Genomic DNA, 69,024 nt, shown 5'->3' with positions numbered 1-69,024 from the left:
GAGGAAGAGTGTGTCAGCAGGAGCAGGGAAGTGATTATTGGTCTGGAGTGAGCGCTGGTGAGGCCACCCCTGGAGTGCTGTGTCCAGGTCTGGGCCCTGAGTTGAGGAAGGCCCTGGAGGGGCTGGAGCAGGTGCAGAGAAGAGCAGCGAGGCTGGGGAAGGGAGTGGAGCACAAGTGGTGTGAGGAGAGGCTGAGGGAGCTGGGGGTGTTGAGGCTGGAGAAGAGGAGGCTCAGGGGAGACCTCCTGACTCTCTGCAAGTCCCTGCCAGGAGGTTGTAGCCAGGTGGGGGTGGGGCTGTTCTGCCAGGAAGCAGCAGTGGGACAAGAGGGCTGGGTCTTGAGCTGTGCCAGGGGAGGTTTAGGTTGGATATTGGGAAGCAATTTTTTGCTGAGAGAGTAATGAGGCCTTGGAATGGGCTGGGCAGGGAGGGGGTGGAGTCAGCGTCCCTGGAGGTGTTGAAGGTGAGAGTGGATGTGGCCTCAGTGCCATGGTCTGGGAAGCACGGCGGGGTTGGATCAAGGGTTGGACTTGATGATTTGGGAGGTCTTTTCCAACGTGGCTGATTCTGTGATTCTGTGATTGCCATTCCTATGGCAGCACATGCTTGAGGCTCTATCCCCAGGGTGATAGAGATGTCTGTCCATATCTATCTCCAAGGTTAGTCTGTAAATGTGTGGTGTTAGAAAAGCAGGCTGAGTTCTGGGATGGTTGTGGAAGGAGAAAGAAGCCCCCAGGCCAGTGGAAGCAGGCAGCCCTGGGCTTGCACCTGATGTCCCCTCCCTGCAGGTTCCTGTCCTTGAGCCCAGGCCCTGAGGTGAGGCTGAGAAGTGGCGCGGAGGTGAGCCCAGAGCTGTCCCTGAGGTGAGGCTGAGAATAAGTGCAAGGCAGAGGTGCTGCTGAGGAAGGAGAGCCCCGTGGTGGGGAGGAGGCAAAGCTGTGAGTGCCCAGCCCTTCGAAGGTGCTGTGTCCATCCCCTGTGTGCCAGGTGAGCTGGGGCTTTGCTGCAGAGCTGCGGGCGCTGATTTGAGCGTCTCCAAGTGCTGAGATGGTGGGCACCCAGGAACACAAACTGTGCCTGGCCACGGAGCCTGCAAGGAGGAGCAGAGACAGTGGTGGCAGTGTGGGGGTCCAGGTTGTCCCTGTGCCTTTCCCTGCAGGCCCTACCTGTTCCTGCTGGGCCCCTGTCCATCCCCATCAGGTCCCTGCCCGTCCCCCCCGGGCTGAGCTCCCCCCAGGAAGTGCCGTGGAGCTGAAGCTGCTGCCATCCCCCCCCTGCAGCCGCTGCCCCAGCCAAGGGAGCAGCAAAGGCAGGGCCAGGAGCAGAGGCAGCAGCAGGGGAGCCCTGGGGGGGCCGGGAAGCTCTTGTGTGGGTCAGGAAAGAGGCGCTGGGCATGAGGCCAGGGCTGTGCTGAGCAGGCCCAGCCCTCACATCCCCCCAGCCAACGCCGGCTGCCCGGGGGGCATGGGAGGGACCCCCAGCCCGTGTGCCCCACACTGAGCTGGCAGAGAGAGAGCCAAGGGACAGGGCCATGGGCAGGGCCAGGGGTGAGGGACAGGCAGGGCCATTGCAGGGCCACGGTGAGGGCACAGCCTGTGTCAGCAGAGCTGCCCAGGGCCGGGGGCAGCCGGGGGTGTTGGTACCAGGCAGTGGTGGGGCCGAGAAGAGCACGAGGCCTCTTGCAGAGCCCTGGAGCAACCTTCCACTTGCCAGCCCTGCCCTGGTGGGGTGACACTGTCCCTTCCCTACAGGACACTCCCCCAGATATCTTCAGGGGGGCCTTTTGTGTCTATTCCTGGTTGCTGATTGATGCTGGGGACCTGAGGGAGCCTCTGCAATCCCATGTGTGGGGCACAATCTCCTCTGCAGAGCTTGACTCACTGCAGACGTTGCAGGGAAATCTGTGCTGGCATCCCGAGTATGTCCCGACCCCCCCGTGCTCCTCCCAGGATATTTGGGACGAGTTCCCCCTTCCCGGGCACCTGTGGGATGGGGGGGCCATTGTTCTCCTGCTGTTGCTGTTGCTGCTCCGCCCCTGTCCCTGCCCTTCCTGCCGCTGTCGGGTGAGTGGAGCGACCACGATGGGAAAGGGGCGAGAGAAGCAAAAAGAGTGGGTGGGAACCCCAAAGGGAGCATGAGGGGCGGTGGGTCACCCCTAAAGGGAGCTGGGGGGAGCCGGGGTTTGGGGGCCAATGGGAAAGAGGTGGGAGAGGGGGGTAAAGGGAGGGGGGAGAGCGGGAGTGGGGTTGCTGTGGCAGTCCCTCTGTGTCCCCATGCCTTGATCCCTGGAGTGTGGGGCAGGCTGGAGAGAGGGGGGAGCTGCGAGAGCCCCAAGAACCTGGAGAGGGGAACACTGAGAAGGGGAAGCCTGGACAGTGGGGACCTCTGGGGTCCCCAGGACAACAAAGTGGAGAACCTGGAGAGGGGGAATGTCTGGGAACCCAGCACCCCGAAGGCCTAAGGCAGAGGAGGAGGTACCCTTGGCACCCCCAACACTCCCAGCATCCCTAAGTGGGACCCCCAGTGTTGCAGAGAGGGGAGACCCTCTGAAACCCAGAGGGGGAGAGAGAGGGGGAACTTCTAGAAGAGTTTTGCGGGCTAATCTTCATATTTTGGAGTATATTTTAACTGAATCTTAACTTTTTGCAGTTTGTGGGGGAGGACTTCATCTCATTATTTCTGAGGGTTTTTTTGCCTGATTCTCGATGGTTTGGGTTTTTCTGGACTGAATCTTGGTGTTTTGGAACTTTTTGTGGACATGGGATGCTCAGTGAGCTCTAGAAATGGACTTGGGCAGGAGGAACCCCCAAGCCAACGTACTCAGCCCTTGTTTTCCCTCCCATCAGGATTTGTCCTTCCCAAGGCTTGGGCAGATGGAGGAGGAGGCTGCGAGGAAGAGGAAGATGCCTTGGGCCCCTCAGGCAGGTGAGGAGGAAGTCAGTGGCCCTTTGGGCGGGTGTTGTGCTGGCTCTGTCAGCCGAGCATGGCCCCGACTGCAGGACAACCCCGCTGCCGCCGCCGTCCTGCCGGGGCCAGAGTTGGGGGGATGTCCTTGGCCTTCCCTGTGGGCCGGAGGCAAATCCCCTCCCTGTCCTTCTTGCTTCCTGCCCCAGGCCCCGAGCTGAGGAGGGAGAGCCCGGAGGACAAATCCCCCCGTGAGACCCTGGTGGGAGAGGCCGTTTTGAAGGGCTCCCCGGCGCAGGAAGGCAGCGGGGAGGAAAAGGGCCGGAGATCCCCCCACAGGAGGGGCTCCAAAGCCATCCCAGGGTGCTCTGAGGAGGAAAGAGCCAGCCTGTGCTGGGAAGGCGGCCGGAGCTTGAGGGGGAGCTCTGAGCTGGTGGTCCCTGAGCAGCGTCCAAGCAGGGAGAAGCCCTTCAGATGCTTGGAATGTGGGAAGAACTTCAGCAGGAGCACCACCCTCCTCACTCACCAGCACATCCACACTGGGGAACGTCCCTACCCGTGTGGGGAATGTGGGAAGAGCTTCAGGCAAAGCTCGAACCTTATCCAACACCAGCGCATCCACCACACTGGGGAATGGCCCTACACATGTAGGGAATGTGGGAAGGGCTTCAGTGACAGGTCCGCTCAACGCACCCACCAGCGAATTCACACTGGGGAACGTCCCTACAAGTGTGGGGAATGTGGGAAGAGCTTCAACCAAAGCTCCAACTTCCTCAGCCACCAGCGCATCCACACAGGAGAACGTCCCTACATGTGTGGGGAATGTGGGAAGAGTTTCAGGCACAGCTCCACCCTCCACTTCCACCAGCACATCCACACTGGGGAACAGCCCTACACATGTGGGGAATGTGGGAAGAGCTTCAGGCACAGCTCACACCTTCTCAGCCACCAGCGCATCCACACTGGGGAGCGACCCTACACGTGTGGGGAATGTGGGAAGAGCTTCAAGGACAGCTCCAATCTTCACACCCACCAACGCTTTCACACTGGGGAACAGCCCTACACGTGTGGGAAATGTGGGAAGAGGTTTCAGACCAGCTCAGATCTCCTCAGGCATGAGCGGACGCACACGGATGAGAGACCCTTCCGCTGCACCGACTGCGGGAAAGGTTTCAACCAGAACTCCATCCTCATCAGGCATCGGCGCATCCACACTGGGGAGAGGCCCTACAAGTGTGGGGAGTGTGGGAAGAGCTTCCCCCACAGCTCTACCTTGACCAAACACCAACGGACCCACCGGTAAGGGAAGCCCTGTGAGTGCCCCGACTGCGGGAAGAGCTTCGGCCGTAGGACTGACGCGCAAAAAAGGTTTCAAAAGGTCTTCACGATTTTGAGTATCTGCACTCCAACATCAGTTTATTCTTTTGAATATGTGTAAGTTTAACCTCATTTTAGTCTGAAAGCCAAAATCACCACTACCCCGTTCCCTGATAACCGTGGGCTGGTTCTGACAAGTGAGGCAGAAATTACCCCTTGCCCAGCAAAAACCAGTGGGGCCAGCCAGTGGTCCCTGCCCTGGCAGCCCAGTTTCCCCAGTCTCATCTCAAAATGACCAGTTACACTGAAGCAAAGAGCACTGGAACCAGTGCAACAAACCCCAGTCTTACGTTCACGCCTGCCCACGTGTCCTGTTTTCTGCTGCTCTACAGATTTCCTTCTTTAAAATACAATGGAAAAATGAACAGTTTTTGGGGTTGTTTTGGTTTTGGGCTCGAGTTTTTTTTTCCCCCCTACTGTTCTCATTAACCTCATTTCAAATCTATTTTGTTGTTTGAAGATGAATTAAAATTTTGAATGATTTTTAATGTTAATGCCTTGACCAAAGTATCAAAACATGAAAAATAAAAAGAAAAAACCACCAGAAAGCTGTCCATTATTATCACAATCAAACACTCAGAAGTACTAACATAAGCACAGTGAAAAACCCATAAAGAAGACCATTAAAATAATTTTAATATTTGCATATTAATATATTTTTAATAAACTTAACCTAAGGAAATTTAATTACTGACATCAGCTTTCCCCACCTCTCAAAAAGGTAATTTAGTTACATCTTAGTCACCCTTGAAAGGCTCTTTCCAGTTGGGTTGGCCTCTGCCTTAGACACTCATGAGATCTGCCAAAACCAACTTAAGGGCAAATTTCCCCCCCAGGTTCAACTGCATTGGTTGTACCAAAAGCTTTGCAAGTAACCCCACAACTTTCATCTTAAACTCTTCTCTCAACCTTGTAAAATAATTAGCAGTAAACAGACCTGATAATGTGTTATAATTAAGAACACGTTCTTGTTCTCAAAGTCATTCATGCATCAAAAAGATGCCACAGGAATAGTCAAACTATTAATAGCAACTTCTGCACTTTGGAAATCTACATTTGGTTTAAAAGATTTCACAGTGGTTGTTTCCTTAGGAATTAAGGCACATTTTGCTAACAAGTTTCAATAAAGTTACAAACACATCTTTCTCCACTAAGACACATGCAGTCATCCTAACCTGAGGTAGACACTGAAAAGCCCAATTTTTTTTCTTAGCTGTCACGAGTCTTTCATTCCTTCTGCCACATCAATTAGGCATCAGCCCATTTTTCAAGCTGCTGTCATCTACCAGCTCCTGGTTTGGTTTCCAAGCCCAGTATTTTGTCCATGATAAAATCAGGGACCTGGGCAGTCATGTCAGAATGACAGAGAGTACTGACACTCCCTGCCAAGGGAGACAAACCATTCCCAACCTCGACCAAAGGTTCAAGGCAACAATTTTGAACCAAAGTTTAAAAAGTTTTTCTCTTCAGTTTTTTGCTGCAATTCTCTGTTGCTCTATTAAAAGACCACAGCAGTGAAAGACAAGGCCTGATGGCCAAACCCAGGGCTTCAGCCACTTGAGGTCTATTGAAACCTTCTGTTCCTCAAGTGGGAGACTGAAATCCAACACAGCTTTCCTTCTGCGCATCTGAGGAGGTACCAAGGGAAGAGGAGAATTTAAAGGATTAATTTTTATGTATTTGAGGCCGTGTTTTAATATAAGTAGATTGTGAGAGATCACAAGGGAAGCAGTTTGCTCATACATAACTTTTATGGCCGATTTCACAGTCCAAATTCACAGCAAAAAGGAAGTTCCTGAGTTGTTTCAGGGTTTTCGGTGTTTATACATTTATTTATTTATTTTTTATATTTAAGGCGTAGGAATTCAAATTTCTATTTGGGTACCATTTTATTTAAACATTTTTTATATTTTTTTTTTTTAATATATTTGAGGTGTAGGAATTTGAATTTTTATTTGGATACCATTTTATTTAAACATTTATTTTATTTAAACATTTATTTTATTTAAACATTTTTTACGTATTCATATTTTTTTATATATATATAAGGCATAGGAATTCAAATTTATATTTGGATACCATTTTATTTAAACATTTATTTTATTTAAACATTTATTTTATTTAAACATTTTTTACATGTTTATATTTTACCCCCATCAGATGTTCTGTAAGCACAGCAGTCAAAGCACAACTCATGTAGGTTTGGGTATTTTTAGCTATGGCCATTTGCCAGGTTTCTCACATTTAGAGAGGAATTCCCAGTAAGATGTGACTTTATTCACAGATGCACTCTTTTTTGGGTGTTATTTTGAAATCATAAACTGTATTGCATTAAGCAAAGTATGTCAACTTCAATAAAGCTCCTGGTGTTTTCAAGTATTTTCCCTCTTCTCTGAAAAAAATGGAAAATAAAAATCGGTGCTTCAACTAAACATTATCTACCCTAACCAGAGAGGGCAATACTAGATCTTTCAAGATCCACGCATTTGGATGCTTTTGCAATTGGTGTTTGAAGCAACTTCTTTTGTAGACAAACTGTGACATTAAGTAAATTAAGGCTTTCACATTCAGCCCCTTCCTTTAGGTAAGGATTATAAACCAGAAAAGGAGGGAAGAATTACTCGGTGTGTAACTGAAAGGCCAAAGTCATACTCAAGAAAACAAATGTCACAACAGCTCATTTACAACCCAGTGAGAAAACAAACAAAAATGCACACAGAAAGATTTAGGAGTCACGTGAAGATGAATATAAAATGGAACATGAGTCACATGTTTTAGAGATTCGAGCAGATGATTGGGGGCTAGAAAGGCGTCAGTGGATGGCACAGGAAGAGTTTTGAGGAAGAGCTGGAAGGAGAAACATGGCAAGAAATCTGCTGTTCTGCACAGACCTGCAGTGGGAAAAACAGTTTAAAACTTCTGAAGGAACAAAGTAATAAAACTCACAGAGCCCAGGAGCAGAAGAGATTCAGTACTTGCCAAAAAGCATCAAAACTAAGCTCATGGACACGCATTAAAAACTGAATTCCTCCAATTCATGAATTCCACTCTTTTGCTTCAGGACTGAACTCAGTGATAAAACTGGTCAGACTGAAAGAACTGGCTCTAAGAAACTGCTCCTTTTAAAGAAATTCATATGTTCCAAAGCACAGTGGTACAGGAATACAGCTTCCCACAAAAAAGTTAATCCATGTACACAAAATGCAATGGATGCCCTAATTAAAAAGGCAGAATCCAGGTGGTTTTGAATTTTAAACAGCCAGAAAGACAAAAGGACCTGTGTCTTTCCACAGGCAACTCCCAAGAAAGTCACAAAACATGCCAGGGTCAAGACCAAATTCCTTTTAGTTAAAGGAAACTGGAAAAGATTCTGTTCCCGTATTCATCCAGTACAGATGAATAATTTTTTAATTATTAATTTTAATTTTTCTACTCGAGCCTACCAATGTTGTGTTTTTTTGACTATATGAGGAATGATCTGAAGTCTATCAACTCGCAGTTTAATTTAAAAAAAAACAAAACCAACCAAACAGAAAACTGTCCTGGCATTACAGATCATTTTGTGCAAAGCCAGACCTTTGCGAACGAAAAACAGCAGCAGAACAACTGTAGAACAGGAGACAGTTACTGACTGTATTCAACCAAAAGCTGCAGCCAGTTCAACGTTAGAGCCTTGTCTGCTTCATTGGGTGTTTTTAAAAAGCTAAAAAGAAAATGTTATTAAGGAAGAACAACTTACCAAGCCCTTCAACCAAGAGCAGCTATTTTACTTACAGTGAGCAAATCAATTGCTCCACACATCTGCAGGGAAAATGGGATATTAAAACACTTGAATTAAAATTAAAAATAATAAAGAAATCCTAAGGACCAAGCATTAGACTGTGAGTATTACACAAGTCCCATCCCTGAAAAAAAAAAAAAAGCTTTACAGATGACAGCATATGCTACAAAAGACATTTTATAAAAAACTTCCAAGTATCACCAGGGAATGAGTTATCAAAGAACCTGTGCAAACCAGCCAAGAAATTCAGGCCCCGTCCTGTACACAAATCCCTTGAGAAATTACCACCAGACAAACATAGATAACCATATATTGCTCTTACAACAAAAGACAGCTCCAAAGAGCTCAGAAAAGTAAACAAGGGACAGGTAAAACTGCCTTTATTGTAATACCTGTTCAACACAAACAGCATCAGGGCAATCCAGGAAAGGTGCAGACTATTATGACTGAAGTGCTCAATTTTGTGTTTAGCATGGAACATGCAGGTCAGCCAAGCTCTACTCCTGACACTGTGGGGTTTAATTTTAATCTTTAATTTTGCTGTTTTTTGAAGAGCAGGTCAGCAGCTCCCCTGCGACTTCACAGTCTACTCTGTTACATCACAACCTCCTCTGTGACATCACAGTTCTCCTGTGACATCACATCCTCCTCTATGACATCACATCCTCGTCTGTGACATCACATCCTCCTCAATCACATCGCATGTCTCCTCTGACATAACATCCTCCTCTGTGACATCACAGCTCCCTGTGAAAACACATCCTCCTCTGTGACATCACAACTCCCTGTGACGTCATATCCTCCTCTGTGACATCACATCCTCCTCTCTGACGTCACATCCTCCTCTCTGACGTCACATCCTCCTCTGTGACATCATATCGCTCTCTGTGACATCGCATGTCTCCTATTACATCACATCCTCCTCTGTGACACCACATCCTCCTCTGTGACATCGCATGTCTTTTATGACATCACATCTGTCCTGTGAAATCACATCCGCCCCTGTGACCTCACATCCTCCTCTGTGACACGACAGCTCTCCTATGACATCACATCCTCCTCTGTGACATCACATCCTCCTCTCTGACATCACAGGTCCCTTGTGACATCACATCCTGATGTGACATCACACCCTCCTCTGTGACATCCCATGTCTCCTATGACATCACATCCTCCTCTGTGACATCACAACTCCCTGTGTCATCACACCCTCCTAGGTGGCATCACATCCTCGTCTGTGACATAATGTGTCTCCTATGACATCACATCCTCCTCTATGACATCACATCCTCCTCTGTGATATCACATCCTCCCCTGTGACATCGCATGTCTCCTATGACATCACATCCTCCTCTGTGACATCACATTCTTCTCTGTGACATCACAGTTCCCTATGACATCACATCCTCCTCTGTGGTATCGCATGTCTCCTATGACATAAGATCCTCGTCTGTGATACTGCATGTCTCCTATGACATCACAGCTCTCTAGTGACATTACATCGTCCTCTGTGACATCACAACTCCCTGTGAAAACACATCCTCCTCTATGACATCACAACTCCCTGTGACATCACATCCTCCTCTGTGACACAACAGCTGTCCTATGACATCACATCCTCCTCTGTGACATCACATCCTCGTCTCTGACATCACAGGTCCCTTGTGACATCACATCCTGATGTGACATCATATCCTCCTCTGTGACATCCCATGTCTCCTATAACATTACATCCTCCTCTGTGGCATCACAACTCCCTGTGTCATCACACCCTCCTAAGTGACATCACATCCTCGTCTGTGACATAACATGTCTCCTATGACATCACATCCTCCTCTATGACATCACATCCTCCTCTGTGATATCACATTCTCCCCTGTGACATCGCATGTCTCCTATGACATCACATCCTCTTCTGTGACATCACATCCTCCTCTGTGGTATCGCATGTCTCCTATGACATAACATCCTCGTCTGTGATATTGCGTGTCTCCTATGACATCACATCTCTCCAGTGACATTACATCGTCCTCTGTGACATCACAACTCCCTGTGAAACCACATCCTCCCCTGTGACATCACATCCTCCCCTGTGACATCACATCCTCCTCTGTGACATCACATCCTCCTCTGTGAAGCCTCATCCTCCTCTGTGACATCACATCTTCCTCTGTGACATCACATCCTCCACTCTGACATCACAGCTACCCTGTGACATCGCATGTGTCCTATGACATCACATCCTCCTCTGTGACATCACATCCTCCTCTGTAAAATCACATCCTCCTCTGTGACATTGCATGTCTCCTATGACATCACTTCCTCTCTGTGACATCACATCCTCCTTTGTGACATCACATGTCACCTGTGATGTCACATCCTCCCCTGTGACATCACAGTATCCTGTGACATCACATCCTCCTCTGTGAGACCAAATCCTCCTCTGTGACATCACATCCTCCTCTGTGACATCACAGCTACGTTTGACATCACATCCTCCTCTGTGACATCGCATCCTCCTCTGTGACATCGCATGTCTCCTTTGACATCACATCCTCCTTGGTGACATCACATCCTCCTCTGAGACTTCGCAACTCCCTGTGACGTCACATCCTCCTCTGTGACATCACATACTGCTCTGTGACATCGCATGTCTCCTATGACATCACAGCTCCCTGTGAAGTCATAGCTCTCCTGTGACATCACATTCTCTTCTGTGACATCACATCCTTCCTGTAACATCACATCCTCCTCTTTGACATCACAGCTCCCTGTGACATCACATCCTCCTCTGTGACATCACTGTTCCCCTGTGAAATCACATCCTCTTCTGTGACATCACAGCTCCCCTGTGACATCTCACCCTCCTCTTTGACATCACAGCTACCCTCTGACATTGCATATGTCCTATGACATCACATCCTCATCTGTGACATCACGTCCTCCTATATGAAATCACATCCTCCTCTGTGACATCGCATGTCTCCTATGACATCACTTCCTCTCTGTGACATCACATCTTCCTCTTAGACATCACAGCTCCTTGTGACATCACATCCTCCTCTGTGACATCAGAACTCCCCTGTGACATCACATCCTCCTCCGTGACATCACATCCACCTCTGTGACATCGCATGTCTCATATAACATCACAGCTCCCTGTGAAATCATAGCTCCCCTGTGACATCACATTCTCTTCTGTGACATCAGATCCTCCTCTGAGACATCAGAGCACGTCTCTGACATCACATCCTCCTCTGTGACATCACATCCTCCTCTGTGACATCGGATCCTCCTCTGTGACATCAGAGCACCTCTGTTATATCACATCCTCCTCTGTGACATTACATCCTCCTCTGTGACAACGCATGTCTTCTATGACATCACATCCTCCTCTGTGACATCACAGCTCCCTGTGAAATCACATCCACCTGTTTGACATCACAGCTCCTCTGTGACATCACAGCACGTCTTTGACATCACCTCCTCCTCTGTGACATCGCATGTCTCCTATGACATCACATCCTCCTCTGTGACATCACAACTGCCTGTGACATCACATTCTCCTCTGTGACATCGCATGTCTCCTATGACATCACAGCTTCCTGTGACATCACATACTTCCAACACTCCTTTATTTTTTTGGAACAGTGTTTCTACTAATAAAGATGTGTGGTCTTTGGGGTTTTGGGGCCAATGTAGCCTTCTTTTTCCTATTCATATGGTTTCCACTACCTGGTTAGCTTGTCATCCCCCCCAGCTTTACACCCCAAATAACATGTTTTTCCTCTCCCCCTGTGAGCGATCACTACGTTTCTCTCAACCCTCTTCCATCCAAGCCAGCAGCTCTTTTCCCTGCCAGTGCTGCTGCTTGGAGAACCAGAAATCCTGGACTGTCCTTTGCATGTTGACAAACAAAGCAGTGGCTTCTTCCCCTGGGGACTGAAAGTGTCACCTCCCCCAGACTGGGGCCTGGAATTCCAACCACATTCCTGACCTTGGGTTTCACAGTTACCCATCAGTTTGGGGGAGGGGAAAAGAAAAAAAGGTGAAGAGATTACAGCAGCAAGTAAACTGGGGTTAAGTGTACCTTCATTTTCTCAAGCTGTTCTGGAGAAATAAATAAAAATAGTATTATGGGGGGAAAAAAAAGGTGAAGCCAGGTATCAGTTTACTGAATGTTATCAGGGAATACAGAAGAAGAACATGCCTGCAAACACACATCTGCACTAACTTATCAAACTGTACAGTGCAAAATCTGTCCACAAGGAGTCTGTACAAAACAGTGGGAATGGAATCAGAGAGGGGAAGGAAAAAATCCTCAGCAGGGCCTGTCCCAGTCCAGGGGCATTACTGAGCACCACCTACATTTCCATGGCTCTCTGGGCTGGGAATTTTTCCTGTGTGCCAAACAGCACATCTTGAAGCTTCTTCCCATTGAAATACTAGAGACATTTCAGGGCTTCTGAACAGCCAGATTCTTAAAGCACAACTACCTCAAGGCAAGGGAAGAAGTGAGATTCAGTGGTACTTGGCAGAAGCTGCCCAGTGCATTGTGTCAAATGGGTATTTACCCAAAGGAGCAACAAGCTCAAGGCATCAGGGAAAGAGCCAGATGATGAAAGGGTGTTAGCTGCTGAGAATTTCTTTGGGAAGAAGTAGACTGTTCACTTGAGATAGAAATTTGCAATATACCATGGAACCTTATTCCAAGTCCAGCTGGAAAATACCTTCTTGTTAAGAGTGTGAAATAAATCCTAAAGTGTCATCAACTATGTGTTTTCCTCTTTATTCCCAATCACTAATTAAAGAAACATAACTCAGGTGTGATCTCACTCTGTGCTCCATTGAGATTAACATTAGAACAATATTGTCACTGTCTATTTGTCTCTTGTGCTTCTCACTGGAAGGCACTTGGTGCACCCCTGGATATCCTGCTAATGAGGTAAAAAACCAACCCTTCTAAAGTTCCAGATTTTCCTCACCTGTTTGGACACAGTTGGACAAACTGGACCAAGTTCTTACTTGAAAGCCATCTGCTGTATTTAGCATTAATTACTCCTTGTTTTGGTCTTGGGGAAAAAAGCTGACACAACACAATCTCTGTGGACCCAACAGAGAAAACATCCCCAGGGTCTTGTTAGAGCACAAACCTGCAAACAGGGATGACAGGTGAGAGAATCACAGAATCATCAATGTTGGAAGAGACCTTCCAGATCTTCTAGTCCAACTGTCAACCCAGCACCACCAGAAGCACCCCTAAAGCCCATCCCAAAGTGCCACATCCAGATGCCACCTGAATGCTTCCAGAGACTCCACCACCTCCCTGGGCTACTTGTTCCAATGCCTGAGCACTCTCTCAGGGGAAAAAGGGTTTTGGAATATCTAATATGAACCTTGCCTGATGCAATTTAAGGGCTTTTCCTCTCTTCCTGTCACTAAAGGCTTTAAAGAAGAGACCAACCCCCACCCCACTAAAACCTCCTTTCAGGTCATTGTAGAGAGCAATGAGGTCCCCCCTGAGCCTCCCCTTCTCCACACTCAACCAGCCCAGTTCCCTCAGCCGTCCCTCAGCAGACATGTTTTCCAGAGCCTTCCCCAGCTCCCTTCCCTTCTCTGGACACGCTCCAGCCCCTCAAGGGCCTTTTGGCACTGAGGGGCCAGAACTGGACACAGCACTGCAGGTGGGGCCTCCCCAGTGCCCAGCACAGAGGGGCAATCAGTTCTCTGCTCCTGCTGGCCACACTCTTCTCCACAAAGGCCACGATGCCCTTGGCCTTCTTGCCCCCCTGGGCACACTCTGCCTCATATCCAGCTGCTGTCAAGCAGCACCCCCAAGTCCCTTCCTGATGAGCAGCTCTCCAGCCCCTCTGCCCCCAGCCTGGAGCATTCCAGGGGGTTGTTGGGACCCAAGAGCAGGCCCTGACACTTGGCCTTCTTGATCCAGCCTGTCCTGATCCCTCTGCAGAGCCTTCCTGCCCTCCAGCACATCCACACTCACACCCAGATCAGTCAGTCTCCCAAACAGGACAAAATCTGACCACCAGCAGTCCAGGGTGTCAGTTCTGCTGCCCCCTCCTTCCTCCACCCTGAATGGAAAACTCCATCATTTTGGGGTCTCTGTGCCCGTTGGCTCCGACCACCACATCCCCCACCAGTCACAGAATCATGGAATGGTTTGGGTGGGAAGGGACCTTAAAGAGCATCTCAGTCCAACCCCCTGCCATGGGCAGGGACACCTTCCACTAGACTCAGAGCTCAGAGCCCCATCCAACCTGGCCGTGAACACTTCCAGGGATGGGGCAACCAGAACTTCTCTGAGCAACCTGTGCCAGGATCTCACTACCCTCACAGTCAAGAATTTCTTCCTAATATCCCATCTAATCCTTCCCTTTCTCAGTGTGAAGCCATTCCCCTTGTCCTGTCACTCCAGGCCCTTGTCCAAAATCTCTCTCCATCTTTCTTGTTGGCTCCCTTCAGGCACTGCAAGGCCACAATTAGGTCACCCCAAAGCCTTCTTTTCTCCAGCCTCAACAATCCCAATTCTTTCAGTCTTCCTCACAGCAGAGCTGCTCCATCCCTCTGATCTCTTTGATGGTCTCCTCTGGACTCGCTCCAACAGCTCCATGTCCTTCCTGTGCTGGAGCCCAGAGCTGGAGGCAGCTCTGCAGGGGTGACAACATTACAGCCCTGTGTGTTCCAGCAAGGACATTGTGGAACCTCCTGGAGTAAAGGGGCCATTGTGATACTGTAGGGCCTTCTGGAGCCAAAGGAACCCTGGGACACTGTGGAATCTCATGGAACCAAGGGAGCATTGTTCTATGAAGGGCCTCATGGAACCAAGGTAGCCTTGAGACATTTCAGGACCTCATAGAATCAAGGGGCCATTGTGACACTGAGGAACCACAGGGGACTTAGAAGCCACTGTGACACTGCAGGGCCTCATGGAACCAAAGGAACCCTGAGACTTTTCAGAACCTCATGGAATCAAGGGGCCACTGTGACACTGCAGAGTATGAGGGAGACAAAGGGACCCCGGGACACTGTGGACCTCAAGAAATCAAGGGCCCATATTGGCACTGTGGAACCTCATGGAATAAAGGGGTCATTGTCACACTGCAGGGTCCCATGGAAGCAAAGGAATCCCTGTGACATTGTGGAACCTCATGGAATCAAGGGACCATTGTGACACTGTGGAACCTCATGGAACCAAGGGGCCATTGTGACACTGCAGGGCTCATGGAACCAAAGGATTCCTGGGACACTGTGGAATCTCATGGAACCAAGGGGCCACTGTGATATGTGGGGCCTCCTAGAACCAAAGGAGTCCTGAGACATTTTGCAAACCCATGGAATCAAGGGTCCATTATCACACCACAGAGCCTTACGAAGCCAAATGGACCCTGTGACTCTGTGGAACCTCATGGAACCGCATGGAAGTAGTGGCCATTCCCACACTGTAAAACCTCATGGATACTGTAAGGTTCCCATTATTAAAAGACACCTCTGCCCAAATTCAGCTGCAAAGGAGACCATGTGCCAAAGTCAGCAGTCCAGTTTTGATTTAACAGTAAATAGGAGGGAGAGAAAGAAATAGAAAGAGAGAGAAGAAGGAGGTGGTGGGAAGCCAGTGAGAGAGAGACAGAGATGAAGTAAATGTATCACCCCATGGAGATCCCTGAGGCTCCCACCGGTCCTTCTTCACCCTGCTCTGCTCGGTGGAGGGTCCCCAAGTTGTGCTTCTGGGCCCTGGGTATTCAGGGGGGTAGATGCTGTTCCCACAGCTTGGGCTGGCACGTCTACAAGGACTTGCTTCCTTTCCCACAGCTTGCCATGGTGGGAGTTTTGCCTGCTGTGCTTCCAGTCTGCAGGTGGGAATCTTTGTCCAGATGGGTTCCCCAGACCTGCCTTACCAGCCCTGCCTTCCTCTTGGGGCTGTCTGCTCTTTCCCACACTCTGCACAGTGCAATTCTGTCCTGGGGGCTACTTCCAAAGCTTCACCTCCCTTTAGGCCTTGGAATTAAAGGCCTTCCTGTTTGCCACCAGTGCTTATGTGTTGTGGTTCCTTATGGGATTTTCCTGCTTTGACAGTGTTTTGAGACAGTTCATTGTGCCCTTCAAGTCCTTCCATGTGCACACACCCCCCACTCTCACCATTATCTGGCCCTCCAAAGAATACAAGCCCTGATGATTTGTAGCTCCCACTCCAGTGGTTGGCACTTGGAGCTCCCTCTGTACCCAGAGTTCAGAGTTCCCTTGTGCCACAAAGTTTAAAGAGATTGTGCCTCATTCTGCCAAGACAACCCTTGGAAAAAGTGTCCCTCTGTGTTTCCTGGGATAAGAGCACTCTATTGTCATCTTCCAAAACCTTGGAGAGGTCCCAGAGATCCCTCAGGAAGGAATCTGGGGCCTCAAGCCCATGACCCGTATATAGAGGCTGAGGACTCAGGGGTCAGGGGTGTGAAGATTGAGGACAGTAGAGGAGCAGCCTGAGAGGTCTGGAAGGGGGGTGTGAGAGCTGGTGGAGCTTTTCTTCCTGTCAGAAAACAGCCTAAGAAAGAACTAGTGCCACCAAGGGCAGCTGGGGTGGCCTAGACTGGTGACAAGAAGTCAGAACTTTCCCTCTGAGGTCAGTGTTGTGGTGCAATATGTCACAAAGAAGGAGTCTGGATGAGCCCAAGGCTTTGTGTGTGCAGGAAGAGCCAGGGAGGACGCAGAGATGTCAGTGCAGGAAGGTGCCAGCCAGGTGGGGCAGCCGGGGGATGACGACAGCCTGCAGGGAAAGGGGCAGGGCATGGACACCGTAGGACAGCCTGGGCTGGAGAGGAGACAGGGATGGGGAGAAGCTGAAAGGCCCTGACACAGCCACCTTCTGCAGGCCTTTGGCCATGGCTGCTGTCTGTGCCCCTGAGGCCAGGAGGAGGGGAGTGGCCCTTGCAGCCCTGGGGCCTCGTGGCCTCCTTGTCCCTGCTCAGCAGCCTGGCAGGTGCCACCCCATGGTCCTGCCCTTGGCATTGCACATCCCACATCCCAGTGCCCCAGGAAGAGCCCTGAGGAATGAGGCAGGGACAGGATCTGCCTTCCCAGGGGCTGGGGGTCAGGGCTTGGCCATTCAGATTAAGAAAACAAGTCAAGGTTTATTCAGCTTCAGAGCCACCTTTCCCTTGCTTGTCCATCCTTGGCATCACTGTCTGCAGTTTTCTGCTCTAACTGGAACGTGGGGACATGTTCTCAGTTGTGTCCCTCAATGAGACTCATTAACACTACGAGAAACTTTAGTGTTTGAATCACACTTTCACTTCTTGAAAAGTTGTTTGACCTTACTCTCAGGGACTGAGTCTCCTATAAACAACCTCAATGTCCCCCGAGGGTCACTAAATGCCTGGGGCTGTTGCTGTGCTGCTGAGCTGGGCCAGGCTCCTGGCACACAGGGAGCTCCTGGCAAGCAAGAAGAGCTTCAAAGAGACAGCTCTGCTGGTGAGCAGCTCCTCTGCACAGCCCAGCAGGGCTGAGGGCACTGCCTGCAGCACCCAGGGCACAGGAGAGAAGGCAGAGAGATGAGAGGCAGCCTGGGCTGGCAGGTGACTGAGCTCTCACTACAGGAGAAACCTTCCCAGGATTTGAAGGAAGAATTCTCTGGCTGTAGGAAAGTTCAACTTGCCTTCCTGGAGGCATCTCCTAAAGCTGCCACATCCCACAGCTTCCAGGATCTTTCAGCAGGACTCTCCCAGTTGCTGCAGTGCAGGGGAAGTGGCCACATGGCAGAGCAGGGCAGGAGCTGCAGGCAGCAAGGGCAGAGAGGAGAAGGGAGCAGGAGGTTGAAGGGATCCTGGGGTGGGAGGACAGGGCAGAGCTGCTCAGGGCAGGAACCTTGCCAGCCCTTTGCCAGGATCAGGCTGTGGCTGCAGAGCAGTGCAGGGGAGTTGCTGCAAGTGCCTCTGCCAGCTGCCAAATGGCAGCAGTGGCAGGAGCTGTCAGGATGGCTCTGCTGGATTTGCTGGGGTGCAGCAGGAGAAGCTGCTGCAGAGCAGGACTTGCTGCTGCCCCCTCAGAGGCCCAGGGCCAGAAGGTTCCCTGTGGCAGGGCTGGCTGTGGGGTGGGAAGGTGGGGGTGCAGCCAGGGGTGCCCAGGGCTGTGGGGCAGAGCAGGGTCCTGCCCCCAGGGCTCTGTGTGCTGGGGCAGGGACTCTGCTGCCTGCCAGGCTCAGCTCTCAGCCCGACCAAGGAGCTGCCACGGGGCTGAGGGAGAAGGGCTGTGGGGAAGGAACAACTCCTGGAGGGCAGAGCAGGGCAGAGTCCTTCTGATCTCCACAGTGGGCTGCAGGGATGAGGGCTGGTCACAGCTCCAGATCAAAGCAGGAAATTTCCCAGAAGGTATTTGCAAGAGGCACAGACAGACAGGGGATACCTTAAAGAGAATGAACCAATTCTTTCAGTGTTATACTCTGGGTTGTCTGGGTGCTGAACGTGACAGAGAATTTAATCTCTGAGCACAGGAAGAGACACTGAAACTGGAACTCTGTTAGATTAGAGGAGATTGAACCTGAAAGTGTCAGACATCAAAACTGTCTTATAGACGCATCAGTGTCACTTTTCCAGCCTCCTCAGGGTTGCTCTGACATTGCCATCAGAGCCTTCCCAGCCAGAGATGCCCCTGGGCAGTGCCCTGTGCTGCTGGGAGGGCTCTTCTGGGCACAGCTGAGCCCCCAGGGCTGGGATGGGCTCTGGCAGCACTGCCAGGGCCCAACCCTGTGCCCAGGGAAGCAGCTGCTGGCAGGGACAGCTCCAGGTAGCAGAGCCCTGGGCAGGGAGTGGGAGACAAGTGCCCTCAAGGCCTGGGGGAGGCAGCTCTGGGGGCCCTTCCCTGCAACTCTGCTGGGAACTGTGTGCTGGGTAAATAGTTGCCTCTACCTGGAGAACATCTCCCCTGTGGGACCCTGCCCTCTCTGCTGGACCTGTGCTGCTGGGTTTGGTGCTGCCCGCAGCAAGGCCCAGCTCTACCTGGGCAGGATCCTGGGCAGTGCTGAGCCTTCCCTTGGGGGTAGGCACTCTCCTATCCCAGCCCTTGGCTTCTCTGCAGGAGGGCTCCTGTCCTGTTCTGTCCAGCACAACTACAGTGCTGGCCTGGAAGGACAAGTTGAACTCTTTGGCAGCACATGGCAAGAGCTCCTGCCACACACAACATTCTGCCAGCACATATTAGAGAGAAAAAACTGATTTAATTCTTAAATGAATTGTATTGAAATCTGGAGTGATATTGTCAGAGGTCTCTGTCTAAACTTTACCCTGTGGCTTCCTTTTCTGAGCAGACCCCGTGCTAAAAAGCAGCAGATGTCCAACAGCAGCTCCATGCCCCAGTTCCTCCTCCTGGCGTTGGCAGACAGGCGGGAGCTGCAGCTCCTGCACTTCTGGCTCTTCCTGGCCATCTCCCTGGCTGCCCTCCTGGCCAACGGCCTCATCCTCAGCGCCGTAGCCTGCGACCACCACCTGCACACCCCCATGGGCTTCTTCCTGCTCAACCTCTCCCTCACAGACCTGGGCTGCATCTGCACCACTGTCCCCAAAGCCATGCACAATTCCCTCCAGAACACCACAACCGTCTCTTACATGGGATGTGCTGCACAGGTCTTTCTGCTTGTCTTCTTTCTTGGAGCAGAGTTTTCCCTCCTCACCATCATGTGCTACGACCGCTACGTTGCCATCTGCAAACCCCTGCACTACAGGACCCTCCTGGGCAGCAGAGCTTGTGCCCACATGGCAGCAGCTGCCTGGGCCACTGGGTTTCTCATTGCTCTGCTGCACACAGCCAGTACATTTTCCCTGCCCCTGTGCCAGGGTAATGCCCTGGGCCAGTTCTTCTGTGAAATCCCACACATCCTCAAGCTCTCCTGCTCACACTCAGGCTACCTCAGAGAACTTGGGCTTATTGTGGTTACTGCCTGTTTAATATTTGGTTGTTTCATTTTCATTGTTTTCTCCTATGTGCAGATCTTCAGGGCTGTGCTGAGGATCCCCTCTCAGCAGGGACGGCACAAAGCCTTTTCCACCTGCCTCCCTCACCTGGCCGTGGTCTCTCTGTTTAGCAGCACCTTATTCTTTGCCTACCTGAAGCCCCCCTCCATCTCCTTCCCATTCCAGGATCTTATTGTGTCAGTTCTGTACTCAGTGGTGTCTCCAACACTGAACCCCTTCATCTACAGCCTCAGGAACCAGGAGCTCAAGGATGCCCTGAGGAAACTCATAACTGGGTGTTTTTCAGAAGCAAGAAACTCTCCTTCTTCTGCATGTTATGTACCTTATTAAAGGCCAATCCTGTTATAGATTTCGTTAAAGGCCCACCATATCTTCTTTATTTTTTACTCCTAGTAGGGGTGTTTTTTTGTGACAATTTGTTCACACCAAAAAATCTTTATACATATATAAAGATAGATATATATATATATATTAAAAAAATGTAAATATATTTATATATATATAAAGACCATTTCTAATTCAATGTTTGCCTTTCTAGCCTGGCCCAGTGGCTGTACAAATTGGCAATTGCACTCGCTGTGTGCTTAAACCAAATAAAGAACTCTGCATTGACTTGTTTGCCTCACATCTTTCCTCTCTGACTTCTCTGCAGCTGCAGGGTCGGAGCCTCTGTGCAGAGCTGGGCCAGAAAAGAGTCCCAGCAGAGCAGCAGTGCCAGGGAGCAGCAGCCCTTCTCCTGCGTGGCCTCCTCTCCCTTCCCTTCCACACTGTCCTGCAGAGCCCTGTGTTGTTGGAGGCCTCAGTGCTCTGGCAGTCGGTGCCAGTCCTGCTGCAGGACTGTCCAGGGACTGCAGGTAGGGACAGCCACGGGCACTGCTGGCCCAGAGCTGACCTCTGCAGCAGCACTACCATCCTGCAGGGGCATCTCCTCAGGCCAGGGCCTCAAAGCTTCCATCTGCTTTCCACTTGGCTCTCCAGGATGTGCCCAACTGTAGTGGTTTGGACTTCGTTTTCCCCCAGAGGATAAGAAAAGTGGTAGACCCCAAGGGGTGGAAACCCCTGGAAGTTTTGAATTTCTGTCCAATGAGCGCTCCTGCAAAAAATGTAAACATATCACAACCAGACCGGAAGAGAAGAGTTGTAGTTTGAGGTTAGAAGAAGGTGGCCATGTTATGAGCCACGAGGAAGGGGCTCTGAGCCCCACAGGGGGGCTTCGGCCCCCAGCCCCAGCTGGGGCCTGTGGGGACCTGGAACAGCATAATGCTGGGCTAGGTGCCTATAGTTATACTGGGAGATGTTTTCTCCATCGTGGGCAGTGGCTGTGGCAGTGGCCGGAGAAAGCAGCAGCCAGAACTGAACCGAAGAAGCAACAAAGACATGCAGCACCAGAGAAGGGACTCCTGGAAGGAGACCTGAGGGAAGGAGACTCAGCAGCTGAGTTCTACAGAGTTCTTGGGGGTAAGAACTGATACCAGACCCCCCAAAACTCCTTTGAGACCTCCTGGAAGGAGGAAGTTGATAGACTCTTACTTGAAAGAGCCTTGAAGTGCAACATGCACTGCAGAGAGGAGCTGAGAAGCTCGGACGTCCTGAGAGCTCAGCCAGGTCGGTGTGGGAGGTTGGCCTTGAGGCCCTCCCTTGCTGCAAGCTACAAAGAAGCTCGCAGCCTGAGACAGGGCACAGAGGCCCTGCAAGGAGCTTGAATCTCCTGAAGATACCAGACCGTCACGAAGACCCCCTGTGCTTCGTGATATGACGTGGTGATACGACCTTTGTCTGGGGTGACGAAGCCCACGGAAGACCACTCGTTTGGAGAGACGAGTGGCCGAGGGGGATACCCCCTCGTGTGTGCTGGCAGAGATCCAGCTATCAGCTGCTGCAAGAAACAGAAGAGACAGAGAGAGCCTGCTGCCTTAGAAGATGCTGCTGCTTAGTGACTGCTACTCTGAAGAAGCTGCTGCCCTAAGAGACTGGAAGGGATCTGTCCTTCTTTCCCTCCTGGACTTTTATTTGGAGGGGAGAAGAGATCTGATCCATTGTAAATACTTATGTCATGGTAGAGATAGTTGTAGTCGTGTGTATAATGTATTGTAGTATTTATTTGTACAGTCATTGTAATATATTCCCTTTCCCCATTCTGAGTCTGGTTGTGTTTTGTCTGGAAAAACCCATCTCACATTGGGTTGAGATGTGGGAGGGGGATGGAGCTAGGGAATTGGAATTTGGGCTATCTCAAACCATGACAGTTTATCAGATTGTTACTTAAAGATGTTCTAATACAGTACTGTGCATTAGTACCTCTCATTTTAAAATGTGTTAAAAACAGATTTTTTTTCCTTGATGTTTCTACAGAGTACTTATATTTTACTCTGCATTTCAGAGCTCTTTAATCCAGTGCTCACAAGCCAATCTACATCTTGATGACAGAGTTCCCATTTAACAACATAGACAGCATAATGCTACTGGTAATTAAGCTTTTATTACCTGCTTTTATACAGTGGTCTGAGCTGTAGTTTTGCTGTGGTGGTTCCAATTCCTAAATTAAAAGTATTTATACCATGTTTGTAGGAAGCAGGCCCAGTCTTCACATAAGGTTAAAGACATAACACTGGAATCTCTCTGCTGTGAACAGACACAAACATGTCTATTGAACCTGTACATTTTGGAATTTGGTTCTGTTGCTGTATTTACTTGGTAAAATGCTGTGGAACAGATTTGGAGAGGGCATTTGTGTTTCCATTTGTGAATGGTATTACTGCATTTTGAGGGTGTGCACTGATTTGTTTTGATCTAAGAGACTGCCACGCCTCGGTCCGCAGGGATAGGGGAAATTGGGACCGAGCACTGCAGTTAGGGTTCGGACACAGTTGAGGTCTCGTGATGCAATGCCAGTTTATTCAAGGGAAACAAGGGTTTAAAAAACCGCGGTTTGAGGGGTGGACGCTAAGCAAGAGATTGACAGCTTAGGGAAAGATGTGGTAGGGGGACAGGGGAGAGATGGGTGGAACTCTCGAATATCAGAGAGGGTTGACTAATTGTAGCTCTCTCTGCACTGTGATAGCTACAGCTTATCAGTAACAGAGGCATGGGAAGACAGGGGAGAAGAAGAGATAAACAGCTTTCAAAGGGGAAGCCTGAGGGAGAAATAGGGACAATATGGGAGTACAGCAGGATCTATAAATTTTTACAATAAACTGGGGTGTACAAGGGTTCATAAGCACACAACAGCAAACTGGGGAAAAACTGCCAGTCTGCTGGGTGGATTATTCAGTGAGTAAAAAGTCCATTCAGACTCCATTAATGCTTTTCCAGGCCACATATCTCTCCCATTCTGTCTTTTCATCCATCGCATCTCCCCCTTCTCTGTTTTCAGTCGTGGTGACATTCACGGAGACACTGCGGATGACCATCTGGCGAACACAAATGACAAAGCACGGCAAACAGGCACACAAGAACACAAGGGCAAATAGGGAAATCACTAGCATGATTATGATTTTGCGAGACCAATTGGGTAAAGAGGGGAGTTTTATCCAATCGAAAAGTCCATCTAATCCTTCATCACGGGACTGGTGGATATCTTTTACAAGATTCTTTAGTTGATGTATGCTTTCATAAATTGATTGTGAGTGATCTGAAAAATTCATACAGCACATTCCTTCAAAATCCTGGCACCCATGACCGTGTGCCAGGAGTAAGAAGTCAATGGCTGCACGATTTTGGAGACTAATTTCTTTCAGCTTTTGAGTGTCTGCTAGCAGACCCTCAATTGCTTTCGTGGTTGCATTCGCTTCTTTAGTTAACCAGCAACCAAGGTGGGAAAGTAAGGAAAGGGCATGGGCAGTTCCTATCCCGGGGATAGGGAAGGAAGCCCAAAAGTTTTTCATGCGGGACCAAATGTGAATGCTGGAATCACAGTCTGCTGGGAAGGGTAGGGGTGGTGGTGGAGTAATGATTGTACCTACCACACGTGGTGCTGCATTAAGGGGAGGAATGACTGGGTTCTTTGGGGCTACATTTTTTTTAGGGTTGGGAGACTTTCCTCTTTTTATACGGAGGGACCTTTTGACTTTATTTTTGGGAACAATCGATTGATCTGCTAATTGAAACTTCGCCGGGTTATACAGAGCCAGCTTCCCTACTGTACAGGGACCCCCTTCCGGGTAGGCAGGAATACCCTGCCACGCCCGATCCCCGCACAGGAGGAAAAACCCTTCGGGGAGCTTCATGTTCCTAGGAACGTGCTCTGTTGGTACTGTGGTGGCAATTGAATTGTTGCACCACGGCGAAGTGGCCCCTTTGTAAATTAATTTATTGGCGGTGACATTGTGGGGGGTAAATAGGTGGGGTTCTGTGTGCCGATGGAATATAACACAATTGCCAGTGGGTAGCGAACCGAGCAAATCTATTTCTTGTGGAGGGATGGTGGTAAACGCCTGCCTGGACACCATCTGTGCTAGGGTGACTGAATTTAGCTGTAAGAATCCTAGACTCCGGGTTTTTTCCACGAATGTGTCCCAGTCTTTGCCTGGAGTCACGGGAATCCCTATAAGGCAGGTTTTGAATGGATTACTAGCACTGGACAAGGTCAGGCACAAGGTGTCAGTGCCTGTGGCCTTGGCCAGGGTTACCCAGAGGTTCTCGGAGGGCTGGTTCATCCAATCCCTCAGAGGGGATGCAGTGACGTTGGTGACAAATCTGAGAAGACAGATCAGGATAGCGTAGGCCTGGAGAGTGTGCATCCTTCGTCTCAGTCCTGGTGTATCTTCACTCTTCTTGCGGGGACCCACTTTGGTCCGTTGTTGCCTGAAATACATGCGTACCCCTTCCCCCAGGTGATTAAGGGGAAAGGGCCCGTCCACATCTCTGTAATTGGATCTTTAAACATAACTTTTGCTTTTTGCTGTGATGGAGTAAAATCTGATTTGAAATGTCTGTCTATTGGACTTCTGTTTATGTGAGTGTCTTGTTCCTCCATCATATTTAAAAAATTTAAAACATACATAACTTTTTCTAATCTTTCTTGAGGGGTCAGGCCAATACTCCCCCTCTTTTGTTTTTTGAGCAAATTTTTAATGTTTTGGTGAGCACGCTCTACTATGCCTTGTCCCGTGGGGTTGTGAGGGATTCCGGTGGTATGGTGTACCCCCCATTCTTCAAAAAACTTTTTTGTGTCTGCAGATACATAAGACGGTCCGTTATCTGTTTTCACCTGTTTGGGGACCCCCATCCTTGCAAATGCGGACAGAAAATGCTTTTTAACATCTCTGCTCTTCTCACTAGAATGTGCAGTGGCCACAATTATTTTTGAAAAGGTGTCAATAGACACATGTACATACTTTAGTTTGCCAAATTCTGCTACGTGCGTGACATCTGACTGCCAGATTTCTAGGGCTGTCAAACCCCTGGGATTGGTCCCCTCTGGAACCATCGGTGCAAGCATTTGACAGTCAGGACACGCTTTCAAAATTTCTTTGGCTTGGGATAATTTTAGTCCGAATTGTTTTTGTAACGATCGTGCATTCTGATGGAAAAACTCGTGTGAAATTTTTGCCTGTTGATAAAGGTTAGGGGTGACCACCATACCTGCCAAATGGTCGGCGATTTGGTTTCCCTCTGCTACAGGACCAGGCAAAGCAGTGTGTGATCTGGTGTGGACAATGTAGAAGCTGAATTTTCTGTTTTCTATTAAAAACAACAATTTGGTTAACAGCTTAAAGAGATTTTCATTAGACACGTTTTTTAGATAGGAATTTTCAATCCTTTTCACCACACCTACAACATAGGCTGAATCTGAAACGATATTAATTGGTTCTTCACTAAAAATTTGAAAGGCACGAACAACTGCTGAGAGTTCTACGATTTGGGGGGAACCTTGAACTTTATGTATATCCTGGTGCCAATTGCCATTTTGCTGCCAAACAATAACTGCATTTCCGGTTCTCCCTGAGCCATCAGTGAAAAGGGTTTTTGCATTTTTAATTGGTAAGTCTGATTGCACGATTTTTAATTTCAGAGGAATTGGAATCAATCTTTGCAAAAACGGGCACGCCGGGAGATGGAATTTGATTTCTCCCGGGTAGCCTCCGATGGTAATTTGAAAATCAATAGAACTCTGCATCAGTTTTTCCAGGTGCTCAGAGGTCAGTGGAAGGTAGATGAAATCTGGCTCTTCCCCACTGAGTTCTAAACACCTGGTGCGGCCTTTAAATATCAGCTTGCCAATCATTTCTGCTAAGGTTGTAATTGTTTTGCCAAATTGATGAGGGAGGAATACCCACTCCCATAAGCAGAAGTCTCTATTATCAGTAGTAAACTGACCCAGCAGGGCCAGTGGTTGTCTCTGTTCATTAATTATTACAAGGGAGGATGGCAGTCCCTCCATCCTCCTAAAAGACTGTCTCTCTGATATTTTTCTCTCAACAATGGCAAGGGATTTCTCAGCTTCTGTTGTTAATGATCTAGGAGAGGACAGGCCAGCATCTCCCTTCAGCAGCTCAAATAATGGGTGCAGATCACTGGTTGTGATCCCCAGCACAGGTCTAATCCAATTAATGGCTCCTAGCAGCTTCTGGAGGTCATTCAAAGTTTGGACTCGCTTGTCTATTAACACTGACTGAGGCTTGATAGCCTTCTCTGTAATTTGGAGCCCAAGATACTTCCAGGGTGCTTCCCTCTGCACTTTTTCAGGGGAGATCTCTAATCCTTTAGAATTTAGAGCTTCAATGGTTGAATTTAGGGTTTTTTCTACAACTAATTGTGTTTTGGCACAGATCAACACATCATCCATGTAATGGAAGATGATTGACTGCGGAAATTTTTTCCTGATTGGTTCTAACGCTTTAGCCACAAACATCTGGCAAAGAGTTGGAGAATTTTTCATCCCCTGGGGAAGCACTCGCCACTGGAACCTGCGGTGAGGTTCACAAGCATTGATGGCAGGGACAGAGAACGCAAATTTGACCGAATCAGCCGGATTTAGGAATATGTGAAAAAAGCAGTCCTTAATATCAATAATTACCAGAGGCCATTCAGCAGGGAGCATAGATGGAGATGGCATCCCCTGCTGGAGGGCTCCCATGGGTTCCAGGACTTCGTTTACTTTCCGCAGGTCCTGGAGAAATCTCCAGGAGCCTGAGGATTTTTGAATTACAAACACTGGGGTATTCCAGGGACTGCTGGAAGACTCCAAGTGCCCTTTTTCTAATTCCTGATCAACTAATTTATTCAAAATTTGCAGCTTTTGTTTGGGCAGGGGCCACTGATCCACCCAAACTGGCGTTTCTGTCTTCCAGCTCAGTTTGGGGAGCTGCAAATGCTCAGTGACCCCTCCTAAAAATTTTCATCTGGAGACAGGGTTCCCAAAGTGAGCTCCCACTGCTCCATTGCGTCCCTTCCCCACAGTGTGATTGGGATGTTAAGTACATACGGTTGGAGCGATGCTGGTCTCCCCTCTGGTCCATAGACTGTTAGTACCTCTTTGCTCCTGACAGGATACTGTGATCCTCCTATCCCACTGACTCTGACGTTAGTAGACTGAGCTGGCCAGCCATTTGGCCAGTCTTTGGAGGCAAAGATCGATATATCAGCACCTGTATCCAGTAAGCCCTCTACTTTGACTTTCTGGGGGTGCTTAGGCTGTGAAAAATAAACCAGACATGTTAGAAGTGGGCGGGAGGTTTTCACTGAGGTAGTCCAGTGGACTTCCCTCAGCGCTTCCTCCCTCTGCTCCTCGTCTGAGGATTTCACGCAGAGCAGGTCATCTGTGGAGATCATCTTTGCCACGGGGAAGCGTTCATCTAGCTGCACAGGAGGGAGATGCACAGTTAGGCATATAGCAATGTTGGTATTTGTAAGTCCTGTCAGGAGGGTGGGTACAACAATGATTCCCTTAGCCACTGCTGAGAGATGTGATATCATTAGATATGTTTTGTCAAGGTCTACTGGGGCAGATGGCCTGACTTTGGCCAATTGCTCATAGGAGCTTAGGTGTGTTGAGGGTTGAGTAACAGAGAGAATGGTCCAGTTAAGGGGAACACATTGATTTTGAACTGGAACAGGGTTTGCAAAATTAGGGGAAACACACGGAACAGGAATAGGGTCTGTTGGATTCAGGGGAATAGGATCTGCTGGAGGCTTTGGGCTTACAGGGTAACAGGGTGAGGTGTGGGGCGCAGGATTGAGCGGAGAGCAGGGGTGATTTGTGTCATCGCGCCCCCCCGGGCGCTCTGCTCCCCGTTTCCCTGATGTTCACAGGAGCAGGGGCGAAGATCAGGCAAGGATTGAAATGTGACTTTTTTCCTTGGCCCTGGGGATCTCCTGGGGGGCAAAGGTTCACCATTGAGGTTGGTTATGGACCTGCAACTAGAGGACCAGTGACGCCCTTTCCCACACCTCCGGCATAAGGTTTTAGGTAAATTTGGTTCAGGGATTAATTTAGGACAGTGCTTTTTAAAATGTCCTTTCTCCCCACACTCAAAACAATGCTGAGGCCCTGTAAAAGCAGCAGCCAATAGACGTGCCTTATGGGAATTAGAGCCTATGTTCTTACAGGCTTCTATCATTTCTAGTAAGGAGGGATTTTTTAACATTTTTAATGCTTTCTGGCAGTCCTCATTAGCTTTTTCAATAACCAATTCATTAAACAAAATTTCTTGACTCTCTTTTTGATGGACTTGCCGGCTGATTGCTTCTCTTAACCTGGTTATAAATTCTACAAAAGGTTCTTTTATACCTTGGTTAATAAGAGTGAAGGAGGGTGTCTGAACATAGGCATTAGCTACCCTCTTCACAGCTTCTAATGCCAATTCTTTGATTACTTCTAAAAATTTGGGGTCAATTCTAGCTTGATCCTTCCTACTAGAATAGTTTCCTTCCCCATAAAGCATATCTATTGCCTGCTGGATAGGAATTCCTCTTCTTTCCATTTTTTCATTCACATATACAGTAATCAGTTTTTTCCATTCAGCCTCAAATACTGAGGACTGCACTGTGGTGAACAATCCTCCTATTACTGCACGAATATCATAAGGAATTAATGTATAAGCAAGAAAAAAGGATTCTAGCAGCCCGATGGTAAAGGGTGCTCCCAGCCCATATTCAACGATTGCTTTTTTAATGTCTTTGAGCATGGGGTACGATATGGGTCTCCACTCCGGGGTCTTTCCTTCTTCTACATAAATAGGAAACGCTTTCAGGAATTCGGCATCCTTAGCTGAAGCAGCCTCTTCCCTGAAAGCCTTCCAGATGTCCGGGAGTTTTGGCTGCCATTCAGGGGAGTCTGTGTCTGGCTGCAGGTACTGACAGGCAGGGTAAGCCTCTGTGTCTGAACCGGGTTCAGGGTAGCTGCAGGCTCTGGTGCTGTGAGGCTTATGGGCGCGGCCACCTTTCCGAGAAGAGGCTCTGACTTTCGCCCTGCCCCTGCTTCTCGCTACCCTGCTGCCCCGGTCAGGTGACGGATCTGGGGAAGAGGCGGGACTGGAGGAGGTAGGCGTATCTGTGGGCAGGCCGGGGGAGGGATCCCTGACGCGATCGGGCAGAGGCGGGGGCGGTCTAAGGGCAGAGCTTCTCCCGTTCCGCGCGGTTTTTTTCTGCGCCGCCCCTTTCTGCCTTTGCTCCGTGCAGTCCCTGTGTCCCTCCTCCTTGATATCCTTTTGAGATCGCCGCGATGGTTTCTTCCCTTCCCTGTCACATGGTGTATCTGTCTGCCCAGTGTCCATCTCCGCCCTTTTAGTTTCAGTTTCTGGGAGGCTGATATCCTTGTTCATCACCTGGTGCTGTAGCACCATGAGAATGAGACGCCACCCGATAAGAGCTTCTTTGGCTAAACTGTCTCCCTTATCACTGTCCCGCCAGAGGTCATATCCCACAGCTTGCCACTTCTCGATATCAGTGTCCTCGGCAAGCTTATAGCTTTTGTGGTCAAGCCATCTGGCAAGCGCTTTAGCTGATCGTTTGTCTAGCGGATGGCCATGCTCTATAAGAAAATCTTTCAAGCGCCGATATACAAATTTTTGAGAGGTCGAGAGAGTGAGTCCCATGGTGCAGGTCCCCACTCCAGTCTCGGATGGAAAATCCTCTCTTTCAGTGTCCAATCGGGGTATGGGTGATGGGGTAGGGCGCAGGGAATGTCCCCAGCAGCTCACCTTGTGCGGTGCGTTGACCCGCGCAGCTTCTACAAGCCCGCAGCCATCCGTTCTGCTGGAGAGGACCGGCGGGGACGAGCGCCTTCCCCGGCGTCGCCTGAACCAGAGTGCAGGCACAGGAGTTCTCTCAGTATGAGAGCCCTCAACTGTGCCCCACGTTGGGCGCCACTCGCCTCGGTCCGCAGGGATAGGGGAAATTGGGACCGAGCACTGCAGTTAGGGTTCGGACACAGTTGAGGTCTCGTGATGCAATGCCAGTTTATTCAAGGGAAACAAGGGTTTAAAAAACCGCGGTTTGAGGGGTGGACGCTAAGCAAGAGATTGACAGCTTAGGGAAAGATGTGGTAGGGGGACAGGGGAGAGATGGGTGGAACTCTCGAATATCAGAGAGGGTTGACTAATTGTAGCTCTCTCTGCACTGTGATAGCTACAGCTTATCAGTAACAGAGGCATGGGAAGACAGGGGAGAAGAAGAGATAAACAGCTTTCAAAGGGGAAGCCTGAGGGAGAAATAGGGACAATATGGGAGTACAGCAGGATCTATAAATTTTTACAATAAACTGGGGTGTACAAGGGTTCATAAGCACACAACAGCAAACTGGGGAAAAACTGCCAGTCTGCTGGGTGGATTATTCAGTGAGTAAAAAGTCCATTCAGACTCCATTAATGCTTTTCCAGGCCACATATCTCTCCCATTCTGTCTTTTCATCCATCGCACTGCCATATGCATCATGTCAGGGCTCCAGTCACAAAAGATTTTGTAAGAGTTGAGCTGCATTCTAAGAAATTATTGTCTTTCCATTGTTGGTTGTTTTTTCTTTTTTTCTAGCCAGAAAAAGCCTGTGTCTGTTTTTGCTGGTAGGGGCAGAAACCCTTTGAACCTGGAAAATAAGTATGGGATCTTAGTTGTAATTTTAAGGCAAGCTAGTAGTTTTTGAGAGAAAAGATGCATTCCTAATTCATTACTGATTCTTTCAACATGGAATTCTGTGAGTATGTTTCAGTGCAAACAGTGTCTCTAAATTTGAGTATGGTCCTTGTGTTGGAACAAGTTTAATCAGGGACCTTTCATATGACAGAGAAGAAAAACTCTGAGCTGGCTCTAAATGAGGCTGAGTTAGTCCACTCTAATCTCTTCACACTTACAGAGGAAATGGATCAATTCTGGAGCTTTGATTTCTCTTTCTTATATCTAAATACACACATCTAAACATCCAAATGTTCACACATGGTGTATATATAATATATATATATGTGACAATGCAGCTCTAATCTGTACAGGAACACACAGAGCTGTATTCACTCCCAGTTTCACCCACGATGTTAAGGAATGGATTTGAGCGCTCGTTTTGTTAGGAATGTCTGGTTTTCTTTTTCCTAGCTAAGTAGAAAAGGAGGCTTTAAATTTTTAAATAGTTAATTAAATAATTTTTATGTTTTTATATATCACATTATATATACACACATATTCATATATGTGTGTATACACTATCCTGTGTCCCTTGTGTGTTCCATGCTATGGAGTGACTATATTTTTGTTCTAAGCTAATTCACTGCTGCTGTTTTGGTTACAACTACTGTCAAGCAGCAAACCTGTAACATGCCAGAAACAGGCTACAGTGGGTTGAAGACACAGCTTATGTTTGACTGTGTGTAAATACAGAGAGTTAGTTGGGTTTATCTGACAGCCTGGCAGAAAGAGAGAGGAGCAGGACAAACTGTTTTCAGTAACTGTGCTGTTCAGACACCTGATAAGATGGAGAGGGCTTTGGAACTACTGAGATGCTTTGAATAAGAAAAGAATAATCAGGTCCATTGGCACTGGCTTATCAGGAAGGAAGTAAAATGCCAGCACTTTTACATGAGCAAAAGGAAATGTTTTAGACACTTTGGGCCATTTTTCCATTGACATTAAATAGCAGGGTGCTTTTGAGTGTGCTGTAAGGAGTGGAAGGATTTATTACCTTGACAGAATGACAGGTGAATGTGTTCAGAGAGGAGTCCTCAGCAACAGGAACAGCTCTTTGGATAAGTGGCCACATCTATTCCTGCTTTTGGTAGAGATTCAGGAATTCTCTCCTTTCTTTCTCCGTGCAGTGCAGTGGCTCACTTACAATGTGCAGTTTTTCAGAGTGTCACACACTTGTGCATTTTGTAATATCCTGGCAGCATGTTTGATATTGGGTGTGTAACAGGCTGTTCATAAAATAATGCTGGATCATTGACTGGTGTGTCCTCTGCCTTCAGTCACTGGGTATTTTCATGGTCCAAAAAGAATATATCTCAGCCTGTGCTGGGAAGGGAGGGTGTGATTCACCATTAACTTACCCCAGCAGGCATGAAACATGCTCAGATGCACTATTATCTTCTCAAGGTTTACTGATTTTTATTTCTTTACCTTTTCAAAATTTATTTCTAGGTTCTTTCACATGCTTACAATTAATTTGGGGATATTAAAATTCGATGACTGATAGTGCATGAACATATTTGATTGATTTTGTATTATAATCAATTCCTGTCAATGAGATCCCTGTGACACTGAAATCAATGTTATGTGATTGAACCAAGGCACCACTGTTCTGTGCATTAGGTAGCAGTTGGGAATTTAGGAACTAAATGTTCACAAGCTATAAATGGAGAAAATGTTTAGATTTCAATAGCCCTTTGTTTGGCATTTATTCACCAAAATATGTTTCTTGGGAAAGTTAATTTTCCAAAGGGCAGGCTGTCAGTAAAAGAAAGGTCATTGATTTAATGTTTATTAAATTTTAGCTAAAAACAACAGGCTCCATTTGGATGTAAAAGAATTTAAGTATTTACTGCAGGCAACCTTCATACTTTAGAGCTGTTGCTCAAAGGTTTCATTCTTCTATGAAGATGTCAACTGTAAATATAAAAATGCCTCCCTGAAAATGTAATGGTTTAAAGATTCTAACTGAAATAAAAATTCGTACCTAGGGAAAGCACTATAATCCAAATAAAGTGGTCTTTATTTTTTTCCTGTGGAGGCTGTACTTGAAAAGAGTGCTTCAAGGCAGCAGGGTTGGTAGGGAATGCCAATTTTTATTTATTTATTAATCTGCTCTCCCCCACAGATGATGATAGTCCAGTTTTGGAATCAGCAACACACTTCAGCCACTAATACAAGGCAATATGTGAGCTGCTGCCACTTCCAAAATGCAGTATCCTGGCATTTCAGTCAACTTTATAATCTGGCAAAAACCCACTTGGCAATATTAAAATCTACCTTCTGAAGCACTTCTATTTCTGAAAGCTTTTGATGTCTTTTTATATCTCTTTAGCATATATTCAATTTCTTAGGAGCAGTGGCCAGGATGTTCACTTGATGGATGACTGGGGGGGGGGAGTCTCCCCCCACCCCCTACTATTTTTTCCTCCTCTTTCATTTTAGAAAGAGGTGTGATAATTGTGCATTAGGTAATGCTGGAACATGAATCCTGCAGATGCAGCTGTTTGACAACATTAACGTGGGGGGTTTGTACCATTGTTAGGGAAGTTAGCAGAGATTTTCCAAGCTGAGAAGGACAGCCTGCTGCCAAGCTCTGGCATCTGTCTTAAGAAACCTTTGGCTTCAAGGATGCCCTGAGGGAAAGGATGACTGGATGCTTTTCTGAAGGCACAAACTGCCTGTTTTCTCTTCCATAGCATTCAGAATGGGACTCCTTGTTCCAGCCTGCCTGCTCAGGTTTTTGTGGTGCTGGGTTAAGGTTTTAATGTGGTTTTTGTCCTGGGATAAAGTTGTGTACAGTGAATATTGATTATTCATCCCATGTCTGGTTCATTGTCTACATCTTGAATTTGACCCAGAGTCTGTGTAACTGAGGAATGCATTGAAACAAAGTCAAGGATCATTCAGTGACTTGTTTTTGTGAGTTCAATCTTCTGAGACCTCTGATGAGTCTGGCAGGGCAGTGCCTGTGTGCAGAGGGACAGGGAAAGAGAGTCCCAGCACAGCAGCAGTGCCAGGGAGCAGCAGCATTTGGCCTGTTGAGAGCTGCTCTTTTTCTCCTGCCCCCCTCCCCTTCTGGGCCTCAGGTGAGGCCTCAGTGCTCTGGGCCTTGGTCCCTGGGCTGGGCTGGGTCAGTCCTGTGGCCATGGCACTGCTGCCATGAGCTGGGCTCCACTGCACTCTTTCCACCACACAAGGGGCTCCATTTGCTCCGGGCACAGCCTGAAGCCTCAGCTCTTCTTCCAAGGGGCTCTCAAGAACAAGGCCAAGGACCAGACTCTCCAGAGGGTCCTTGCCTTGCTGGTTTCTCCCTGGAGTCCGGGTGCTGTCCTCAGGGTCCCACTGTGGGGGCTGAGGGGCTGAGGCTGCTCCAGCTGGTGCTGGTGGTGGCCAGTGCCCCTGGAGATGGCAAATGGGGCCTGAGGAGCCCAGGGTCAATTCTCTGCTGCTGTGCTGGGGAGCGGGGCTGGCCCTGGGGCTGCAGGAGCTGCCTGAGCTGCTGATGTGCTGAGCATTGCAGCCCCAGAGGGCCTGTCCCTGAGCTCCATGGCCTCCATGTCCTGCTGCAGGGCCAGCCCTGAGTGTGCTGCTCTGCTGGGCTGGGGCAGGGGCAGGGAGATGGGGGGACCAGGGAGGGGCTGGACTGGGCAGTGCCAGGGAGGGGAAAACCCCAATGTTGAGCTGCAGTGTGGGAGTGGGCAGGGTGGGGGCTCTGCAGGGCTGAGGGGCCTCCAGCCCCTGGCAGTGGCAGCAGGAGCCAGGCAGACACTGCCCCTGCTGCCAGGAGCTGGGGGGGGGGTGTGCAAGGGAAGGACTCGTGTCTCTGCACAGCCCTGGGGGTGTGAGCAGGGCAGGAGCCCAGTTCAGCTCTGGAGCCCTGTCAGAGCCCTGACACTTCTGGGGTGACTCCAGGAACAGCCTTCACTGGCCCAGGGACATTCATCTCCCCAGCCTCACACACATCCCCTGCAAAGGGCCCTGTCTCCTCCATCACCCTCCTCTGCCTTTCTGGCCTGGCCCTTTCCTTCCACACCAGCAAAGCAGCCTGGGCACCATCTCACCTGGGCACTCAAAGGGCTTCTGTGAGCAGCAGTGGCACATTTCTCTGAAAGGTGCATTTGTCCCCTGTCCCATGGCACAGGGCATAGCTCAGAGTGTGAAAACACTCCCAGGCACACGCATCCTGGAGAGATTTTTCAAGACAAAAATAGGGAGAGGAAGAACCAAAGAGGCAAAATTAGAGAGACAAAAGGTGCCCCAAAAATCAGGAGCTTCCTCTGAGCCGGGTTTCCATAACTGAATCTCTGATGGGATATTTACTTTGATAAGGAGCTGCACAAAACTATTCATGTAGACAGTGAAAGAATCAGCTTCATATAATATATAGAAGGTGTTGTCAATGAAAACAAATGGAGAAAAATTGTTGAAATTAAAAAAAAATAAAAAAAATAAACATCTGGCAATACCGGCCAGGAAGCCTTCAGCAATTCCCAAGACTTCTGTTCTGCATAGGTTTCAAGTGTCTCCTAAATTCCACACTCGTGGCTTCAGGCCATGACTTGCCAGAGCAGTCCCAGAGCTGGTCACTGCCCAGAGATGCCCTGGGGCAGCTCAAGTGCCCGAGTGGGACAAGTGGCCCAGGGTGTGTGGGAGCCCTTTGGAGCAGGAGCTGGTGGGCAGGAAGGGCCCAGCTGGGGAGGGGCAGGGAATCCCCCCCTGCAGCCCTGCTGCCCAGGCTGAGGAGGGTCCTCTCCAGCCCAGCAGCACATCGCGTGCCCTTGGGGGCTGCGCTGCCGGGGCTGTTCCCGGGCACTGACTGGGGAATCTCCCGGGGTGCCCCGCGCGAGGCGGGGGCGGGGCGGAGGGCGGGCAGGGGGCGTGGCCGCGCGCTGATTGGCTGCGGCGGGGGTGTCTCAATGCGAAGCGCGCGAAGGGCGCCATCTTTGGCGCGTGGAGGAGACGGGGGCGGCGGCCCCGGCAAAAGCTGCGCTTGGCTGTGTGAGCTGGGGGGGTCTGCGGGGGGAGCGGGGTCTGGGGATCCCCTCGGGGGCTGCGGGGAGCGCGGGTGAGGGTGGAAAGGCTGGAGGGCTCGGGAGGGCTTAGCGGGGGGGCTCGGGGGTTCCCGAGGAGATTTTGAGGGGTCCCTGCGGGGGTTCGGTGTCCTGAGGGGACTCGAGGGGGGAGGTTGAAGGTCCCTGAAGGGGTTTGGGAGTCCCTGAGGGAGTTTTGGTTTCTGAGGAGATTGGGGGGTCCCAGGTGGGCTTGGGGGATCTCTGAGGGGGTTTGGGGGTCCTGGGTGGGTTTTGCGGGGACGTTTGCAGCAGTTTCTGGGGTCTCTAGATGGTTCCAGACGGCTTTGAGGCTCCCTTAGAGGGACTGGGGGGATCCCTGAATGGGCTTGGGGGGTCCCAGGTGTGTTTTGCGGGTCACTGAGAGGGTTTAGGGGGTCCGGGGGGGTGATGAGGTCTCTTAGGGGAGATGGGGGGTCCTTGAGGAGGTTTCGATGGGTCCTGGGGTAGATTTCTGAGGGGATTTGAGGGGTTTTGAGGGGGATTTTGTGGAGTACCCTGAAGCCCAGCAGTGGGTTCGAGGGGTCCCCCAGCCCCCAGGGGAGGGGTCCTAGGGATGCTTCCCAAAATTGGAGAGGGGAGATACACTACATCCGGGTATGGGGATCCCAGTGCCCCCAATATATCCCAATAACCTCCTAGTGACCCTCAGTATGGTCCAGTAACCCCCCAGTGACCACCCAATGTATCCCAGGGAGCACCCAGTAACCCCCAGTATGGCTCAGTAACCTCCCAGTGTCCCCCCCGTGTGTCCTAGTATCCCCCAGTAACTCCCTAGTTCTCTACCAGGGACCCCCAGTGTGCCCCAGTTCCCCCCCAGTCCCTCCCAGTGCCCCCTGGTTCCCCCCAGTGTGTCCCAGTATCCCCCAGTAATCCCCCAGTGCCCCCCAAAGCCCCCCAACTGTCCCCAGGGTGTCCCCAGATGCCCTTGGCCTTTCTGTGAGCATGGCAGGGAGGGGGAATGTTTTTGGTGTCAGAGGGTCCAGGGGAGGCTCCTGGGGTGAGATGGAGGGTTGGGGAACTCAGGGTTGGGGTTTGGGGACAGTGGGGTGGGGTATGGGGACAGTGGAATTGGGGGGAATTATGGCCATGGAGAGGCCCTGGGGACATGGGAGACACCAGGGGGGTCTCAGGGTGTTAAGGGGGGAATTAGGGACACCAAGAAGGTCTTGGGAACCCCAGGGGGGTATCAGGACTCACATGCTCTTGGTGCTGCCCCTCCTCTTTCCCCCTAGACATCATTAACCACCCCAAATGTCTCCCATCCCCATTTTTCTTTTAATCCCCTTCCCCTACAGATCCCTTTGACCTCCCAAGTCCCCTTTTAACTCCCTAAATGCACCCAAAGCCCCCCAGAACCTTCTAAATTCCCCATCCAACCCCCCCCCCCCAATCCCCCCAAATCTCCCCCCACCCCCCCTGAAATGCCTCCCACACCCCCCAAAGAGGGATCACCCGGCACCCTGGGACAGGAACACAGTGGGCTGTACTGGGGGCACTGGGCTGTACTGGGAGGCTACTGGGGGGGGCTCAGGTGTCCCAGGACAGCATGGCCCAGCTCCAGGAGAGATGTGGGGAGCAGTGAGGAGGTACTGGTCTCTCCTGGTCTGTACTGGTTTTTGCCCCCAAGCCCCTCCCCAGCTCCCCCAGGACCCTCCCGGACCCCAAAGCCCCCCAGGCCCCTGATTTGGTCCTGCTGCCCCTTGAGCATCTGCAGCTGCTGCAGAACCAGGCATTTCATCAGCAAATGTGCAGGTGACACCAAGCTGGGGGTGTGTTGATGTGCTGGAAGGCAGGAGGGCTCTGCAGAGGGACCTGGCCAAGCTGGATCCATGGGCTGATTGCAAGGGGATGAGGTTCCAGCAGGCCAAGGGCCAGGTCCTGCCCTTTGGCCACAAGAAGCCCCGTCAGCCCCCCGGGCTGGGGCCAGAGTGTCTGGAGAGCAGGCAGGCAGAAAGGGAGCTGGGAGTGGGGATGGACAGGAAGCTGAAGAGGAGGCAGAGTGTGGCCAGGTGGCCAAGAGGGCCAATGGCTGGTGTCCTGTGTGAGGAAGAGTGTGTCAGCAGGAGCAGGGAAGTGATTGTTGGGCTGGAGTGAGCGCTGGTGAGGCCACCCCTGGAGTGCTGTGTCCAGCTCTGGGCCCCTGAGTTGAGGAAGGCCCTGGAGGGGCTGGAGCAGGTGCAGAGAAGAGCAGCGAGGCTGGGGAAGGGAGTGGAGCACAAGTGGTGTGAGGAGAGGCTGAGGGAGCTGGGGGTGTTGAGGCTGGAGAAGAGGAGGCTCAGGGGAGACCTCCTGACTGTCTGCAAGTCCCTACCAGGAGGTTGGAGCCAGGTGGGGGTGGGGCTGTTCTGCCAGGAAGCAGCAGTAGGACAAGAGGGCTGGGTCTTGAGCTGTGCCAGGGGAGGTTTAGGTTGGATATTAGGAAGCAGTTTTTTGGGGAGAGAGTAATGAGGCCTTGGAATGGGCTGGGCAGGGAGGGGGTGGAGTCAGTGTCCCTGGAGGTGTTGAAGGTGAGAGTGGATGTGGCCTCAGTGCCATGGTCTGGGAAGCACAGCGGGGTTGGATCCAGGGTTGGACTTGATGATCTCGGAGGTCTTTTCCAACCCGACTGAGTCTGTGATTCTGTGATTGCCATTCCTATGGCAGCACATGCTTGAGGCTCTATCCCCAGGGTGACAGAGATGTCTGTCCATATCTATCTCCAAGGTTAGTCTGTAAATGTGTGGTGTTAGAAAAGCAGGCTAAGTTGTGGGATGGTTGTAGAAGGAGAAAGAAGCCCAGAGGCCAGTGCAAGCAGGCAGCCCTCAGCTTGCACATGATGTCCCCTCCCTGCAGGTTCCTGTCCTTGAGCCCAGGCCCTGAGGTGAGGCTGAGAAGTGGCACGGAGGTGAGGCCAGAGCTGTCCCTGAGGTGAGCCTAAGTGCAAGGCAGAGGTGCTGCTGAGGAAGGAGAGCCCTGTGGTGGGGAAGAGACAGCAACTGTGAGAGCCCAGCCCTTCGAAGGTGCTGTGTCCATCCCCTGTGTGCCAGGTGAGCTGGGGCTTTGCTGCAGAGCTGCAGGCGCTGATTTGAGCGTCTCCAAGTGCTGAGATGGTGGGCACCCAGGAACACAAACTGTGCCTGGCCACGGAGCCTGCAAGGAGGAGCAGAGACAGCAGTGGCAGTGTGGGGGGCCAGGTTGTGCCTGTGCCTTCCCCTGCAGGCCCTGTCTGTCCCTGCTGGGCCCCTGTCCATCCCCATCAGGTCCCTGCCCGTCCCCCCTGGGCTGAGCTCCCCCCAGGAAGTGCTGTGGAGCTGAAGCTGCTGCCATCCCCCCCCTGCAGCCGCTGCCCCAGCCAAGGGAGCAGCAAAGGCAGGGCCAGGAGCAGAGGCAGCAGCAGGGGAGCCCTGGGGGGGCCGGGAAGCTCTTGTGTGGGTCAGGAAAGAGGCGCTGGGCACGAGGCCGGGGCTGTGCTGAGCAGGCCCAGCCCTCACATCCCCCCAGCCAACGCCGGCTGCCCGGGGGGCTTGGGAGGGACCCCCAGCCCGTGTGCCCCACACTGAGCTGGCAGAGAGAGAACCAAGGGACAGGGATGTGGGCAGGGCCACGGGTGAGGGACAGGCAGGGCCATTGCAGGGCCATGGTGAGGGCACAGCCTGTGGCAGCAGAGCTGCCCAGGGCCAGAGGCAGCTGGGGGTGTTGGGACCAGGCAGTGGTGGGGCCGAGCAGAGCATGAGGCCTCTTGCAGACTCCAGGAGCAGCCTCCCACTTGCCAGCCCTGCCCTGGTGTGGTGACACTGTCCCCTCCCTACAGGACACTCCCCCCCAAATCTTTGGGGGGCCTTTTGTGTTTATTGCTGGTTGCTGATTCCTGCTGGGGACCTGAGGGCAATCCCATCCATGGGGTACAATCTCTGATCCAAAGCTTGACTCACTGCAGACTTTGCAGGGAAATCTGTGCTGGCAACAGCATCCTGAGCCCGAGGGCAATTTGTATCCCCGAGTGCTGGTCCATCTTGGAGACCCAAGGGATCCTCTGCCATTCCATCCATGCAGCAGGAGACACCCTCCTGCCCTTGACTCCGTGCAGAGGAACAAGTGCCATCTCTGTATTTGGGAGAAGCCAGATGCTGCCCCTGGGCCATCAGAAGTGGTGCTGAAGCCTCTTTCAGCCCAGCCCCGGGTGCAGTTTTCTCATCCCCTCACCGAGTGCCCGCTCCCCCAGCTGGCACTGACCAACCAGGGCGTTTGGCACACTTGGTTTGGTGGTTTGGAGAAACTGCCCTGGACTGGCAGGGGGCCAGAGAACCTCGAGTAACAGCCCTGGCGAGTTTGAAGTGACACTACATTAATACAGCTTTTGATTAATATATAGCAACTCCATCAAGTGCTCATTAAATGACCTCAATCCATTCATCCTCCTAATTAAGCACTATATTTTTGGGCTGAATGTTCATATTCTGGAGTATTTTTGGCTGAATTTTAATTTTGCAGTTTTTGGGGGAGGTCATCTTTCTGTTTCTGAGGGATTTTTTACCTGAATCTCGGTGGTTTTGGTTTTTCTGGGCTGAATCTCAATGTTTTGGAGGTTTTTATGGACACAGGATGCCCGGTGAGTTCTAGAGATGGATTTGGGCAGGAGGAACCCCCAAGCCAACGCGCTCAGCCCTTGTTTTCCCCCCCATCAGGATTTGTCCTTCCCAAAGCTTGGGCGGATGGAGGAGGAGGCTGTGAGGAAGAGGAAGATGCCTTGGGCCCCCCAGGCAGGTGAGGAGGAAGTCAGTGGCCCTTTGGGCGGGTGTTGTGCTGGCTCTGTCAGCCGAGCATGGCCCCGGCTGCAGGACAACCCCGCTGCCGCCGCCGTCCTGCCGGGGCCGGAGTTGGGGGGATGTCCTTGGCCTTCCCTGTGGGCCGGAGGCAAATCCCCTCCCTGTCCTTCTTGCTTCCTGCCCCAGGCCCCGAGCTGAGGACGGAGAGCCCGGAGGACAAATCCCCCCGTGAGACCCTGGTGGGAGAGACCGTTTTGAAGGGCTCCCCGGCACAGGAAGGCAGCGGGGAGGAAAAGGGCCGGAGATCCCCCCACAGGAGGGGCTCCAAAGCCATCCCAGGGTGCTCTGAGGAGGAAAGAGCCAGCCTGTGCCGGGAAGGCGGCCGGAGCTTAAGGCGGAGCTCTGAGCTGGTAGTCCCTGATCAGGCTCCCAGCAGGGAGAAGCCCTTCAGGTGCTTGGAATGTGGGAAGAGCTTCAGGAAGAGCTTCAACCTCCTTGCCCACCAGCACATCCACACTGGGGAACGGCCCTACACGTGTGGGGAATGTGGGAAGAGCTTCACCCAGAGCTCCACCCTCCACATCCACCAGCGCATCCACACTGGAGAACGGCCCTACAAGTGCTTGGAATGTGGGAAGAGGTTTCAGACCAGCTCCAGTCTCCTCCAGCACCAGCGGACACACACGGATGAGAAGCCCTTCCGCTGCACCGACTGCGGGAAGGGCTTCAAGCACAACTCCACCCTCGTCACCCACCGGCGCATCCACACTGGGGAGAGGCCCTACAAGTGTGGGGAGTGTGGGAAGAGCTTCAGTGACAGCTCTGCCTTTACCAGACACCAAAGGACCCACCAGTAGGGGAAGCCCTACCAGTGCCCCGACTGCAGGAAGAGCTTTGGCCGCTGCTTCCACCCCAAATGAACCCCCTGATGGTGAGGCAACCCCTGGAGTCCAGTGACTGTCAGTCCATCCCTTTCGACCACAAAGGGCCAATCCTCTTTCCCAGGGGCAGCTTCTTCCAACAGAACCCTTCTTGGAGGGGTGTGTGGAGATTACTACCTTGGCTGGGGACCCCCCAGGGTCAGTCCTGGAGGTTGAGAACAGAGACCTCCCCCTGAGCGTTGATCTGCAGGAGTTCCATCCCTCTCTAATTAACAATTCTTGCTTTTGTGCCAGCTTGAGTAGAATTGCTTCAACAATTGCTTTAGTGTAGAGCACTGTCCTATCTTATCCTGTACTCCTGATGTATTTAGTTTTTCTCTTGTGCAGTAAATAATTTTGATAAAGATCTTCTGTCTGATCATTTGGAACCCTAAATAAGTCCATTTCTATCAATAGTTCTGATTTGCCATCGTTAAAAGCTGGGGGACAAAAGTGTTTCAGTCACACCTCTGTAATTCCTCTAAACTGAAACTGTTGGTATAATCCAAGGCTGAGATTGGATCCAACAGCCCCCAGCACCCCACAGTAAATTGGGAGCTCAGGGGAGCCACTCCCCTTTGCCAATCACCGTGTGTCCAAAGACCCCCATGGGACTGTCATACCCACCAGCCCACCCTCCCTTTTCCACCCTTCTCCCTGTTCCTTCCACTTTCCCATTGTCCCCTCAATCCCCATTTCCTCCCTGAACAGTTTTGGCCTCCTAACCCCCACTTTTTACCCCTTTTCCTTTGGTTGTTGAAGGATAAAATGAGGCTACACACACAGAGTTCCATTTCAGGACTTGTTTGCTGACACTCTTCTGTGTCCCCTTTTATTCCTCTTCTCTCGTGAGCAGCACCCGGTGTTTGTCTTTTAGTCCACCAGAATTCCCAGCATGGCCCCAAAGCAGTGCCCTGATCCCACACATTCCCCTCCCCTCATGTGCTGGCTGTGTTCAGCCACCAGAGAAAAACACAGGCTGGTCATTCAGGCTGGTTCAAGTGCATTTCCACTTAGAGAAACAATCTTCTCTCTCTCCAAGCACTCAGCCAAGGTCCATCCTCCCTTTGCATTCCCATGAACTCAGTGCAGGTGCAGAGTGACTCCGCTTGGTCCCACCTCTGCCCCTGTTTTGTTTGGACACACAGAGTTCACAACCAAGAGGGCCAGGACCCGGGCTTCTTGTCTTGGGGCTTGTCCCGTGTGCTTCCAGAGCACTTGGAATATTGAAACCAGACAGATTCTGAAACCCCTGCTCCTGATGCTACCACAGTGCCCATACACTGGCACTGCAGGCACGGCCTGCACTGAATGGCCAGTGCAGCAGGAGCCGTGGCTGCGGCAGCTGCCGGGATTGCTGCAGAGATGATCCAAGCAATCAGCCCTCCACTGAGGATTTCTGGGTTTCACAGTTTCCTTCATTCACTGTATCCTGCCTCATCCTCCCAGCTTCTGCTTAGGTTCCCTGGGAGCCACAGTTTGGCTCTTCTGTCCATGAGAATTATTAATGATAAATGGAGGGTAGACACGTTTTGATCTGTGTTACAACTAAAATAACAAGGATTACTTACAGGGATGGTAAACGCATCGCAATGTCAGGTGTGGCCAAGAAGGGATCTGAGTGACAGGGACACACCATGGCTGAGTCATTAAGCCAGTCAGGAAGAGTTGGTAGACCCAGTGAATTCCCCCTAGAACAGTGTCTTCCCGATGGGACATCCAGGCAGGGCTTGCTCTGCTCAGCATTCCCTGCCTCCTCCCGGGATTCTTGAGGGACAGCCTCTGGCAAGTCCTGGCCCAAGGAGACCTGCCACCGCCCCGAGTCCTGGCAAGGCTGCTGCCCGTCTCCTGCCCCAAAGAGCTGTGCCCCCGGGGGACTTCTCTGCCAGAGGGCAGCCAAAGCCAAGGGACACTGAGGTCTGCCCTCTTGCAGGTGGCTGTTGGGAGTGGCAGCTGGAGCAATTGGTGGCAAGACTTGGCAGCTGTGAGAAGGCAGAAGCTGTTGCTCCTTCCTGGCATGATTTTTGGGTGGAAGTGATTAGCAGCAGTACAAAACCACCATCAGCTGTTGAGTTTCAGAGGACAATTAGATTAGACAGAGAGACTCTCAAGCTTCCTTGTGTTCTTTTTGTTTGTTTTCTTGCGTTCTGGAAAAAAAAATCAGCCCAGTCCCCCATGTTCAACACTCCAGTGTCTGTGTGCTCAGCTGTGGCCAGCAGCTGATGTCCAGTCCATTGGGGAAGTGCAGGGGACAGGGAGAAATCTGGGATGAGAAGCTGTTCTGTGTCTGCCATGAAGGTGCCACCCGCCTGAAGGAGCAGCCAAGAGAAGTGCTGGAAGCAGAGACGTTCTGCCAGTTTCTGCTCTCAGGTGGACACAGGGCCCACTTGTTGCCAGGGGTCCTGGAGATTGGATCTGGGAACAAGGGTTGCTGTGAGGCTGGGGAGTGACTGGAAAGCTGTGGTGGCCACTTGCCCTGAAGCCTTTTGCCAAAGCGGGTGCAATTGTACCCACAGTCTGCCCATTTTTGGTGTCCTGGTGGGTGTGGGCGCTTGGGTGAGGAGGCCCAGGCGTTGTGGGTGCTGCTGCTCCTGGGCAGCCTCTGGTGCTGTTGTCTGTGGGGCGCGGAGCCGCTTGGGCAGCAGCGAGTGCGCAGGCCTGCCCGAGGAGCCCAGCGCCCTGCCCGTGGTGGCAGCAGCTCTGCGGGCCCAGAGCTCTGGCTCAGGGGGTGTCGGCCACAGCCCCTTGGCCTGGGCAGCCGCGGGGGCCCGGGCTGGCCACCAACCCTGCCTGTGCCACTGCCCCTCACTGGCAGCACCCGGCAGACGTGCCCTGGCAGGGCCCCTTGCCCTCCTTGTCCCCAGCCAGGCCAGCCTGGCCCCCTTGGGGGTGTGCCCACCCTGCTGCTGAGGCCCGGCCTCCAGGGCTTCTGCCACAGGGCTGGGAGATGCCTCAGGAAAGCACCAGAGCAGCCGACTGACAGGGAAGGAGGTGGCTGCCTGGGGGCTGCTTATGGCCTCTGCCCCCCAAGTCCTGGGGCCCTTTCCCTCCACCCTGCCCCTCAGGGTCTGCACCCAGTCTGTCCCCTCGCAGCCTTCTGCCACTCACCCCCTCCCAGATTCCCCTCAAGGCTTCCCACTCCCTTGTCCCATCAGGACCTCCACAGCACCTCACCCCTTCCTGGCCTCCCAGCACTCCCGTCCCCTGCGGGTCTCCCCCAGCCCCACCAACCTGCCCGGCAGCGGCGCAGCCCTGAAGGAGCTCCAGAGGAGCCGCTCCAGAGGCACTTGGGAGCCCGGAGCAATCCAGCCAGCAACACACAGGCAGGACACAGACGCTGCTTCCTGGCTGGGGGAGGGCTTGTGGCCATCTCCAAGGACAAGGTCCTCAGGGATCCCCACAGCTCCAGCCTCTGCCCCTCCACTCTGCTGGAAACGTTGAGGCTCCAGCAGAGCCACCAAAGGCCAAGGGGCTTCTGCCCACTTTTGCTGGCACGCTGCACAGCGGGGCAAGTGTTGCTGAGCACAGGGAGCCCTTTTCCCCTCTTCCCCAAGGCCCTGTGCACACTGGGCGCCAAAAAAAAGCTGCTGGGCCTCTGTGTGTGATAGCATGTTGGTTGTATTCCTATGCTGAGCTCAATGGGGGTGCTTGCAGGGAAGAGGCATCTTCCCCACAGGCTCAGGTGGCCCCAGGAGATGGAGCTTCCCACATCAGTTCTCCACAGAGCGTCAGCAGCACAGGCAGACACTGCCCTGTGGAAAAGGCCGGGCCTGCCACGCCCTGCACAGCCAGTCTTGGAGCTGCTGGAATCTGCAGTAGGGAGCCATCTGTACAGCTCTCAGCACGTAGCAGTGTTGAATTGCCAGGCCTGCCATGGTGAGTCTGATGTCATCTGTCACACCTGTACGGGCTGGAAGAGGTAGGAACGGAGACTACCAGAATGGGAAGAATGGAGTTCTCCGTACAGCTCTGATGATGTGGAGCGTTTCAACAGCCAGGTTTGAGACGGCAGGGCTGTCATCAGAAATGCCTTGAAGGGCTGGAAGAGAAAGGAAGAGAGCCAAGGTGAGAGGCCAGGGGTGTGGGGACGTGAGGAGCCCCTCCTGCCAGGGCCATCCCAGCCAGCTCTTGCCATGGCCAGGAGGGAGCAGGGCCCAAGGGGATGAGCTGGAAGGTGCCCTCGCTCACCTTGGCAGATGAGCTGCAGCTCTGGCTGCTCCTGCTTCATGGACCTGGCGGCGATCCCTGGGAACACAGAGCCTGTCAGGCCCCAGAGGCACAGGTCCCCCGCAGCGGCGCTGCCAGCCCGGCCACACGGCCTCCTGGCCTGGCAGGGCTGAGCCCGGGGCCTTCCCGCATGGGGAGGCCCCAGGGCTGGGCTGGCACAGGGCGGCAGCAGGGGCCAGGCCACTTGGGGCTCCACATGCCCTGGGCCGCATCCTGCTGCCGCTGCAGCAGCCGGGGCTGGGGCCGAGCTGCAGCGGGGCAGGGAGGGACCCCGGCCTTGTGGCTCACCCAGAAACTTGATGGCCAGCTTTCGCAGGGGCTCCTCTGGGCTCTCCAGGTACGGCAGGGCCTGGCGCACGTACTGGCCCACTCGGCTCCTGTCCTTTTCCAACTGCAAAGAGCGCCAGGGCACGGAGGGAAGGCTGGGCTCAGGCTCTGCCCCTTGGCCGGGTGCTCCCTGCTCCCAGCACGGGGCTCCCCTGCCCACAGAGCCCTGAGGCCCGGCCAGCAGCCACTGGGGCCGGGTTGGGGGGAGCAGAGGGATGGGTGCTCCCGGGGAGCCAGGGGCTGGGGCTTTGGGACCGTCCTTACCAGGCACTCGGGAAACCTCCATGGCTGCTCCATGGTCACCAAGTGCTCAAGGTCCCTCCACTTCAGGAACCTGGCTGCACCAAACAGTGCTCTCCGAGAGGCCTGCACAGCAACAGAGGGCGGGCCATGGCACCGCAGCCCAGGGCACAGCACCCGCATCCCTGTGCCAAGGCCAGGAGGAGGCTGCAGGCGACCATGGGCCAGGGCAGGAGGCACAGCAGCCTCCTGCCATGGGGACACCAGAGCCCACGAGTCCTCACCTCTGCCACACGCTGGTTCTCATCATGCCAGTTGAAGTAGAATGGCACCAGACTCAGGTACACGGGTGGCTTTAGGCTCTTGCTCCTCTCTGTCGCCTCCATCACCTCCCGGAAGAGGAGCATGGAGAGCTGCTGCAGCTGGCTGTGCTCCTGGTGTAAAGGAAGAGGAAAAGACCTCAGCACTGGCTTCTCCAGGCCCACCGGGGCACAGACCTGAAAAGACACTGGGCCCAAAGTTTCCTGGCAGCACTCAGTGCCCACGATGAGGGGCACAGAGCCTTACGTTGTCAAAGAGTGGCCGCAGCGCCTCAAGCAACTTCAGGGCAATTGGGCTGGATATTTGGATGATTTTCAAGCCCAGCACATTGATGAACGCAGAGAGGGTCATCTGAACTGCGTCCGTGTCTGCATCCTGCAGTAGCTCCAGGAGGCTTTCATTCAGGCTCCGGATGCTCTTAGCCTGTGTGGAACACAATGCTGTGGTGCAGCCCCACGCTGCTGCCACGGGGCCCAGAGGCCAAAGGCGCGTCCCAAAGGAGTCGGGCAGCTGAACGGGGAGGAGGAGAGCTGGGAGCAGCTGGCACAGCTGCCAAAGGCCAGCCAAGGCCAAGCTACTGCCTTGCACAGCCCCACGCTGCCGGCCCGGCTTCAGCCCCTGCCCCCTGCTCACCATTGAGGGAGCCTTGCTGAGCACCACCAGGCCTCGGAGCGCCAGGCGACGCCTCTCCGGGCACTGGCTGCGCAGGCACCTTGAAATTATCTGCAGGACGCTGGGCCCACATTGTCTGGGGTTCAGGCAGTGCAGGACCTGAAAGGCAGGGAGCAGTGACGGGGGGCCCGGCCGGCAGGAGCCCGGACCCGCCCGGGGCTGGGCCCAGGCAGCAGCACAGGGTGCAGGCACCGTCCCGGGCGGCTGCGGCTGTGAGAGGGTAGAGAGGGGGAGGCAGCTGGGCCAGGCAGCGCTCGCCATCAGGCTCACCTCCACCAGGAAGGCCAGGGCAGGCAGTTCCCACAGGGGCTCTTCCCTGCTGAGCCGCGGGAGCAGGCTGACGGCGATGCTGCGGCAGATGGAGCGGGAGACACGGCACAGCTCCCTGCAAGGGGGAATAAAGGTGCCAGAGACCCTGAGGCAGGTGGGCAAAGCTCTCCTGGGACTGACTCACACAGGCCAGGTCTTTGGCCACCAGCCCAGGAGAGGACTTGGGCACTTTGGGAGGTGGCTCCTCCTGTACAGTCGCCCCTCTCCGCCTTTTCCACTCTACTCAGCCATCCCTGGCTGCCAAGACCCTCTGGCCCAGCAGCACGGGCACTGTGTGGGGTGGCCTGTGCACAGGGCAGAAATGATGGGAGCAGTGGGGAGAAAGGGCTCTCACCTGGCCAACAGACCCACTGCATAGTGGTGGCTGTCAGCCTTGAGGAGCATGTCCCAGACACACTTGCGAGCGATCGCCATCAGCACGTCCTCATCCAGCAGCTGGAGCAGCAGGGCTTTAACGGTCTGCACTGCAAACCTGTGTGCAGAGCACAGCCCAGGTCAGGCACAGAGCCCTGGCCCCAGCCCCGAGGGCGTGGCAGGGAGAGGGGACTGGGATGGAGCACCTGTTGGGGTTGGGGGGAAGGCTGCGCTGCTCCCGGCATCGCCTCCAGAAGGTCTCAACCCCCTCTGACATCTCCTCTGTGCTGATGAAAACTTGGAAGAGCAGAGTCGGAAGGAGGCGGGGGAAATTGTCCTTCACTGCCCCTGGGCACCAGGACAGCTGGAGGATCTCCCAGAGTGCCACAGTTGCCTGCCAAAGACAAAGCACCCAGAGACAGCTCGCAGGGCCCAGATGTCCATGTGGCAGGGCCCAAGAGTGGCAGGAAGAGGTCAGGGGAGACACAAAGGGATCCCCCGGCCTGGTGTCCCTGAACCTGCCCCTAAGGCAGGCCTGCAGCCCAGTGCCTGGGGCAGGGAGAAGCAGTGGTGAGGGAGGATGGAAAGGCATCCCAGAGGCAACGTGGGGGCGAGCAGAGGCCAGCTCAAGAAACTCACAGCCAGGGCAAAGACATCCCTCTCATCCCCATCAGAGGTGCGTCTCCTGTGCGCTGGCCAGTATTCCAGCACACGGAAGAGGATCTGCAGCACCGGCTCCTTAGTCCCTCTGGAGGAGACGAGCGTCTTCCACATGGTGCGAGCAGCTCTGTGGAGTCACAGCTCTGGCTCAGGGGGGTCTGGGACACAGCTCTGTGGCCTGGGCAGCTGCGGGGCTCAGGTGACAGAGCCACAGTGCCTTGTGGGGCAGGGAGGCAGGCTGGCCTCAGGATTGGGGGCTGCCATGCCAAAGCTGGCAAAGAGAGGAGCTGGAGTGTCCGGGAAGCCTCCATCTCTCTGGCACACCATTTGGGACAGGCTGTCCAGGGGGATGGGGTCTAAAGGTAGGTGAGCCCTCAAGGCAGGTGGGCCCCATACCTGTCACAGGCTGGGGCAGAGCGCAGCAGGGTCACTGCAACATCCACAGGGTGTGCTTCGGTCAGCAGGACAAGAGTCTTGTCCAGCCTGTGCTCAGCAGACACATTGGACGTGAGCCACTGGTGGATGCACCTGACTATGGCCGGCACCTGGAGGGGACACGAGGGACAGTTGGAGAGCTGCCAGAGCCAGTAACTTGCCCAGCTTCCCCCAAGAAGTGCTCCCCTTGCCACCACACTCTGCTGGTCTCAAAGGCTGAGGGGGCCCAGAGCAGCCAGCATGAGGGGCCACAGCATCCCTGGGGGACTGGAGCCCTGGCCACAGGCTGCTTACTTGCTTCGCTTTGTAGACACCGTTCTGCACAAGCAAATCCAGCAGGGCAGCGCTGGTCTGGGCATTGAAGAGGTCCGAGTTTGCCGTGTCCCCAGTGGCCATGAAAGTGGCCTCTTCATGCCAAATGCACTTGATGAATCTGCAAACCAGCTACAGGAGGAAGGCAAGGAAGAGAGAGGGATGTCCCCTGGAGGGCTGGGACAGCGGTGCTGGGCTGAGCAGTGAGAGCAGGCCCAGCCCAGGCGGGGATGGCTGCAGGTACCTGTGCTGCCCTGCGGAAGCGGCCACGGGCACGGAGCTGCTCTTCTGTCCGCTCCTGGCCTGCATCTGGCAAAGAGCGAGCGCGCTCAGAGCTGAGGGGGTGCGGGAGAGGCCGGAGAACACAGCCCAGGTCTGGGCTCCAGGAGCAGGCAGGGCCAGCCCCGGGATGCCCAGTGGATGGAGCACGGCTGCCAGGAGATCAGCCCCGGCCCCTCTGCCCCCCTCCCTTTCCCTGGGCATGTCCAGAGGGGATGGGACAGGATGAGGCCAAGGAGGTTGCAGCCACCAGCCCTGTGGCCCAGCTCCAGCACTCACCCTCCTGCGGGGGCTGCACCTGCTGCACCTCTTCAGGCTGCTGTGCTGGAACAGCCCCAGGGCTTTCCTCCTTCTCCTCCTCCTTCACCCAGGCCAGCCTGGGCACCGTGGGGGGTCTCTGCTGCATGTCTCTGTCTGGTGTTATGGCTATCTGCAGCAGAGATGCCATGGAAAAGCTTTGGCTCCCCAAGTCCTGCAGTCATGCCTTGAAGGCAGCTGCAAGAGAGAAGCCTGGGAAATGCTCCCACTCATCCAGTCCCACTGTCTGGCCTCGAGGGCACCTTTCACAGGGACTGGAGATACCTTGAGCAGCCCCAGGTCCCCAGGTCCCACAGTCTGGCCTGGAGGATGCACAGGGGAGAGGTGAAGAGCTGCCAGAGTGAGCAACTTGCCCAGCTTCCCCCGAGAAATGCTTCCCTTCCCAGCACACTGTGCCAGCCTCAAAGGCTGAGGGGGCCCAGCGCACCCAGCTTTGGGGGCCACAGGCTGCTTACTTCAGCAGAGACAGCTCTCTCCTCAAGAAACTCCAGGCTGGGGGTATCGGTCAGGCGCTGAACAGGCGCGGTGTCAGTGCTCACCACGCCCTCCGTCGTTGTGGCGTCGGCCTCCTCCATGAGACCAGGCAGCACAGAGTCACAGTGTGACACATCATCGCTCGATGGGGTGTCCCAGTGGGTTGTGGGATCACTGGTTGCGGTGTCACACTTTGCTGGGACAGCAGTCGACGCGGTGCTGACATCAGGCTTTGTCAGCTGGGTCGGGATGGTGTCAGGCTGGGCCTGGACATCAGCTGGTGTGATCCTGGACTGTCTACGCCGACTGCCCATGAATTTCATAAATGTCTGCAGGAGAAAGAAGGGCAGGGAAGAGAGGGATGTCCCCTGGAGGGCTGGGACAGTGGTGCTGGGCTGAGCAGTGAGAGCAGGCCCAGCCCAGGCGGGGATGGCTGCAGGTACCTGTGCTGCCCTGCGGAAGCGGCCACGGGCACGGAGCTGCTCTTCTGTCCGCTCCTGGCCTGCATCTGGCAAAGAGCGAGCGCGCTCAGAGCTGAGGGGGTGCAGGAGAGGCCGGAGAACACAGCCCAGGCCTGGGCTCCAGGAGCAGGCAGGGCCAGCTCCGGGATGCCCAGTGGATGGAGCACGGCTGCCGGGAGATCGGCCCCTCTGCCCCCTCCCTTTCCCTGGGCATGTCCAGAGGGGATGGGACAGGATGAGGCCAAGGAGGCTGCAGCCACCAGCCCTGTGGCCCAGCTCCAGCACTCACCCTCCTGCGGGGGCTGCACCTGCTGCACCTCTTCAGGCTGCTGTGCTGGAGCAGCCCTAGGGCTTTCCTCCTCCTTCTTCCTCCGGAGCAGCCTGAGCAGGCTGAAGCGTCTCCCTGCCATGCCACAGTCTGGTGTCGAGGGCACCTGCAAAGAGAGACGCCTCGGAGAAACTCCGGGCCACTAAGTCCTGCAGAATGGCCTTGAGGCCACCTGCCACAGGGATTGGAGACACCTCGGAGAAGCTCCGGGTCTCCAAGTCCTGTAAAAGGGTCTCGAGGGCACCTGCCACAGGGATTAGAGACACCTCGGAGAAACTCCGGGTCTCCAAGTCCTGTGGAAATGCCTCGAGGTCACCTGAAAGCGAGAAAATCCTCTAAAACGCTCCGGGTCGGCAAGGCCCGAGTTGGCTGCGCGGGGACTCCGCACAGCACCGCTCTGTCCCGTCCTGTCCCGTCGCCTGCTCCGAGGAGCACTGTTGACACTGTGGCCGTGTCACCAGCAGCACCTCTGTCACCACGGGTCATAAAGGGCCCTTGGACACCCTGCCCCCTTCCATCCCACCGGCCATGCCCAGCGTGTCACAAAGGGCCCTGGCACACAGTGCCACGTGGCCTGGGGCCTCCCCCAGCCCTGCCAACCTGCCCCACCTTGGAGGGAATCCGCTCTCTGAAGTATCTAATTTGGCTGGACCTAAACTGTAGGAACAGCTCAAGAAATGAGCAAACACTCCCCTCCTGTGCCTGCTCATGGCAGCACAAGGAGCCCCCTCGGCCGCTGACACAGTCGCAGTGGGAAGGGCACGGGGCCTTCCACACAAGCTGGCACGGCCTCCTTGGGAGAAGTGCTGGCTGCTGACCATCCTAAACATGGGGGCTGACACCGAGAAGGAAGGTGTGGGCAAGGGCACCAATGCTGTTGGCAGCCCTTTGGCCAGGCCAGGGCTGCACCCAAATCAGCAGCTCTGGCAAGTCCTGGCCCAAGGAGACCTGCCACCGCCCCGAGTCCTGGCAAGGCTACTGCCCGTCTCCTGCCCCAAAGAGCTGTGCCCCCATGTATTAGTTGGTTTGAATACATGACCGGAATAAAGACAAGTGCAACAGACATTCAAACACTACAAAAAATCTTTTATTGTAGTGAGAACAGAAAAAATTACTGGCAAAGAGAATCAAAAGCTAAAAAAGAATACAAAAAAACTGCTTTATCCGTTGGCATTCATAGAATACTATGAACAGCTTTTATTATAGTATTAACTTGAAAAAAGGGAATTAAAGGGATACCAAAAAAGGATATAAGACATTTGCTTTCTCGGTTGCTTCCTCTCAATAAACTGTGCTTACCCACACAGACAGGCCAGGGCTGCCAGGATCTGCAGCAGCTGGTCGGTGCCCGTGCTTAGCGGGCGTCTCCATGGAACAACACAGTCTCCATGGCAGGATGAGGATCGCTCACCCCAGCAGTCCTGACACCCCATTTTATCAGCTCCACATTACACCACGTAGGGCCAGGACGCAGTATAAGGTGATGCCTGAGTGGCAGCCAAACCCCGCCTGTTCATCACCTGAGAGCAACAGTCTGTGCATGCCCTGCTGTAGGGTAAGGGGCCAGTGACCCCTGCCCACAGAATCTGCCTCTCACCAGCATCTTTCTCACCCCTGTGTATGACCTCTCCCACTGTATTTCAAGGGTAGATGTATCTATCTTGCAATATGTAGCAAAACCAAGGAAGAACTGAGTTCTGATAATAGGGGATGTCAAGCTGACTTGCTAAAAAGCACAATGGACCTTACAATTCGCTTGTGCCATGAAGTTACATTGTACCATACTCTAGCTGGTTTCACATCCTAATATGATTTCTTCCTCACGCCTCTATGCAACATTGATCATCTAATTCAAAAGTACCCCCCTTACAGACATGAAACAGTTTAAAGTCCTGTAGATGTAGAGATGAAAAAGTCATATCTCAAATGTAGTGCTAGCTTGTTCCTAAGCATTTCCAGAGTTCCTTCCCATCAGGTGCCAGGATGGGTGGGCAGGGGGTGACTTGCTTTGTTCAGACCATTCTTGTACGTGTGACTGCTGCTCTTTCATCTCTCTCCCCCTATTTCTGGGTTGGTTTCTAGAGCTGTTTTTGAAAGAAACACTTTTTCCAATCTCACACGTGAATATTTTCAAAGAAATACAAGACACGAAAATCTAGTAAAACCAATATTTAACAAAATGGTGAAATCACACTCCTTTATGTACTCTGAGCACTCTGCTACTGAGAGTTTGTGTAGTTCTCCATATACTGGAAATGTAACAAAGGATCAAGCAATTTTCTGTGTATTCTTTGTTTCCTTTTCAATTATTTTTTTTTGTCATCAAATTGGCTGCAGGATTTGGTCCTGTCTTTGTGGAGGATGAATGCCACAGGGAGGGGCTACAGGAAAGGAATTAGTCCTGAGGTGTGTTTCCTGCTTAGGCATTGTAGCAGAGACATTGTTCTCTCCGTTCAGGAGGCTGCACTGAAATTCAATCTCTTTTACTCTCAGAGATGAATATTTCAGGCAGTCTCAGAAATGAGCACAGGATCCTGGGCAGTGCTGAGCCTTCCCTTGGGGGTGGGGAGAACGACTTTTCTGAGCTGCCCTCTTTCGATTTCCACGCTCTCCTTCTGCACCCATGTGTAAGACCTGAGTGGTTTGATGTTGGGGTGTAGACATGTAACAAGAACCAATAGTTTTTGCAACAAAATGTGTCATAGAAAATTACCGTGTGCAGTTTACAGAAATCAGCCAAGCAAGGTGAGAGAACAATGAAGAAGGGAGCTGAAGCAACAGGTATATATATAATCAAGAATACTGTCTCAAAGAAGTTCATAAGGCAGTCACCTGGAATTTTGGGGACTCCAAACAGAGAAGACCACCAAAGACGCTTGATGAAGCCCCTCAGAGACCTTACAAGGATTTGTATATATCTTAATAAATGTTGGGAGCTGCAGGTCTGGGGTGTGTGTGAATGCCCTGAATATGTAACAGGAATGCAGGGAAGAAAAAATGGATAACCATGTAATGCTGACAAAGCAGCAGGAGTGAAGATACCTCTGTGTTCACTTTGGTGAACTGATTCCCAGGGCACCCGGTTTGCTGGAATCATGCAGTGTGTTGTAATAGAAATGCCTGCCTACTAAAACTCACGAATTGAGTCTTAGAGGTTTCTTTAAGAGCTGGTTTTAGGCAACAACGGTGCTTCATGGCCCCTCACAGCCCCTCACGGCCCCTCATGGCCCCTCACAGCCCCTCACAGGCCTTCATGGCCTCTCACAGCCCCTCACAGCCCCTTACAGACCCTCACAGCCCTTCACAGCCCCTCATGGCCCCTCATGGCCCCTCACAGCCCCTCACAGCCCCTCATGGTCCCTCACAGCCCCTCATGTTCCTTCACAGCCCCTCATGGTCCCTTACAGCCCCTCACAGCCCCTCACAGCCCCTCATGTCCCCTCACAGCCCCTCACAGCCCCTCACAGCCCCTCATGGTCCCTCACAGCCCCTCATGTTCCTTCACAGCCCCTCATGGTCCCTTACAACCCCTCACAGCCCCTCACAGCCCCTCATGTCCCCTCACAGCCCCTCATGGTCCCTTACAACCCCTCACAGCCCCTCACAGCCCCTCATAGCTCTCACAGCCCTTCATAGGCCCTCATGGCCCCTCACAGCCCCTCATAGCTCTCTCAGCCCCTCATGGCCCCTCATGGCCCTTTACAGCCCCTCACAGCACCAGATGTGGGGATTCTCCCAAAGGAGAAAGGATCAGGACCTGCTTGTCCTCCTTTTAGTTGGGTTGTTTTATATCAATGAGTAAAGAAAGGTTGAAATGAAACAGTTTGCACCATTTCCCTCTGCTTTAATTTGGCGGGGCCGAACCTCTCTGCTGACAGTGGCCCGAGTGTGACCATCAGTGCAACCCCCCAGCCCCCTTTGTTTCCCCCACTGTCATTCCTGGTTCCAAAGCCCCCCGGCTCTGGAGGAGGCAGAGCTGCAGCGCTGTGGGCTCCGTCCCCGGCCCAGCCGGGGCTCTCGGGCAGGAGCAGCAGCAGCGCAGCCCCTTCCCACCTGCTCTTGCCTTGGCTTTGCCTGGGAAGCCAGAAGCCTCTGGAAACCAGCACAGCCACTGAAACGGAAGTCAGGGCTAAGAGAGTTAACTGAGATATCTTGGCCTGCTAAGAAACCCCAATATCTGTGTTGCTAGAAGAACATTTTAGGAACACTGGTTAATATCATGTTCTGTTCTGCTCACTGGACCAAAGGACTTATTACAGAAAGGAGTAGTACACACATGGTAATAAATTAGGTAAACAAGACGTTTGAATAAGATAGAGAAGGCCCAAAGCCAGGGTTTTGCAAGCTTGAAGAATTCAGGTCACCTGACAAAGAAAATTGAAAAGGTCAAATCAAGGAAGATATCCGTGGTGACCACCAGAGAGATGAAGGCTTGAGGAGAAGACCCCCAGAGTAGAAGTCTGTGCATGCCTGGAAAGACTCCACCCAGAGACCAGCCTACTTATTAATATGAATGTTAAATAATTTAACCATGTATCTAAAGTGTATAAAATGGCTTCCTTTTGCACATTCAGGTCGAGCAAGCTTGTCCAGCGTGAGCTGGCTTGCTCCCAACGTTGAATAAACAAATACTTTGCAGCTTAAAGATACAAAATTCTCTGAGCAGTTAATCATATCGAGGTTTTTCAGCAGCAAAGAGGTTTGGGAGAGTTCCAGACTGCTGAGGCTGGGAAGGGGATAGGGTAAGTCCTCCTGCAGTCATTCCCAGGCATTGGAAGGACAAGGCAGGAATTGCAGAACCACTTTGGGAGGGAAAAGAAGGGGATGTTTTGTGCCCAGACTTTATCAAGGTCTTTGACATGGTCTCCTGTGGTCTCCTTATGGCCAACTGGTGAGAGCTGGACTGAAGAAGTGGAAGATGTGGTGGGTGGGAATTTGGCTGCATGAAGAGTGTCCAATAAAATCCATGGTACAAAGTCCTCTTGGCAGCAACTTCTGGATGAAATCCCTCAGTGACCAGCCCTTGAACACCACTGTAGAACATCTTTATTATCTCTCTGTACATTGGGACAAAATGTGTGTTCAAGTCCTTTGTGAATGATGCCAAATTTCAGGGAGCCCTTGAGCAACCTGTCCTGGTTTAAAGACACATATTGGGGCGGGAATGCCAATAAAATGGATTCACTCCTCTTTTATTCCCCACCACTACAGGGAGACAAAATACAAGGAGGTATAAGTGAAAAAAATAACAGTTTAATGACAAGAAATATAGCAGCCAAAACAGCAATACCAACAAAACAGTTCAAAGCTACAACAGAGAGAGAAATTGCCTCCTCTCTCTCCCCCTGTCCCAACTCCCTTTTGTAAACAGATGAAAACAGGGATCAACATGTGCCTCCCTTCCCCCTTTTCCCCCTGAATGAACAAAGAACAAAAAACAGAACCACGGGAAAGAGGGGGCAAAGCAAAATCTGGAAAACTCTCTGGTCTGAGATCAGTTGTGCTGCCCAAGAACACGCTGACTCCAGAGGTGTCCAAGTGGGGCAGAGCCGGCGACTCCGGTCCGTGCGGCGGTGGGGGGGAGGCAGCGGCTCTGCTTGATTCCATGGAGTTCTGGGGAGGCACAGTGGCCCCTTGGTTCCAGGAGGTTCTGAGATGTCTCAGGGTTCCTTTTGTTCCAAAGAGACCCCACATGTCACAATGGCCCCTTGGTTCCATGAGATTCCACAGTGTCCCTGCATTCCTTTGGTTCCATGAGGCCCTGCAATGTCACGGTGCCGCTTGATTCTGTGATGTTACAAAGAATCAGAATGGCCCCTTGATTTAAGGCCAACTGCACATGGGGCTGCCTTAGGGGGAGTGTGGGCATCCAGACAAGGGAGTTGTCACCCCCCTGGAGTCAGCCCTGGGGTCATCACATCTGGACTGGTCTGTCTGTCTGTGAGGTTCCCCATTCTGGAGGAATGAGGAAGAACTGGAGAGGGTCTAGAGGAGACCTGACAGGATGGAGCTTTTGTCCATATTGGAAATAGAATGAAATCTTCACAAAGAGTAGCACTGAAAGTTCAGACTGAAGGTGAGGAAAATGAAATGCCACTCAATGGGGACCCTTGTGGTGCAAGAGGTCACCCAGAGGGAGTCAGGATCAGCCCATGGCTTTGTGTTCCAGGGAACAGCCAGAGCTGGTGCAGACACATCAGGGAGGGTCTAGAAATGCTGCTGGGAGGAGGGTGGGAAAGCAGGAGGGGTGTGTGCAGCCTGCAAGGCCAGAGCAGCAGCAGGGCCAAGGCAGGCCAGCCTGCAGGAGAGATGGCCAAGGGCTCTGGCAGGGCTGCAAGGCCCAAAGGCACCCAGGCCTTTGTCCCCTTGCCTCTGGCAGCTGCCTCTGCCACTCAGGCCACCACAACCAACTTGCCTGGCAGGTTCTGCCCTTGGGTTCTGCCTCGCCCCTCCCTCAGCAGCCTGGCAGGGGTTGCCCAGTTTTGGGCCTTTGTTGTTCCTCCCCCTCCCATCCCAGTGCCCCCCAAAGAGCCCTGAGCCAGCCGGGAGGGACAGGATCTGCTGGGCCAGGGCCTGGGGCTCAGGCCTTGGCCTTTGTGCTCCACAAAACCAAGGCAGGCTTTGCTCAGCAGTGCAGGGGCCTGCCCAGAGCCTTTGTCTGCCTGCACTCCTGGCCTCCAAGGAGCTGCTCCAAGGAGTCCCTGGGGAGGTTTTGGCAGTGCCTGCCCTCAGTGGGGCCCAGCAATGCTTCAAGGCACTTGCAGTTTGCCTTCTGACTTCTTCAGCAGCTGCTTCAATCTTCTCTCAGTACCTCAGCATCATGGGCTGGGCTGCAAACACACCGTGGGGCTCATTAAATTCCAGAAATCCCTCAGGATCTCTTTGTCTTCCTTTAATTGTCTTCAAGGCAATTTCAAAACAAGTCTTTTTTTGTTTTAATTCAATGATGGATATTTTTTAGTTCAGAGAAGAGGTGATAGGGGTGTTCTCCATCTGATCTTGATGCTGAGTGTTTCCTCAGGAGACCCACACTGACCCTGGATGATCAACCTTGCTCCTCACCCCCCAGCCTCACCACTTCTGACATGGCCCATCTTGGACTGACAGCTGATACAACTCCAAACACACTGTGGGACCCATTAAAACACTGAAAAACAAATTATTTCCCTTTCTTTTAATTTTCTTCAAGTCATCAAGACTTGTACAGCTAATTGGAGTTGTTTTTAAGTTTAGCTAAGGAGGAAGATTTTAAAGTGGACGTCACAAAAAAAATATATTTTTTGATGAAAGGGAATGATTTACACAGAGCCTTGGGATGCAAGAGGGTCAGGACAAAAAGGATTTGGATCTAAAGACAAGGGGGTAAAAGAGATTAGTAGAACTTAATCATTGACCAATTGAACAGTTATCAACTGGTTCAATAGCATTTGCTAAAATTTTAACAGTGACTGAATTAGAGATTCACAACAACAACATTCCCACCACAGTCAATTCACACCCACAGCCAGGCAGAGATGTGTGGACACATCAAGAGCTGGATGTGGAAAGGTCCCTCTCCCAAATTCTCCTTGTTGTCAGGGAAACACTCCCCCAAATCCCTTTGTGTTTCCCACCAGACAAGGGTCCCAGCTGGAGGAGTGTTTGTGGAGGGGGATCAGAATTGTCCTGGGCATCAGCGAGGGTCTTTGGAGTGTTGCAAACTGGAGGGTTCCTGAGCTGGGAGAGGCTGCCAGAGGTGTCCCACCGAGAGGGAGGTGCTGGGGAGCTGCCAGGGCCTCCCTCAGCCCCACTGGTTGTGGGCTCCCAAGGGGACTGGCTTTAGTTATCTGCTGAATTTCCATCCTGGTGTCAGGAATGACTGGAGTTTCCAAACTATTTGGGAATTGTATCCAAACTGTTCCATTTGGGTTACGATTCAGGCAGGGAATGTTCCAAGGTTTTCAGGGGATGACTGATTATCCTGTGTTCCCCAGCTCTCACACCCATCCCAGTCAGCTGGATGGTTTATTGACAATGTGTCCCGAGGGGCGGCACCTCCGATGCCATAGAAACCCCTCCCCTGGATTAGGAAACCTTTGGAATTCAGGAGCTGTTCCAGTGGAGCATGAAAATGAACAGCAATTTTCCTAAAGCCCAGCCCCAAGCAGAACAAAGGCAGGCCCCATCAGTGTCAGAGCAAAGGTCCCCCCATGGCTCTGTGCCTGTGGCCGCTGAGGCGGCAGCGCAGGCCCGAGGCGGTGCCGGGTCCCGGTGCAGCCGGGGCAGAGCGGCAGCTGCACGAGCGGCAACCCCGGCGGTGAGTGCGGCAGCCCCGTGGCAGCGGCGGCTCCGGGCACAGAGGCCGGCGGCAGCCGCTGTGGCTCATGGAACCAAGTGGCCATTGGGACACTGCAGGGCCTCCTGGAATCAACGGGGCCGGTGGGACCCTGGGGAGACTCTTGGAGCCAAGGGAACCCTGGGATGTTTTGGAACATCCTGGAATCAAGGAGCCATTGTGACACTGCAGGGCCTCATGGAACCAAAGGAACCCTGGGACATAGTGGAAACTTGTGAAACCATCAGGGCCATTGTGACCCTCCAGAATCTCATGGAACCAAGGATCTGTTGTGACACTGCAGGCCCCCATGGAACTAAAGGAACCCTGACAGTATTTGGTACCTCGTGGAATCAAGGGACCATTTCTGGCAGGATGCTCTGCTCGGATAATACCTAAACAATGGTCAGAGAATGCAAACAATGCACACTCTCTGTGATGAGTTACTACTGGTGTCAAGATGCTGTTTTTAATGTTGAATTATGCTAAACTCAAAATGCTTCATGAAACTTCAAACACATATCCTGCTTTTCGAAGCAGGATTTGACAGAGAAGCTGCTCCCTGGCCTGCAAATATGTCTGGCAGTCAAACAGTTGATAACTGTAAAAGCCCAGTCCAACTTTCCTGTGGTAGATTCTTCCACAGACTTCCTTGAAGTTTGTGGAGCTTCTACCACGAAGCAGGGACAGCTCTTCATGGTCACTGCCCAGGGGTTAAATGAAAGAGTGAGAACTACTCCCTATCATTGTAGGGTTAGTTACCTCAGTTTCTGCTTCAGGATTTTTTCTTTTTGCTGGCTTTGATCCAACTGCTTTAATAGAATGACTTTGATAGACTGTACTGTCCTATCTTACACTATACTGCTAGGAGGTTTTGGCTTTTATACTGTGCAGGAAGTAATTCTCTTTAAGGTCTTTCATCTGTTCACTTGTCTGATCAATTTTCTGTTCAACATAATAAATAATTCATTTATAGAAATATTTCTGATTTGCCATCACTAAAACCTGCAGGACAAAATGATTGAATCACAGGCTCCTCTCTGAGAAGGAATTTAGAAAGCAAGGGGGTCCTTTCTGCCCCTCGTAGCTCAATGAGACGGCTTCTGCCATCAACTTTGTCTAAGCCCTCCACCCCCCAGCCCCAAGCCGTGACACATGGGCACGTCTTGTGCATGCAGTGCAAACATGGACTCCTGAGTTGGTCATTTGCTGTCCCCCCTTGGAGGGAAGAACAAGCCCAATGACCTGGGGTGAGAGGCCAGTGCTGGCAGCGGCGCTGGCTGTGCCAGGGCACTGCTGGGTGCCCCCACCCTGAGCACTGCCCCCCTTGTGCTGGTCACTGCTGTTTTCCTCTGCAGGGCCTTGTGTTGGGCACATCCTGGAGAGCCAAGTGGAAAGCAGATGGAAGCTTTGAGGCCCTGGCCTGAGGAGATGCCCCTGCAGGATGGCAGTGCTGCTGCAGAGGTCAGCTCTGGGCCAGCAGTGCCCGGGGCTGTCCCTGCCTGCAGTCCCTGGACAGTCCTGCAGCAGGACTGGCACCGACTGCCAGAGCACTGAGGCTCCAACAACACAGGGCTCTGCAGGAGAGTGTGGAAGGGAAGGGAGAGGAGGCCACGCAGGAGAAGGGCTGCTGCTCCCTGGCACTGCTGCTCTGCTGGGACTCTTTTCTGGCCCAGCTCTGCACAGAGGCTCTGACCCTGCAGCTGCAGAGAAGTCAGAGAGGAAAGATGTCAGGCAAACAAGTCAATGCAGAGTTCTTTATTTGGTTGAAGTACACAGTGAGTACAATTCCCAATCTGTACACCTTCCGGGCCAGGCTAGAAAGGCAAACACTGAATTGAAAATGATGTTTATATATAAAAAGATATTTTTCTATATATCCTTACAGATATATTTGTATATATAAAGATTTTTTTATGTGAACAAATTCTCACAAAAATAACACTCTTATCAGAAGCAAAAAATAGAGAAGGTATGGTGGGCCTTAAATGAAGTCCATAACAGGATTGGCCTTTAATGAGGTCCATAACATGTAGAAGAAGGAGAGTTTATTGCTTCTGAAAAACACCCAGTTATCAGTTTCCTCAGGGCATCCTTGAGCACCTGGTTCCTCAGGCTGTAGATGAAGGGGTTCAATGCTGGAGGAACCACTGAGTACAGAACTGACAGGGTAAGATCCAGGGATGGTGAGGAGATGGAGGGAGGCTTCAGGTAGGCAAAGAATAAGGTGCTGACAAAAAGGGAGACCACGGCCAGGTGAGGGAGGCACGTGGAAAAGGCTTTGTGCCGTCCCTGCTGAGAGGGGATCCTCAGCACAGCCCTGAAGATCTGCACATAGGAGAAAACAATGAAAACAAAACAACCAAACATTAAACAGGCAATAAGCACAGTGAGCACAATTTCCCTGCGGTAGCCTGAGTGTGAGCAGGAGAGCTTGAGGATGTGTGGGATTTCACAGAAGAACTGGTCCAGGCCATTGCCCTGGCACAGGGGCAGGGAAAATGTATTGGCTGTGTGCAGCAAAGCAATGAGAAAGCCAGTGGCCCAGGCAGCTGCTGCCATGTGGGCACAAGCTCTGCTGCCCAGGAGGGTCCCGTAGTGCAGGGGTTTGCAGATGGCAACGTAGCGGTCGTAGCACATGATGGTGAGGAGGAAATACTCTGCTCCAAGAAAGAAGACAAGCAGAAAGGCCTGTGCAGCACATCCTGTGTAGGAGATGGTTGTGGTGTCCCAGAGGGAATTGTGCATGGCTTTGGGGACAGTGGTGCAGATGCAGCCCAGGTCTGTGAGGGAGAGGTTGAGCAGGAAGAAGCCCATGGGGGTGTGCAGGTGGTGGTCACAGGCTACGGCGCTGAGGATGAGGCCGTTGGCCAGGAGGGCAGCCAGGGAGATGGCCAGGAAGAGCCAGAAGTGCAGGAGCTGCAGCTCCCACCTGTCTGCCAATGCCAGGAGGAGGAACTGGGTGAGGGAGCTGCTGTTGGACATTTGATGCTTTTTAGCACAGGATCTGTTTAAAAAAGGAAAGGACAAGGAACAGTTAAGACAGACCTCTGTGAAAAAGCCACTCCAGTTTTTAAAGAAATCCATGTGTCAAATGTCACCAAATGCACTGCCAAAGAATCAGTTTTCCTCTGCTGCAGTGGGACATGAAACTTTTTTGGTAGAGATCCCACACACACAAGGAATGCCAGATGTAACAGACCTTGAATACAAAAGTTCCATCTCTACACTAATTACTCAGAAGAGCTGGGGCTGCAGAACAGAAGCTTAGTCTGAAGTTAGAATTATTGTACTTGTGTTTTCTATTTTTACCATCACAGCTGGGAAAGTTCCACTGCAGAAATCCTCATTTCTATGACCCAGTACACAGTGCCCAGCAGAGTTGCAGGGAAGGGCCCCGAGAGCTGCTTGAATGACCCTCCCCCAGGCCTTGGGGTCACTTGCCCCCCACTCCCTGCCCAGGGCTCTGCTGCCTGGAGCTGTCCCTGTCAGCAGCTGCTTCCCTGGGCCCAGGGCTGAAAAAGTCACACTGATGCTGCCTGTAAGACAATTTTAATGTCTGACACTCTCAGGTTCAATCTCCTCTAATCTAACAGAGTTCCAGTTTCAGTGTCTCCTCCTGTGCTCCGAGATTCATTCCCCTGTTGCAGTCAGCACCCAGAAAACCCAGAGTATAACACTGAAAGAACTGGTTCATTCTCTTGAAGGTAACCCCTGTCTGTCTGTGCCTCTTGCAAATACCTTCTGGGAAATTTCCTGCTTAGATCTGGAGCTGTGACCAGCCCTCATCCCTGCAGCCCACTGTGGAGATCAGAAGGACTCTGCCCTGCTCTGCCCTCCCAGGAGTTGTTCCTTCCCCACAGCCCTTCTCCCCCAGCGCCGTGGCAGCTCCTTGGCCGGGCTGAGAGCTGAGCCTGGCAGGCAGCAGAGTCCCTGCCCCAGCACACAGAGCCCTGGGGGCAGGACCCTGCTCTGCCCCACAGCCCTGGGCACCCCTGGCTGCACCCCCACCTTCCCACCCCACAGCCAGCCCTGCCACACGGAACCTTCTGGCCCTGGGCCTCTGAGGGGGCAGCAGCAAGTCCTGCTCTGCACCAGCTTCTCCTGCTGCACCCCAGCAAATCCAGCAGAGCCATCCTGACAGCTCCTGCCACTGCTGCCATTTGGCAGCTGGCAGAGGCACTTGCAGCAACTCACCTGCACTGCTCTGCAGCCACAGCCTGACCCTGGCAAAGGGCTGGCAAGGTTCCTGCCCTGAGCAGCTCTGCCCTGTCCTCCCAGCCCAGGATCCCTTCAACATCCTGCTCCCTTCTCCTCTCTGCCCTTGCTGCCTGCAGCTCCTGCCCTGCTCTGCCATATGGCCACTTCCCCTGCACTGCAGCAACTGGCAGGGTCCTGCTGAAAGATCCCAGAAGCTGTGGGATGTGGCAGCTTTAGGAGATGCCTCCAGGAAGGCAAGTTGAACTTTCCTTATAGCCAGAGAATTCTTCCTTCAAATCCTGGGAAGGTTTCCCCTGTAGTGAGAGCTCAGTCACCTCCCAGCCCAGGCTGCCTCTCATCTCTCTACCTTCTCTCCTGTGCCCTGGGTGCTGCAGGCAGTGCCCTCAGCCCTGCTGGGCTGTACAGAGGAGCTGCTCACCAGCAGAGCTGTCTCTTTGAAGCTCTTCTTCCTTGCCACGAGCTCCCTGTGTGCCAGGAGCCCAGCCCAGCTCAGCAGCACAGCAACAGCCCCAGGCATTTAGTGACCCTCAGGGGACTTTGTCGTTGTTTACATGAGACTCAGTCCCTGAGAGGAAGTTCAAACAACTTTTCAAGAAGTCAAAGTGAGATGGAAACACTAAAGTTTCTCATAGTGCTAATAAGTCTCACTGAGGGACACAACTGAGAACGTGTCCCTGGGTTCCAGATAGAGCAGAAAACTGCAGACAGTGATGCCAAGGATGGACAAGCAAAGGAAAGGTGGCTCTGATGCTGAACAAACCTTGACTTGTTTTTGTTAATCCAAAGGACCAAGACCTGACCCTCAGCCCCTGGGAAGGCAGATCCTGTCCCTGCCTCATTCCTCAGGGCTCTTCCTGGGGCACTGGGATGTGGGATGTGCAATGCCAAGGGCAGGACCATGGGGTGGCACCTGCCAGGCTGCTGAGCAGGGACAAGGAGGCCAGGAGGCCCCAGGGCTGCAAGGGCCACTCCCCTCCTCCTGGCCTCAGGGGCACAGACAGCAGCCATGGCCAAAGGCCTGCAGAAGGTGGCTGTGTCAGGGCCTTTCAGCTTCTCCCCCTCCCTGTCTCCTCTCCAGCCCAGGCTGTCCTACGGTGTCCATGCCCTGCCCCTTTCCCTGCAGGCTGTCGTCATCCCCCCGGCTGCCCCACCTGGCTGGCACCTTCCTGCACTGACATCTCTGCGTCCTCCCTGGCTCTTCCTGCACACACAAAGCCTTGGGCTCACCCAGACTCTTTCTGGTTGATGTGTTTCACCACACCATTGCCCTCAGGGTGAAACTCCGTTCTCTTTGTTTCCAGTCTGGACCTCTCCACCTGAACTTGACATTATTTCTTTATTTCTCATGCTGTTTCCTGCTATGACAAAAGGATCCTTCATCTCTGAAACCACCCTTCAAGCCCTCTCTGGCTACCCCTGCACTGTCCTCAGTCTCCACACCATGGAGCCCAGAGCTCCCAAGTCCCTACAGAGTGGTCATGGGCTTGAGGCCTCCAAACCTTTTCTTGGGAGATCCCTGGGTACTCTCCATGGTGTTTGCAGATGAACACATGGTGCTCACAGTCTAAGGAAATCACAGGGATACGTTTTACGAAGGCCTGTATTGGCAGAATATGGGGCAATGGCCTTAAACTGAAAGATTGGAGTCTTATGTTGATAAGAGGGGTCACAAGTCCTGCCAGCAAATCTGCTCCAGTGTGGGCTCCTCCCTGGGCTGCAGGGGGGTCTCTGCTCCACCCTGGACTCACCCACAGGTCACAGGCCCTTCAGCTCAAGTTCACATGGAGTTCCAGCCACCAAGGAGCCCCAGACTCTGACACACAGCCAGGAGCCCCAGACAGCACCAGCAGCTGCAAATTTCAGCAGCACATCCCAGACACATCTGTGGGTATCTCCAACACTCCCAGCCCCACCCTGGACACCAACAAAGGCTGTTGTGGTTTCACCCCATGCAGCCCCCAAGCCTCTCCTGGCCACTCCTCACTCCCCCACCAGCAGGACCCTGGAGAGAACTGGGAGGGGAAAAGCTGAAAAACTCATGGGTTGAGATAAAGACACTTTAATAAGGACAAGCAAAAGCTGCACACAGGAGCAAAACAAAACAGGGGATTCATTCCCTGCTTCCCACAGTTGGGCAGGTGTTCAGCACCTCCAGGAGAGCAGGGCCCTATCCCATGGAATGGTGACTTGGGAAAACAATCTCCATCACTCCAAACCTGTCCCAACTGTGTCCCCTCCCAACCTCCCCCACACCCCCAGCCCCTCCCCAGAGTGTCTGTGTGAGGGGCAGGAAAGGCCTTGGCTCTGGGTGAGCTCAGCACTAACAAAACCACCTCTGTGTTCTCAAGCCTGTGCTCAGCACAAGCCCAACCACAGCCCCACACCAGCCCCTGCAAAGAAAATTAACTCCACCCCGGCCCAAACCAGCACATTCCAGCCCTTATTCCACACCAGTCCCATCATGCCCAGGCCCCACACGACTCAATACAACTTCCCTCCCCACCACCCCCTTCCCATTCTTTGCTATAACACACAGGTCTCCTTCCCTTAGTCTGTGCAAAATGTCCATAAAATGGCCCCAAAATGTCTGTTGAATTGCTCCAGTCCTTGCCTTTGGGCTCCCCCTGTTCTGGTGGTCCCTCGGGGCAGGAGAGGGGCTGTGTGGGGGGAGTTCCTGGGCACCAAAGGCAGCTCAGGTCGGTCCCTGCTGCCCTGCAACTGCTGCTTGGGAGGCTCCTCCTGCACTGCTTGGGGTGGTTCCTGTGACAGGAATTCCTGTCACACACTGGGCAGGTTTCAAAGGAGGCACAGTTTGGGTTATACCCACATCGTGATAAACTGGTCCCAGCCCCTGGAACCAGGACACAACCATAAGTGTGAACAATGCTGCACTTATTGAAGTCCTTTGCCTCAGTTTTAGTTCTAGTCCATCTCATGATGATTGTGTAGAGCTGCAGCCTCACTCTTGCCTTTATTTTCCTTCCATTTTGTAGAAAAAAACAAGTCTTTGTTTCTGGAGACCTGTTGTTCTGACTGAAAAAGTTTCCCCTTCTGTCAATGACAGCTCATGTGAAATCAACTCCCCTTGTCTGGAGGCTTTTATTGCTTTTCAGACCTAGGCAGCAAGTAGTCCATGGCTCACCAGCTCTTGCTGGACCTTGTCTGCTTTTCTATTTTGTCTACCTTGTGTGCCAGATGTTGTGTTTGGAATAGCCCACACCAGTGTCCAGCTTCAGATTACTCCAAGGGTTATTTTCCACCTTTTATGAACAATATCTTATTAATGTCTTTGGAGAATTTGCTTGGGATAGAGTTTGTTTCTGTATCAATTATGCCAGGGAAAAGCATCCATTTGTTAAACAAAGATAAATACCTAACTGTAAACTCAAAAAGCTCCACAGATGCCCCCAACCTCACAGATCCCTCCCAGCCCCACAGACTCCCTCAGTATCCTGCCAGATCCAGCTCCCATCCCCAGCCAGGCTCTGTCCTGGCTTTTCTTTCAGGACTGGAAGCTGATCTGGTGGCAGATGTCCCTGCCCATGGCAGGGGGGTTGGACCAGATGGCCTCAAAAGGTCCCTTCCAACCCAAACTCTTTTGGGATTCCATCACTCTGGGATTCCATGCCCACCATGGCAGCGCTCCCTCACCAGGGCCTTTTGAGCTGGTGGAGAACCTCTCATGCTTCCTCGACATGGTAAGGCTGATGTGGGAGCGTGAGCCCTGAGATGGGCACTGGGCAGTGAGAGCTGCCCCGCAGCCCAGCCCTGTCAGCAGCTCTGGCAGCAGGCTCTGCTCCCCTGGGCTCTGGTGGCTTCTGGGCCTTGCAGCCCAGTGCAACTTGTCCCTGCTCTGGAATCTGAGCCCAGGGCATCTCCCTCAGCCACCATCCCCACCCCCTTCACTGTGGGCAGGGGGCCGCTGTTTGCAAAGCTCACCTTTCCTCCTTCCTCCCAGGAGAGCAGCAACATGCGAGAGGCCTTTATCTGCCTCTTCAGAGACCACCTGGGCTCAGCAGTGCTGAGGAACAACAAGCAGTTGAAGAGGTCTCTGTGGAGTGCACTGGTCCCGCTGCTCATTCGCACAAGTGACCAGTCCCCGAGCGTGGCCAAGGTACACATTGGAAGGCTGAGCACTGGCACAGAGAGAGGTGGGCTGGCCTGCCCTGTGGGGCCCAGGCAGCAGGGCAAGGGCTGCTGGCAGTGGGCAGCCGTGGCCCAGCACAAGGCGTGGGAAAGGTCCCTGCAGAGCCAGCGCCAGCAGGGACGGAGAAGCTGGCAGGGCCATTTCCAACAGCTGCCCTAGGGCTCCAGTAGACAACCTAGAAAGCTGCAGAGTTAGGAAAGAAAGAAGAACAGTTCCCCTTCAGGGAGACTTACCACCTCCATTAGGGTGTGTTGTTTGGCATTTGTTGCTGGGTAAAAGACTGCAGTCTTTTTGGTCAACAGATGCAATCCAGTGCTGCATTGCACAGCTTTTGCTGACAGGTTTTTCCTGGGGAGGGTCTAGTCTTTTACTCTTTCACAAAAAACACCACTTACACCCAGTGTTGTGCCTCCAACATTCCTTTATTTTTTTGGAACAGTGTGTCTACTAATAAAGATGTGTGGGCTTTGGGGTTTTGGGGCCAATGTAGCATAATTTTCTGCATCGTTGGGGCCCGTTGCTAGGGGCTGGTTCCATGTCCACGAGCTCTGGAACACTGCTAGGCGTCAGGTGGTGTGTCACAGGGGGGCCCTTTGTGACATCCCAGCACAGCACACGTGGTCAGCACAGCCCCAGTGCCAGCACCATTGTCCGGCAGGACAGCGACGCGACAGGACGGGAGCACGGAGCTGGCGAGGATCTTCTGAGCACAGCTCCAGGC

General features: G+C 52.5%; 4 protein-coding genes and 2 long non-coding RNA genes across 6 annotated transcripts; 3 read left to right on the top strand and 3 right to left on the bottom strand.

Annotated features, from left to right (window-relative positions):
• Positions 1–3,205: 3,205 nt before the first annotated feature.
• On the top strand, positions 3,206–4,853 carry LOC116781465 (gastrula zinc finger protein XlCGF7.1-like; the record flags this gene model as incomplete). The annotated part of the gene is made up of 1 exon (XM_032677153.1): positions 3,206–4,853. A coding segment is annotated over one exon (1,002 nt), but the record flags the coding sequence as incomplete, so codon positions are not given.
• A 14,539-nt stretch (positions 4,854–19,392) lies between these two features.
• LOC116781442 (olfactory receptor 14A16-like) lies at positions 19,393–20,424 on the top strand. Its single transcript, XM_032677114.1, has one exon. It carries the CDS (start codon positions 19,393–19,395, stop codon positions 20,362–20,364), a length of 972 nt encoding a protein of 323 aa, XP_032533005.1. The 3' UTR covers positions 20,365–20,424.
• An 18,410-nt stretch (positions 20,425–38,834) lies between these two features.
• LOC116781470 lies at positions 38,835–40,961 on the top strand. Its single transcript, XR_004354878.1, has 3 exons — positions 38,835–39,078; positions 39,126–39,244; positions 40,883–40,961. It is a non-coding gene; the product is annotated as an uncharacterized LOC116781470 (long non-coding RNA).
• A 4,556-nt stretch (positions 40,962–45,517) lies between these two features.
• On the bottom strand, positions 45,518–47,701 carry LOC116781460 (maestro heat-like repeat-containing protein family member 6). Its single transcript, XM_032677146.1, has 7 exons — positions 47,632–47,701; positions 47,245–47,421; positions 46,962–47,111; positions 46,702–46,803; positions 46,399–46,501; positions 46,072–46,128; positions 45,518–45,922 (listed from the first exon to the last, which is right to left on the bottom strand). Exons 1-7 carry the CDS (start codon positions 47,632–47,634, stop codon positions 45,816–45,818), a joined length of 699 nt encoding a protein of 232 aa, XP_032533037.1. The 5' UTR covers positions 47,635–47,701; the 3' UTR covers positions 45,518–45,815.
• A 959-nt stretch (positions 47,702–48,660) lies between these two features.
• On the bottom strand, positions 48,661–49,455 carry LOC116781467. The gene is made up of 3 exons (XR_004354875.1): positions 49,411–49,455; positions 48,994–49,141; positions 48,661–48,748 (listed from the first exon to the last, which is right to left on the bottom strand). It is a non-coding gene; the product is annotated as an uncharacterized LOC116781467 (long non-coding RNA).
• A 12,406-nt stretch (positions 49,456–61,861) lies between these two features.
• LOC116781441 (olfactory receptor 14C36-like) lies at positions 61,862–62,920 on the bottom strand. The gene has a single exon (XM_032677113.1). It carries the CDS (start codon positions 62,918–62,920, stop codon positions 61,949–61,951), a length of 972 nt encoding a protein of 323 aa, XP_032533004.1. The 3' UTR covers positions 61,862–61,948.
• Between the last annotated feature and the right edge of the window lie 6,104 nt (positions 62,921–69,024).

The sequence above is a fragment of the Chiroxiphia lanceolata genome, assembly GCF_009829145.1.
Source record: "Chiroxiphia lanceolata isolate bChiLan1 chromosome W unlocalized genomic scaffold, bChiLan1.pri scaffold_46_arrow_ctg1, whole genome shotgun sequence".
Lineage (NCBI taxonomy): Eukaryota > Metazoa > Chordata > Aves > Passeriformes > Pipridae > Chiroxiphia > Chiroxiphia lanceolata.
Note: the sequence above shows the minus strand (reverse complement) of the source record. Positions and strands in the feature narration are given on the sequence as shown.

Coding starts and splice junctions, on each gene's coding strand:
- LOC116781441 (XM_032677113.1), bottom strand. CDS start 62,920: ATGTCCAACAGCAGCTCCCTCACCCAGTTCCTCCTCCTGGCATTGGCA.
- LOC116781460 (XM_032677146.1), bottom strand. Junction 46,804..46,961: donor AGAACCAGCGTGTGGCAGAG/GTGAGGACTCGT, acceptor GTTGCTGTGCAG/GCCTCTCGGAGAGCACTGTT. Junction 45,923..46,071: donor GCTGCAGCTCATCTGCCAAG/GTGAGCGAGGGC, acceptor TTTCTCTTCCAG/CCCTTCAAGGCATTTCTGAT.
- LOC116781442 (XM_032677114.1), top strand. CDS start 19,393: ATGTCCAACAGCAGCTCCATGCCCCAGTTCCTCCTCCTGGCGTTGGCA.